The sequence below is a fragment of the Temnothorax nylanderi genome, unplaced genomic scaffold (genome assembly GCF_030848795.1).
Source record: "Temnothorax nylanderi isolate EJ_2023f unplaced genomic scaffold, tnyl_v1.0 TNYL_tig0791_pilon, whole genome shotgun sequence".
NCBI classification, from domain to species: Eukaryota; Metazoa; Arthropoda; class Insecta; order Hymenoptera; family Formicidae; genus Temnothorax; species Temnothorax nylanderi.
In genome coordinates this window covers 1-67,155 of record NW_027249853.1, presented here as the reverse complement: position 1 = coordinate 67,155, position 67,155 = coordinate 1, and the positions used below count along the sequence as shown (strand labels likewise).

Genomic DNA, 67,155 nt, shown 5'->3' with positions numbered 1-67,155 from the left:
GAGATGTCAATGATTACTCTACGATTATTAGTTTCGAAGATATAAACGTTCAAAGTGTGACATGTTTTCGTTGCATCTACAAGAAATTTAGCTAAACTTTCTAACGCTACTGTATCTAAACGGTAAGAAATAGAGAGTTCGGACTTGTTTTATCATAAATGGGAGTTCTTAAGCTTTAAATTGAGATGTCAATGATTACTCTACGATTATTAGTTTCGAAGATATAAACGTTCAAAGTGTGACATGTTTTCGTTGCATAGTCGCGTTCAATTGTTTCATCCGTGGGTACCCTCCCTACCGCGGAGAAAGACGTAGTTCTACGTCAAAATCATTTTTTACTTATAATGCATTTTGAGGTATAAGAACCATTAATTTTTGTTAAGTAATATTATAATATTTAATATCATTTTATTAAGTTATCTTTGTACTTCTTTTACTTAAAAAAAATATATTGACCTTTTAAGTATGAATAACATTGCAAAAAAAATTGTATTGCTTTTTTTTATTTCTAGAATTGTAAATTAATGCATTTTGAAGTATAAGAACCATTATTTTGTTAAATAATCTTATAATATTTAATAACAATCTTATTAAGTAATCTTTGTACTTCTTGTACTTAAGAAAAAATTAAACCTAAGTACTTTAACATTGCAAAAAAAGTTGTATTACTTTGTTTTATTTCTAGATTCGTAAATTAATGATTAAAAAGAATCTTCATAATTTCTTCCTCACAACGTTTACGATCAAAGGGTTGCATTTCTCGTAATTTTGCTGCCACAAAGTTTCCAAAATGCTCCACTGAATCATTTTGAACAACAGGTAAAGGTACAGGTTGATTAAACATTGTTTTAATTGCCAAAACTGCTTCTTCTATTAGTGATTCTCTTTTCTTTTTTATAGCTCCTCTTTTTACATACATATTTTCTTTGTCATCCACAGATGATTTCGAGGTAGAAGAGGAACAAGAAGTTACTGGTGGTGCTGTTGAGAAATCAAATGTTGGTTGACTGCTAGGTAGAGATGTATTGCAAGATGAAGATAAAGAATTTGGTTGGACATTTCTAATATTGCAGAAAATATTGTTATCGGAGCTACTATGATGCTGAGTTTCATTATCAGTAGAAATGGGTTGCCTTTGCTGAAATAAAATATTTTATCAACTTATTTTACTATATGATTAATGCATTTTGAAGTATAAGAACCATTATTTTGTTAAATAATCTTATAATATTTAATAACAATCTTATTAAGTAATCTTTGTACTTCTTGTACTTAAGAAAAAATTAACCTATGTACTTTAACATTGCAAAAAAAGTTGTATTACTTTGTTTTATTTCTAGATTTTATTGTACGTAAAGTGCTAAAATATCAAATCAATCTGTTATAAGAATATCTACTATCATAGAAAGAAATAAGTGTTAATTTTATAGAAAAAAACCTGTAAAATAAAAACCTTTAAAATAAAATAATTTATTGTGCATTATTAAAAAGAAAATACGACGAATTAAATTTTAAACTATCATGTTCTATATATTATAATTCCTAACTAACATTTATCAATAAAGTTTACCTGCTTATTAAGAAAATTTAGTTGTGGTATATTAGCAACATCGTCTTCTAGATATTCAATATTTTCAAACATATCTTGTGAAGTATCTTGTAAAGTATCTTGTGAACATTCTATTTCACCAGAAAATGAAGCATTTGAGGGACTTTGCAAGTTAGACACACTTGGTGCCTGAGCACTTGTCTTTTTCAAAAATTTAAGTTTGTCATACAGAAACCATTTTGGTTTATATATTTCTTCCGTGCCCTTTCCGCTACATCTGCTTCTTGAATCACGCTCTTTTCTATAATTAGTCATAAAAGTATGCTTTATATTAGCAAATCTATGTTGTACTGCATCAGCTGTAAGATATAAAAAATACACAATATGATTTAAATCAATATATATATATATACAATATAATTATATATAAAGTACGTTATATATAATATATATATATATAATGTACTTTATATATATAATGTACTTTATTTGACAGATATTTTAACTCTCCTTATATTTGTAATAGCATGCTACATATAAATATAACAATTTTTTGTCTCTGCATTTAAAACAATATAATATAAATAATATAATAATATAAATAAGGAAGGCGTCGGAGGAGTAGAACGAGGAAGGAGAGGAGGTGCCGGGCATGCTGGACTTTGGGGGCAAGGAGAAAGGAAGGGAGTAGATTAAGGGTGAAGATGGACGGGATAAATCGGTGGAGACAAGGGTAAGAGAAAGAGAGAAGAAAGAAAGGAGAAAGGAAAGGAGAGAGGAGGAAAGTAGGAGTAGGAAGAGGACGGAGGAGGACGAGATCACGAAAAGGATGGAGGAGTCGGTTTGTTTTCGGAAGGACTAAAGGTAAAGGTGGAGGTGAAAGAGGTAAGCGTGACAAGTCAGAGAGGAGAATGGGTGATGGTAGTGGTAAAGATGGGGAGGGAAGAGGATAAGTGGAGGGTATTAGGTGCAGGGGGAAAGGAAGGGTGGCAGATTAAGGGTGAAAATGGATGAGGATAAATCGGTGGAGGCGAGGGTACGGATACGGACGAGGACAAGGGCCATAGGAAGAAAGGAGAGTAAGAGGAAGGTGTGATGGAAGGGAGAAAGGAAGGGAGTTGGAGAAAGAAGTGGCAGGGGAAAGGGAGGGGAGGAGGAGAGGGAAATAAGATGAAGGTATAACATAGTTTTGTTTCAGAGCGAAGACAGAATAGGAAGGAGGGAAGGTGGCGAGCGGGAGGAGAGAGAGAGAGAGAAAGAAGGAAGGGGAGAGAGCAGTGGCAGAAAGGAGGGAAGCGGAGAAGTGGCTGAAGCAAGGAAGGCGGAAGGAGTTGGCTGGATAAAAGACGAAGGGAGGGGAAATGAATTGTGAGGTCGCATATGGCCAGGGCGCGAAGGGGAGTGTTTTGTAAGAGGTTTGGGTACGTTCCTCATAAAAACGCCTTGTAAACCCTACGGGGATACACAATAAACGTATCTAATCTAATAATAATATAAATAAATGTACTTTTTATAAAAAGCAAAATTAAAAAATTTACTTACCATCAAAAGACGGACCTAAAATTTCAGCTATTTCATGCCATTTGCTGTATTTCAAATCAACTCTTTTGTAATCTTTGCAGCTTACATCCCATAATATTGGACACTTTTCAACTAAATGTACTAATATGTTTTCTTTTTCTTTCGTCCATATATCTACTTTTGGTGGCATAGCTAAAAAAAGCAATAATTTTTGCTTTTATATACTTATTTTTGATTGAAATATAATATCTCAGCCTAACCTTTTTTGGCTGTTGTTCTAGCCAAGCAATTATTCACATGCTACTTTCCCACCTAACCTAACCTTCTGTTGTCTCTTGCTTTTATCGTTGCGCAATACTTTCCCACGCTATCAAGTCGGTCGCTCATTGGCTGGTATGCGACGGAGGATTCGAAAAATAGACTGGACTCTAATTTTTGATTACAAAATCTGCATTCTATCTCTAATGTTATGATTGGACGACCTCTAATATGCAATCTATAAACCTAATTCAATCTAAATTTTCAATACATAGTGTGATACTGATTTACAATCTCAATCCAGACCTGCTGCATTTTGATTGGTCCATTTCCAATCCCTAATCCACAATCCCAATCTCCAATCCATAGTCTGATACGGGCTTTAGATCACAGTCACCTTTTAGGCCCAGTTCCACAAATCTAAGTTTAAACCGAGCTTAGCTGAACAGCCGTTATATCTAACGTCATGGTTAAACTCGTATTGCGATCCACAATGTGTTTATAACTGCAGTTCACGTAAACCTATAGTCTATACGAAGGAACTCTCGAAGATTTCTCTTTCTTCTCAAACATAGAATGTGATTGGTTAATTCAAGTAGGAGAACGCGCGAAAATAGGTGCACGCTGGTCGCTGGGATCTTATATGTAAAACAGGTTATGTGTGCATATCGTGCGTATCAACGGTATCAACAGTATACTATACAGTTTTATGTTGTGTAACAATCTGAATACGGCAAAATATGAATATGGCAAAAGTTCAATCAAGTCAAAAGAAGAGACTACCAAATTTCTCAAATTTAGAGAAAATAAAATTAATAGAAATAATAGAGCGAGAAAGAAGCATTATAGAAAATAAAAAAACTGACAATGTCAGCCTAAAAGACAAAGAGAATTGTTGGATAAACATTGCAAAGGAGTTCAACAGCAATTCCATCTCAGAACATCGGGATGTCGGATGTCTGAAGAACTGTTGGGATAACCTAAAGAAAAAAACTCGGAAACATTTTGCTGATATTCGTAGTGAACTTTTCAAAACAGGTATGAAGTATATCATAGCTGTGTTTCAATATTTACTGCTAGTACTAAAAATCTACAGTTTACGTCATGTACACTATAAATTTTCAGTACTGGCAGTGAATATCGGAATGCAGCCCATATAATATTTTATTAAAATATTAATTCAATTTATTTAGTGTATATTTTAAAAATAATAATGTAGATTATATACAGGTAAGTTATATCTACAAGTATACTTTATCAGTAATTTGTATACAGGTGGTGGAAAGATGAATATCATCGATGATCCTATTGCTGAGAGGGTCAAAGGTATTATTCAGCCATCAGTTGAAGGTTTACATAATAAATTTGACAGCGATTACATGCCAGGTATGCTATAAAATAATTTTATATATTCCTTAGAACATTTATACAATTAGTAAACTTTAAAATTTGCAATTAAAATAAAAAAATATAAAGATTTAGAAATTGGTGTATATATATGCATGAACATTACAGGGTACGTGTTATTTTCTTAAATACGATATAAAAATTTGATAATATATATGATTCAATTTTTTGTTTACTTGACAAAGAACTTTTTTAAAGACATAACATATAAGAAACAAAGAATGTCATTGATTTCTATGTTAGGATTAATAAATATATACTTATGACAGCATAATATGTATTACAGGCATAGATGAGCCACAGAGCAACGAACAGTTGGACGATAAAGACGTTTATCAAGTGGTTGACGATAAAGACGTTTATCAAGTGGTTGAGGTATATATATCGAAAATACTTATTTATGCCATATATCTGATATTTAAAATATTATTAGAGAAACTATTGTCTAAAAATATTTGTTACAGATACTTGAAGAAGAAGGTTCAAATGCTGCGAATTGGGCTCAATGGACACCAGTCAAGCTAAGTTCTGAAAAGAGCAAAGAATTGCAGTTCTCAAACAACAATAAAAATGAAGATTTATTGACCCTGAAAGATATACAAACAGTCCTTCCGCAATCCTCCAAGGAAAACTCCAATTCGTCAACAAGTAGCGCATCAGTACCAAATTTGAAGCGTAAGAAATCCAAACAGCTTCAAGTAAACGCTTCCAAACGAAATGAACGGTATTATAACCTTGCACAATCCAAATTGGAATTAGTAGAAACAATGAAGGAAAATCTTTGTGAAAAAACGGCAATCGAAATAGCAATTTGCAAAATGCAATTAGAAAAAGAAAGACTTCAAGTAGAAGTTCTTAAGAAACAATTAGAGTCTTTTGAAAAGAAACAGTAAATTCTGTTGAAAAGAAATAATATCGTTCTTTTACTTTTATATTATTTTATAATATTCTTTTACAATTTCATTATTTTCTATTTGAATTATATAAAATACGTTTTTCGTTAAATAATTAATGCATTTATTGAAACCGTTGTATTTTAGTTTAGTACTTAATACTAAATATGAAAGAAACAGTATTTCACATTATATTAATAGAATACATTTTTAATATAGGTAACACAAGACTCTTTAACTTAAAAGAGTTCCTATTTAGATTATATATTAGTTTATATTTAGATTACATATTAAACACTATGTCAAAAGAGCTAGTTCTATATGTATGTATACATTGAAGTTGTCTTGTGTTATCTATATTGTTATCTACTTTTAAATTGTTACTTTAAAGTACCAAAGAAACAAGTGCAAAATATATAGAAATACAAGTTTATTTTATTATCGTACATGATATTATTTTATTATCGTATATTGGGAATTGTAACAATATTGATAAGGTACCAAATATAAAAATTATTCAAATAAAAATTATAATTTTTTATCGACAGTTGCTCCACTTTTTATTTCTCCCTTTCTAGGATTTCTTCACTTATGCCAACTTGCGATGTGTATTTTTTGTGACTATATACTTTGGGCAATTTTGTAGTATCAATAAAAAACCGTGTAAAATATCAATATTTTATTTCAAGATACAATAGCAGGACTGCAAATACTATTCCTCTATACTATAGTCACTTTTTTCATCATGGAGTAGTCCAAAATGTAGCACATTTACCACCTGATTATTCTACAATAAGCTGCAAAATAATGTAATATGTTTTAATAATACTGTTTATTAGTATGTACGGAGTAAATTGATAATAAAATTTTAATTTCCAGAAACAATGAAAACTAGTAACTTATCATTTGTACAGCATTATAAAAATAATATCGGGAATTTGATAACAATGTATTCTGTCGCATTTAACTATGAAATATTAAGCAGTTATATCGTTGTTGAAGTATACTATTTATAAATTAATAAATAATTTACCATAAAATTCTTTTCTCACCTTTGAAAATAATCGTTGATTATTGCATGCTGCATGCCATTGTTACCGGGTCCATCATGTCTATAAGCTATATTTCCTTCTTGTAAAAGATTTTCCCATGGAGCAGGCAATACTAATTCAGGATCGTTTGCTGGTACTGGATCTCCAGCACGTCGAGCAATATTATGCAACACAGCAGTTGCAATAATAACAGGTAGCACTTTATCCACTTTTTGAAATCGGGACCCAAGTGCTAAAATAGGGAATCTTCTTTTCCATATTCCGAATACACGCTCGATGGTATTGCGTGTTCGTATATGTGATTCATTATATAGGTGCTCCGCACGAGTTCGTGGATTTTGTAAAGGAGTCATAAAATACGAGCGAACGGCATAACCACCGTCACCTAATAGCAACGAATTTTGAAATGTTCCAGCTTCGAATAAAGCACGTATTCTTGAATTGTTGAAAATTGTAGCATCGTGCACCGTTCCTTGCCAACGAGCCACAAGATCGGTTATCTCTAAATTTGCATTGCAGACTGCTTGAACATTTACAGAAAAGTAACCCTTTCTATTCCTAAAATATTCAGCATCGTTTCCACCTGAAATAAATAACTTTCAGTTGATGTTTGTAGTTATCAATACATGAAAAAAAATAAAGTTGCTTCAATTAAACGCGACGTCACGGGCTGCCACAAACATAAACAGTTAATTCAATTGGATATTATTTGAACGAAAACATCAGATAGTTGTTTTAATAATCCAAATATTTGGTTCAAGCAATATCCAATTGAATTAACCGTTCATGATTGTAGCAGCCCGTGACGTAGACGTTTAATCGAAGCAACTGCATTTTTTTCTGTGTAGAAATTTTTGTAAAACATAAATCAAGATAAAATATAAATATAATTAATCTATTTATTACAAACCAAAAATAATTAATAAGAAATAACATTTCGAGAGATGTAAAACCTTTTGTATAAATCAATGAAGGTATATGGTGTATGAAAAAACACATGTTTTACTGATTGAGATAAATTACAAATTATACATAACATGTACAAAAATTGTTTTTAGATTTATTGTAGGATATCATACATAACAAAATTATCAAATTTAATCTGTAAAAATTTTATTTTTTAATATATAATTTAAAGAATAATTCGTGTATATGTGTGCGTGTTACGCCTATACAAAAATATGCGCTAATAGTTTTATTGTTAACATATTTCTTTCAAAAGTTGAATATTACTCACCAAATGACTGTACTTTTATGTGAGTGCAATCTATGCAACCTATTACTCTTGGGAATCGTGCAATATCAAAAAACTTCATCTGTTCTCTCTTTATTTCCTCGGCAAGCATAGGAAACTTTATATATCTTGGTCGAAGACGAGCAATAGCAGCAGTCACCCGATGAATGATTCTGTGAGAACTTGTTTTGCTCACTCCAGAATAATCTCCTGCTGATAATAAATGACTCCCAGTTGCATAAAACCTTAATGTCAGAAGAAGCTGCTTCATTGGAGATATAACATTGTTTCTGGCAAAAAAATGTTTATTATTTGTATTAATCGTGTTATCTCTTGCTTATTTCATATCCAGTAAACACCAAGCAATAGTAACATTGCAATGTTTCCACTGCACAATTTAAATACAATAATAATACATGTGTTATATTTCTGTTGACGTTTACTGGATAGTGATCTGAATGTGTGTTAAACATTTATACAGAATATTGTGCACTTGAACATTTCAGCAGAATTATAAATTTGTTAATAATAATGATCAATTATTTTACATTATTGATTTGATTAAATTTGTTTTATAATAACTGATTTTTATGTTATTGCTACTCTGTTCTATTATAGAATGTAATCTGTCAAAGTAATAATCCAATACTTTAAATCAACTTTATACTTACTGTTCAGTTTTATAAGAAATTTCCTGCTCAATTTCTGCTAGTACTGCAGTAACAGATTCCTTACTCAAACGAAATCGCGCATGAAAATCAATGTCGTCGTATTCTTCAAAGTATAATGGTCTTCTTCTTATAACTTTCGGACGTCGATACATTATATTTTCAAACTCTTCATCTTCAGATGAAGATAATATATATGCTAGTTCCATATTTCTTTAACAAATTAAGTTCTTACTTTTTGTTTATATTAATTATTTTTAAGCAATAAATGGAAATACTGTAACAATTTACCATAACCTGTACGCAACAAACTTTGACGTTAAGATCGGCACTGCACTAGTAAACCTCGTTTATATTTACTAAACGCCCAAAATTCGGCGTTCAACTTTAACCGTAGGAAATCGACGTTAACCGAAGTTTATGGTAGTTGTGGAATGCAACATTTCCTTTAAACTAGGTTTAACGATTAAACGCAGTTTAAAGTTAAGTTGTGGAACCGGGCCTTAGTGTATCAGTCTTATTTTTATTTATGTTGTCATCAACACAGTCTATTGGTTTATTATAATCTAATAAAAATGGTAGAAATAAATTTCATGTTCATAGATAAAATATAAAATATTAATATGTATGTAAAAAGATGAAAATTAATTATTATGTTGCACTTATAATGAAATTATATGTAAAGTACAGCTTGAAAATATTGAGAGAAAACTCACCACAGATTGAAATATCTGTCTTCCTTAGATCACAGTTACCTTTTTGTGTATCAGTCTTATTTTCATTTATGTTGTCATCAACACAGTCTATTGGTTTATTATAATCTAATAAAAATAAAATAAATTAAAATATAAATAAATTTCATATTCATCAATAAAATATTAATACGTAATATAGAAACTGTTACTATTATTTCAACCTGAGTTTTTTATACCAGTCATGTGGAAGATATTATTTTTACGTGTTACATTAATTCTTTTTACTCTCATGGTTTTTATCTTAAGTTTTTCGCATGTGATACACGGTGATACCTTTATATATATTCTGTAATAATTGTTGCAATAGTTTATTATCGTCTGTAATGTTAAAGAAAGTAATTATTGATACCATTGAGTTATTAGCATGCTCACAAGTTTTTATTTTCATACATTAATCTGTTTTTTTCATCTGAACTGTAAATAAACTATGACATCGCAAATAGAGTTTAAAATCAGAGGACAGGTAACACTAGATGACAGAAATAATATAAATACAAAAGTAATACAAATGGAAATTATAAACTCATTTGTTGTAATACTTTAAACTTATTTTAACCTAGGTAGAGATGTACGTGTAATGACAGGATAAAATAACATAATCGAAAATACAAAACATTCTACTTACTGTTTTTTGCTATAACGTTTGCTGGGTACATACGTCCATCACAATATTTTACTTTTGTTATGCCTTTTTTAATAGTAATATTTTTAGAATTGCATACGTATTGTACGTTATCAAAATATTTTACTAGTGCATACATGTTTTAAAAGTGAAAGAGAAATCTATTTATTTTGTAAAACTGTGGGAGGACGTGTCTATTGAGATAGTAAAGACCTGGAAGAAAGATGATACACAAGAAAAGAATGCCGTGTTGAGAATTCCAGAAATATAACGGTCACTCTTGAACTCAGATTTTTCAAAGAGGAATTCTTAGAAAAGGAACGTATAAAAGAATATATAGTATTTTTATTCTCCCCAAAAATCTCGTAATAATATTAAAACAAAAATTTGGGAGAAATCCCTCAACTCGGCAAACTCTGCCTGAACTACTTCTTTTCTTTTCCCGCGAAAAAAAGTCTGTTCTTTCTAGCTGAACTTTAAAATCCAAGTGCAATTATAATAGGGTGCATCTAGAAGCACGACCGCTCACTGAGCCACTAAGTAGCAATTGAATGTGATTGGTTCTACCTTTGGATCCAACCAATCATACTTAATTGCTACTTAGCGACTCAGTGAGCGGTCGTGCTTCTGGATGCATCCATAGGTTAACATTCTCGCTAAAAACTATCAAGGACTGCGCACAATAAATGGTATACGGAACAGGGAACAGAATAAAGGCTGATTTATAGAGGCCGTAACCGTTGATTTAAGCCGTAATCTTTAAGAAATTGACCAATCACAGTCGAATGTGAGAAGAACAATCGACTGTGATTGGTCAATTTCTTAAAGATTACGGCTCAAATTAACGGTTACGGCCTCTATAAATCAGCCTTAAGGAATAGTTCAATATATTAAATAAGGAAAACATTCCATATTTAACATATTAAACTGTTCCTTATTCTACGTTCTCTGTTCCCCATTCCATTTATCGTGCACAGCCTCTTAAGGTGCCATAGCATCGAGTGTCGAGCGTCAAGCGTCAAACACGCACGCAGCACTCTTGCGCAGATGTCTTAAGGGGATCCTGGAGTGACAGCGACAAGGCATAATCGGTCTAAGCAATATCTTTGAATTGGCTGAACAGAATGGAAAATCCTTTTACACGATTAAAGTACGCACAAAAATGTAGAGGGCTGTACATAATTTTTTCTGATAAACTAAAAAAAAATTTTATTTTTATAAATATTGTCTTCACCTGACGACAATATTTGCTTTATACAAAAATTCTGCAGTTTTTCTATAGAAAATAGTGATGCAGCCCTCTACAAAAAACTGTCAGGAATAATATCGTGCAATTAGAAGTAAGATTTGAAGCCTAAAAAAAAAGATATTACTTAGACCAGTGGAAGATGCAAGGTTAGGTGCTATCCTTGTCTATATCCTTGTCTATACAAGGACAGATATAGTCGGTGAGCACTTCTTTATCGACGCTGATCGAGTTTGCCTGCGGCTCCAGCATCCCCTTAAGCCCGGTCTATAGGCCGCAGTTCGTAAAACGCAAGACACACGCACAGTCTACATCTGTGTATAGAGGTTAAATTGACATGTAGACTGTGCGTGTACGTGTCTTGCGTTTTGCGAACTGCGGCCTATATAGAACTGCGGTCCTAAATTGAATAAGATTTATTCGATATTTTGGCTAAAATCTTGTTATTACGAATCCGTAATTCGTACTAACAAGATTTTAGCCAAAATATCGAATGAATCTTATTCAATTTAAAATATTCTTAATCAATAAGCTCATCTGTAGTACGCTAAAGAGCCCGATTTTGCATTTTTGCTCTTAAAAATTTATAATAAATAAAATACGGAGTAAAGTGCAGTTTAACGTGCACTTAGTGCATAAAGTGCATCTGAGTGTACCTGAGTTTGCCTGGGTCTCCTGCCGACCCTAAATCGGGTTTAAAATAACATCGGTAGTTCTTAGACTAGCCAATCACACTCATTCTTCAGAAGAAGGGAATAGCTGTGATTTGCCAGCCTAAGAACTACCGATGTTATTAAACCCGATTAAGGGTGGCGTGTAACAGCGGTCACTCTATTTAATATCTCGCTTGGTCATACATCGTGCGCAGTGTGAAGGGCCCCGGCACATAAAAAAAACTTAAGCAGTAAAGGTACAATTTCACGATGATGCTCGACGCTGGATTCGAGCGTCAAAAAGCTAAACTGTGTTTAGCTTTGACTTCGACGCTCATTTCAGCCAATCCAGTGGTTAGGTTATATTTCGCGTCCCTCTGAATCTATCACGTGACCAGATTTGACGCTCGAATCCAGCGTCGAGCGTCATCGTGAAATTGTACCTTAAGGACCGTCTACAATAGCCGTAAGAGAATGCAGTAAGACGTAAGCAGTAAGCTGTTGACCAACCACAGTCGATTATTCTTAAATTGTAAAAATCTCATTAGTCAGTAGCTTACTGCTTACGTCTTACTGCATACTCTTACGGCTATTGTAGATGGTCCTTTAAAGCTGGCCACACACACTTTCCGTAGAACGTAACAGTAGGAACTAGAGAGCCTCAAAGGGAGAGAGTGGCCAACTGGGTCACGTGACCGCGTCTCTTCTGATTCGTTCGGGTAATGAAGAGTCTTGACCCATCAGAATATCGGTTTAGACGGTTATTTCCAGTAGATCATACATAAGTAAATTCTTGTTGTCTGACAGCCGCAAAACGTCTGATTCAGCTGATGGCACGTTAAATACACCCAAAAAATTAAAAGTTCGTATATATAAAAGTGTTATAACACTCGAATATTTCTATAAGTAATGCGTCGTCTACAATAGCAGTAAGAGTAGCGGATTAAGGCTGTAAGGCATCGGAATAAGCCGTCGTTTTCGGCTAATAAGGCGTAATCCCATAACCTAAATAGGATTGAATCATTTCGTTTACGGACTTATTCTACGCCTTATTAGCCGAAAACGACGGCTTACTCCAATGTCTTACAGCTTTAATCCGTTACTCTTACTGCTATTGTAGATGACGCATAATAATTATTAATCTTAAAAGAATATTTATCTCTCATTTTGATTTTACATACATATATAAAATAATATGTAAGTTTTTGATTTATATAATGCTCCTAGACTTATTCTATCTGCTACGTTCTACAAAATCTGATATTTAGTTTTTAGATTCGGCGTATTTTGGAAACTATGTCCAACTAATTAATATTTGCGAATCATACACGCTTGAAAAGGACCGAATTTTGCGGTTGAAACGTAGCGTCTTTTTAATAATAAAATTGCCAGTTTGGTCGAACAAAACTCCTGTGCTAATATAAAATAAGGTTACGAATATATATTTATATATTTACATATTTTTATGTTGTATGCATAGTTTAAAATGCCTAGCGGATGCTGTGCTCCGAGATGCACAAATTCCAACAAAGACGGATACTGTTTAACCACGTTAGACCAAGATCCAGAGTTAAAACAAAAATGGATTGATGCTGCGGGAGAACCAGATTGGCAGACTTCAAAATCGGCTCGGCTGTGCGAGGTTAGTACTGTAACGTACGTATGTATAAATGTATTATGGTACATCAATTATGTTCTAATGTATTCATGTTGCGCATTTTAGGTTCATTTCCATCCATCGGCAGTACATTGCGTGGGCAAAAGAAAATTTATTGAAAAAAGTGCTATACCGACATTCTTTTGTAAATGTCATAAATCAGTACAGAGGACACCTTTATTAGAAATTCAATCAAATGTAGAAAATAAAAGGTCTCAGGGAGACAAGAATGTTAATGAATCTAGAGAATATAATCATAGTCGAGAAAGTACTCTATCTCGTAAAAAGAAGTATACCCATATTTCAGAATGTATCATAAACAAAAAACCCATTGCTATAGATACATTAAAGCAAGTAGTACATGAAAGAGAAAATACCGAGTCAAATTCTGTTCTAGCCCAAGACATCAATACATTACCAGAAAATATTACAAGTACTACAAGTAAAATAGTCTTCACCGAAAGTTTGCCTAGTCCAGAGACATTGAAGTTGCTAAAGAAAAAAGTTGAAATTGCTGAGACAGAAAATAAAACCTTGAAAAGTCAAATTAAGTGTTTGGAAGAAAAAGTCGAAGAATATAGCTGTATAATCAATAAAGTTGTAAATAAAGACCAAAAAAACGCTGTTTTAAGAGGCACTACGAGAGGTTCTACATGGTCGGATGAAACAATCAAGAAAGGACTGCAGTTGCAATTTGCATGTGGATCGCATGGCTATAAGAAGATAACGGAACTTGTTGCTCCATTCCCTTCATCGAGAACTCTAGGAAGAAGGAAACAACACATCAAATTTGTACACTCGTATATGTCTCTTTCTATTTGAAAAAGAATTCGCTTTTATAAATTTAATATTGATCCACTGAAGTGTTAATGATATCAATAACTTTTAAATATATTAATTTTTAAAGATATTATTTCATGAATATGTGATTTGTGTGGAATTTATCATTGCTTTCAAATTAGAATCTCATAAGTGAAACTTATGTATATGTATATCATATTTTAAACATACACCGGCTTGTTAGAAGCAAATATCTTATAATAATAAAATAATATTTGGCAATACGTTGTGTTTTACTGTTTAGTTATGAAAGGTATAAAGGTTTAGGTATGAACATTATAGTCATGAAATATGTAAAGTATTTTACAAATTAGTTTATTTTATAAAGAAATATGTATTACGTAATAATACTTACATGGATATCATAAAAAACAAAAAATTCTGGAATTGTCTAATTACATAAAATATCAATCATTTATAAAAAAATAAAATAGATATTTAGCAAGTAACAATAATAATGAGATAATTTGCTATTTTAAATAACAGCCTTTAACATCACATAAATAAAAATATCGCAGAATAGTTATAACATCTATAAACTTTGGTTTACATCGCAAAACTTGGTTTACTATCCATATTTACTATTTTCGTGTATACTTTTTTTGGTTTGAATCTGTCAGCTAAAACAATCAAGAAAGGACTGCAGTTGCAATTTGCATGTGGATCGCATGGCTATAAGAAGATAACGGAACTTGTTGCTCCATTCCCTTTATCGAGAACTTTAAGAAGAAGGATACAACACATCAAATTTGAACCGGGAATATTGGAAGGATATTTTTACATATCTGGAATTAGTCGTTCCTTATATTCCATCGAGATGGAGGATTTGCGGTCTAGTTTTCGATGAAATGGCGATTCAACCAAAGCTCGATTTTGATACGAGTACAGGGATGTATATAGGAAATGTGACGTTACCTAATACAGATAAATTAGCATATAAAGCGTTAGTTTTCCAATTGTTTGGGCTTGGGTTTCATTGGAAGCAGTATGTAGCATACCACTTTACCACATCTTCTTCAATGAATGATGCATTTAAAGATGTTATTATGGAAATACTGCAAAAGTGTCATCATGTGGGTCTAAAAGTAATTGTTTTAGTCTGTGATATGGGAAACAGAGGGGTGCTTACAAAAATGGGATTCAAGACTACAAAGACAGACATGTTGTACAGTGTGACACATCCTTGCGATCCAGAGCTCATACTACAGTTGATCCCTGATCCTGTTCATGTTTTCAAAAATTTGGAAGAAATGTTTATGGAACATCAAATTATATATTTAGCACAAGATATTGTAAATACATATAAATTATCTAGCAATATTGTTGATGTAGGCCATATTGAATGGCTAGAATCATATCAATCTGAGCATTATAAAGAAGTAAAACTTGCACCAAAGTTAAACAAAAACGTGTTAAAATCAAGCCACTTTAGTGGAATGAAAGTCGCAAATTCTACTAGTGTTATCAATCATGTTACTGCGTCTGCATTAACATTTCTAGTTCAAAAAGGTGATGAACCTCAAGAAATGGAAACAACAGCCTAGTTTATCAGGTTAATAACAAGATGGTTTGACATAATGACTGGAAGAAAGCTATGTCATGCTTTGAGTTTTCACAACCGTGAAGAATATCATGCTGCAATACAACATTTAAAACTAGTTTGTCATGTTTTCAGAAATATGAAAGTTGGATGTGGTCAATGGAAACCATCCCAAACCCATGTAATACTTACCACTGAATCAATGATTCAGTTACAAGATCGTTTGTTAAATGAGGAAGAATTTAGTTTCTTTTTTCCGGGACGAGCAAATCAAGATAGTTTAGAAAATGGGTTTTCAAATATACGTAGAGGATGCTCCAAGCCAACTGCTCTTCAATTTAAATCTAGACTAAGACAGATGTGTGTGATAGACGGAGATCAAGCAATACCTACTTCTAGTTATTCATACGATAAAACTCCTTCTCTTATAGCTGTATTACTTATGAAATTAGATACAAATGAAAATGAACAAGCTATAGAAACACATACCGATTTTTCTACATTAAATGATTGTGAACCTATGTCAGAACATGTAAAACAAATATTTTATAGAATGTGTGGATATGTTGTTTTTAAGTTGAGAAGGTCAATCAAATGTGAAGCTTGTTATCTAAAATTACAAGATAATTCCGAATATACGTATACACCAACTTCTTTAGCTGCTTTTGTAGATATTACAGATTATACTCCTGGAGCTCAAATAAGAGTTAGTCCTGAAGTATTTCATATTCTTGAAGGGGCAGAAAAAATTGTATGGAAAATTAAGTCCAGAGTATTACTTTTGGGTAAATCTTTGAATAACAAATTTGTATCGCATTGCAATATTGCTTTGAAACATCTCCCTTTAAGTACTTGCCATAATATTAAACAAACCTTAATATCTCGATTTCTGTCAATGCGTCTGAAACAACTATCAATACATTTAACTAATGTAGAAAATGAAAACGTCAAAATATCCTCAGCTTTTGCAAGTAAAACAATGGGAGCAGGACTTTTAGCTGACAGATTCAAACCGAAAAAGTATACACGAAAATAGTAAATATGGATAGTAAACCAAGTTTTGCGATGTAAACCAAAGTTTATAGATGTTATAACTATTCTGCGATATTTTTATTTATGTGATGTTTAAGACTGTTATTTAAAATAGCAAATTATCTCATTATTATTGTTACTTGCTAAATATCTATTTTATTTTTTTATAAATGATTGATATTTTATGTAATTAGACAATTCCAGAATTTTTTGTTTTTTATGATATCCATGTAAGTATTATTACGTAATACATATTTCTTTATAAAATAAACTAATTTGTAAAATACTTTACATATTTCATGACTATAATGTTCATACCTAAACCTTTATACCTTTCATAACTAAACAGTAAAACACAACGTATTGCCAAATATTATTTTATTATTATAAGATATTTGCTTCTAACAAGCCGGTGTATGTTTAAAATATGATATACATATACATAAGTTTCACTTATGAGATTCTAATTTGAAAGCAATGATAAATTCCACACAAATCACATATTCATGAAATAAAATCTTTAAAAATTAATATATTTAAAAGTTATTGATATCATTAACACTTCAGTGGATCAATATTAAATTTATAAAAGCGAATTCTTTTTCAAATAGAAAGAGACATATACGAGTGTACAAATTTGATGTGCTGTTTCCTTCTTCCTAGAGTTCTCGATGAAGGGAATGGAGCAACAAGTTCCGTTATCTTCTTATAGCCATGCGATCCACATGCAAATTGCAACTGCAGTCCTTTCTTGATTGTTTCATCCGACCATGTAGAACCTCTCGTAGTGCCTCTTAAAACAGCGTTTTGTTGGTCTTTATTTACAACTTTATTGATTATACAGCTATATTCTTCGACTTTTTCTTCCAAACACTTAATTTGACTTTTCAAGGTTTTATTTTCTGTCTCAGCAATTTCAACTTTTTTCTTTAGCAACTTCAATGTTTCTGGACTAGGCAAACTTTCGGTGAAGACTATTTTACTTGTAGTACTTGTAATATTTTCTGGTAATGTATTGATGTCTTGGGCTAGAACAGAATTTGACTCGGTATTTTCTCTTTCATGTACTACTTGCTTTAATGTATCTATAGCAATGGGTTTTTTGTTTATGATACATTCTGAAATATGGGTATACTTCTTTTTACGAGATAGAGTACTTTCTCGGCTATGATTATATTCTCTAGATTCATTAACATTCTTGTCTCCCTGAGACCTTTTATTTTCTACATTTGATTGAATTTCTAATAAAGGTGTCCTCTGTACTGATTTATGACATTTACAAAAGAATGTCGGTATAGCACTTTTTTCAATAAATTTTCTTTTGCCCACGCAATGTACTGCCGATGGATGGAAATGAACCTAAAATGCCCAACATGAATACATTAGAACATAATTGATGTACCATAATACATTTATACATACGTACGTTACAGTACTAACTTCGCACAGCCGAGCCAATTTTGAAGGCTGCCAATCTTTTTTTTTTTGTTTTTGGTTTCCCGTAGGAAGAGGGGAAATGCCTCGCGCATCTTCCCGGGCCCCGGCACCCGAGGTATGTGGGGCTTGCACCCACTAAAACCCTCCTCCCTGAAACATAGCACGCTGGACAACAGTTGCGATACGCGGAAAACTACGAGGCATACATCACGTACCACAACAGTCCTCACGCCGAGGCGACAGAAAAAACGTAACCAGACAAGGACCAACCACGGGCAGGTCACCAGTGGGGAGCGTACAGAGGTTCCCGGGGGAAAAAGACCCTAGTCGAATGAAACGGCACAAGTGTCGCCATTCGACCGCCTCGGAGGCCTCTCATGAGACTGCCATGCGGGCGATCATATCATTGAGAGGTCTCGTCATCGGCTGCGAGACCCTTCACCCGGGAAAAAACCGCGCACCCCAACCTAGAGACGTACATGTACACAGACATGAACGAACAAAACTAACAGGGACCCTCCATCCGGATGGGGAGTTCCACACCACACAAGAAACACGAGCCTATCTTGGGCCCGTCAACGCGATGGGTTAATGACCCATAACCAAAAAAGGGGGTCCATTTTCGGATCTCCATCTCTGGCCAAGGTATACCCGGCAATAGAAAGCTGCGCCCCTCCCCTAGACCCCGCCAAACGGGGCTCAGGGGAAAGGCGCAAAGGACATTAAACAGAGAGATACCGCCACCAAGCCACGGAGACCCCCAGAGGGACGACCAACCGCGCCCCGCAGCCGCAACGAGGCTCATGGCATTCATTGCACAGCAATGGGGCCAGAGCCCCGGGCGCACAGCGGTGAGCGGCGGGCCCGCGGCCGACCAGCCCCCAGGGGGCCCCGCAGCCAACAGAGACGGGTACTCCGAGACGGATTATACCCACACAGATGGACAGAATATATAACGATCGCGAGAAAACGCGGTGCCCCGAGCGGCCCCAAGGGAACAACGGGCGCCGACCACCCCCGGGCCGCAACCCCCCCGGGGATCCGGGAGCGTCGCCGAGACGACGCACCGGACCCGAGGAGAGAACCAACCCAGAGGCCGACCGGCGCCCGCCCCCCCCCCCCCCAAAGACGCCGAGACTAACCCGTGGAACGCACGCCGCAGTTAAACAGATTATATCAACGCAGAGCGCAAGCGCTAATGTAAATTACAATACTCCGCAATTTAAACTGTAGTTCGAGACTTAAGGTGGGAGATTATCTCCCACTGCAAGATCCTGCTGTTGTTGTTGTCGAATTCTCCCGTCCTCTTCTTTGCGTCGCATAACCCTCTCGGCGAAAGTCGAGAAGACAGCCCAAGACTCACGAGAGTCGCAAATCAGTCTGACGACGGTATTCAAGGATAGATCCTGACCAAGGACCGCCGTCAGTTCCCCGCGTTTGAACCTCCAAAAATTACACTCAGCAAGTGTATGTTCGGATGTGTCTACGGCATTGTCACAATATCGGCAAATCGGGGTTTCTTCTTTACCAATTCTGTGAAGAAAGGCCCCGAAACAGCCGTGTCCAGTCATAAGTTGTGTAATTCTGAACGTGAGAAAACCAGATCGTCGGTCAAGCCATGAGTCCAGGTTCGGTGCGATTGCCTCTCTCGTCCTTCTCCCAGATAAATTATCACGCTCAAGATGCGTGGCCCACTCTCTCCTAAGAGCCAGCCATTCAACTGCTCGTTCCTCCGCTGGAGAATCCGCGGTGTAAGTGCCGAGGTCCTTAAGCACCTTGAGGCGGTAGTAGACCCGTTTCAAATATGCCGCATATAAGTGAACTGGCGGGATTCTAGCCAGAAGGGAGGCCGCCTCATATGAAATCGTTCTGTAGGCCATAACGGTTCGTTGGGCCGTGAGGCGAATTGCCCGTTGCAGGATCCTTTGTTTATTGTCAGAGTTGAAAAGCTCATCGGACCAAATAGGGGCAGCGTATAGAATTATGGACATTATAACGCTAAAATAGAGGCGCCGTTTGTTCTCTATAGGGCCCCTTAGGTTAGGGAGAATCTCACACAAAGCTCTGCCAACCTTATTAGCTTTCTCAGCTACGTATTTAAAATGAATGTCAAAAGCCCATTTCTTATTTACGTACACTCCCAAATATTTCATGGAATTCTTAATATTAATTCTAACTCCCTCAAATTCAAAGAAAAAGTCAGGGGGAGCGCGACCAAAAAACATGGCCTCTGATTTAGTTTATGACACACGAAGACCAAGAAAACGAATGTTTATAAGTAGTCTTTCCAGACATTCAATGACAAGTTCGCAGGCAGTATCAAAATCGTCAGAAACCACGACCAACAAGGTGTCATCGGCGTAGGAAATGAGATGACAATTATTAAAAAGCAGAGTCCTTAACACATAATCATACGCAAGGTTCCAAAGTAAAGGGCCCAATACTGAGCCCTGTGGAACTCCTCTATTGACGCGCCTGGTACGTCGTCCTTTACGTGTGTTAAACCTAACCTTTCTACCGGATAGGTAGGCATCGATAATCCTACGGATATAGATAGGAAAGTCTTTTACTCGAAGGGCTCTTCTTATTCCGGGTAACTTCAGGGAATTAAACGCATTCTCGATATCTAAAGAAAAGGCAAGGGCGACTTTGCCATTTTCTCGGGCCTCAGTGACAATCCTTTTGAATAGATGAAGCGCATCTGTAGTTGAGCGCATCCTCCGAAATCCGAACTGGTTGTCCGATAGATCGGCGGAGGGGTTATCATCCATAAAGTCATTCATTCTGTCAGCAATAATCCGCTCAAAAGTTTTTCCAACCTCATTGAGGAGGCATATAGGCCTTGCTTTTGGGACTTCACCAAAGGGTGGTGTTTCCCCCTTGGGAATCAGTACCAGATCCGACTTCTTCCAAGATGGTGGGAAGATACCGTGCTTTAGATATATGTTATAGCACTGGGTTAACCTTGATTTCATCACTGGTGGAAGTTTTTTCAAAGCTGTGGCCTTGAGGCCATCAGGGCCAGGAGCTGTGCCCAAGTTCTTCTTAGCATCTATAGCCCTGACTACCTCCCTCACGGTGATCGGTGGTATATCCTCCTCAGAATCGCCCAAATCGACGAGTCTCAAAGCATTGCCAGGCGGAAATAGATTGTCCAACAATTGTCCCAGTATATCAGGTTCCAGGGTATACGTAAGTCCCGGCGTGGATCTTCGAAGCCTATTAAGGACTATCCTATATGGGAGGCCCCATGGATCGTCATCCAGAGTTGCAATCAACTTTTGCCATGATTGCGTTTTTGCCCTTCGGATCTCGAGTTTGAGCTCCCGATTGGCAAGGATAAAAGCCGTTCGTTTGTGTGTCAATTCCTCAGGTGGGTCCCTATTCCGAGCCCGAGACCAAGTCCTTCTTGCCGCTATGGTTGTCCTCCTGAGTTGAGCTATCTCCTGACTCCACCAATATGTGCGGGGCCTGTTTCCGTAATCACGTACACGAGGTACCGCAGATCTACATGCATTCGTAATACATAAGTGGATCCATTTGTCAGGTTTAAAATTAGTCATATATTCCTCGTCAGGAGGAGTAACTGCGCAGGTCCACTCAATCGCCTCCTGGTACATCTCGGTGTCCATGTTTCGAAAACTCCACCGTGGAGCTCGCCTAAATATGGGATCTTCCAACGGAGAATCGGAAATGCTAAATGTTATGTAGGCGTGATCTGAAAGAGACTCCATATCATCTCGTACAGCCCAGTGTCGAATTCTTCTCAGCAAACCGGGGGAAGCCCAGGTAAGGTCGATAATCGAGCTACCTCGGTTGGACATAAAGGTAGGTTTGTTTCCAGTATTCACAAGTCGAACGTCCGCCTGAGCCACCCAATCCTCGAGAAGATCGCCCTTAAAATCTCGAAATCTAGAGCCCCAAAGAATCGCATGTGCGTTAAAGTCTCCACAAATTAATAGATTCTGGTTATCCAGAATACTCGAACACAATATGGTGAGTTCGTCAATAAAACCAGAATATCCGTTATAGTCGGTATTTGGTGACATATAACAAGACGCGATACAGATGTCGCCATATTTAATTATAATAGAAAATTGCCCTTTCGCAAGTAATATCGCAGGATATTTCGCGGCGCGGTTGTTAACATAAAAGGCGGCCAGTCCATTGCCGCTATAGAACCATTGCTGGGAGCTGGGTGTGCGGGCGGGCTCCGATACCACACACACAGCAGCCCCCAGCTCCTCAGCTTGGTGTAAGAGAAGGTTCTGGGCTTCTCTACTTCTATTTAGATTGGTCTGTATTATAGTCGACATCGCAATTATTTACCGCTAGGGCCAACGCGTGGCCTTAAAGCTCCGTCTCTTCCAAAGCAAGCAGGGGAGGATCCCAGTCGATGATTCGACTGCCTGCCAGCCTCAGCACAAACTACACAATGAGGGGTTGCGACACATTGTTCTATCTGGTGTCCGCGCTCCCCGCACTTAAAACAGGACCCAGTGCGGTCCTCCGGATAGCTGCATGTATTCCTGACGTGCCCGTACCTCCAGCACTTAAAGCACTGTACGGGTCGCGGCTCGAGTAATTCTACACGCGCAATCGTCCATCCGATCTTGAGCTTTCCAGTGTCGCTTACCTTAATTGCGGCCGCTAATGGGCATTTGATCCAAACAGAATTTAGTCCATTTTGCATCGGCCTAATATTGCCTATTCTGATTTCCGTTTCGTCACAGTCCCCAATGATGGAGATTGCATTGAGGATATCCGGTTTTGAAATAGAATCATCAATGTTCCACAATCTAATTTTGCCCATAGTGGTTGGTCGGTTAATGCGGGCTACGGAACTGCTAAGTACCTCTTTAAGTTTCCTAGAGAGGACATCTGCCTTAAGTGCACCATCTTCGCCGGGAATCTCAATTACTATACCGCCATTAATGCCTCTGCAAATTTTTGAATTTTCAATACCGAGTGTGTTTAACTCAATGTTTTCTCGCGCTTTCTTAAGGATATCAGCATACAAAGTTTTATCAATGCTAGTAATTGTGATGGCTGCTGTTTTTGGTGGTCTACGTCGAGGGGTGCCACGAGGGTTTTTGTTCGTCCCTTCAGTAGTCAAACTTTTAAATCTACGTCGGGTATCCGTATTCCCAGTGATTTTCCTATGGACATTCCTAGGCGTCTGGTTTTGTTGTATATCTGTGTCTTCGGACGGACCATCCGAGTGCGAAACAAGTCTAACTCGTAATTGACGTTTACGATCAGCCAAGTAAGACAATTGTTTATTAATTTGACTTATTTCCTGGGCGATCTCTCCACTCTCTGCCTCCTCGGGATGAAGAGGAGGGTCAGGAGCATCCAAATGTGTACCACTTAATTTTCCAATTTTCCGATTGCTATGTTTTCTATTAGAAGTCTGTCTCCTACCATCACTCTCAGGACGGGGAACCACGCCAGATTTCTTAGATGGTACTTGTAATCGATTATCACCAATCAACAATTGGCTATCGGTCACTTTTGGTTTCTCTCTCACCCTTTGGAGAAGAGGGGGAAATTCCAATCGTTCCTGGTTATTTTCTTCAGAATCAGTGGATGGAGGAGGCATGGATCTTCTCCGAGAAGATTGTGAAATAGATGATAATTTGGTTAAAGATTGACCACGATGGGAATCAAGTTCCTTTCTCAAATTCTTACTCTCTTCCTCTAATCGAGTATTTTGAATATCAAACGAAGTTGATTTAGAATTTTCCATCTTAGTTATTCTGGCACGAAGAGCCTCCATCTCCCGTCTGAGTATAGAATTTTCATCCTTGATTAGAGATAATTCTCTTTTAGTCTTCTCATCTTCCCGCTTTAGGTCTCCAAGTCGCACAGAGAGCTCAGCGTTTTGTACTCTTAAAGAGGAAACATCTCCGGTCGACTCCAGCCTCCCGGCAAGAACAGTTATAATTTCAGATATATTAATTAATCCGCGTCGCATAGATCCGCTTAGAGTTCCCTGAAGGCTCTTACTCTCTTTTCTGATCACATCAATCTTCTGGATAAACTCAGATGTAAGGTCAGATAACTTCTCGGTATCTAACTCTTTCAATTCATCCGGCGATATGACCTTCATTCGAGTTCTAGCGTTCAAGGAAGTTGTTGAGAGCACCGGGTCTCTCGTTGCAATACAAGGTGTTTTTCGTTTTTTAATATGACCTTTTGCCGAAGGCGATAAATTGCTCTGGGAATGTGGAGATTCTTCTGCTTTCCTCTTACTTCCAGTTGTGATTTCTTCTTCCGAATCTGAGTCAATAATAATCGGATCTACTGGGGGACTGTTGTCCCGATTTATGGAGGGAGGATGTTCACCATCACCCATCTCATCATCACGTCCAGTCCTTGAAGTCGCAGTAAAAGGTGGGTATTCCTCATCGTCGGCCTCATGTCCGAGTTCCAATTCGGGAACATGGAAAGAGGGACGCTCCGAAAGATCCGAAAATAAGAATTTTTGTGGGAGTTGTAGTTCCTGTTCCGGAGTAGTAGATCTTGATCTGTCCATGCGATCAAGAATCCTCTTGGCAATCAATACACCGCGATCGAAGGTAGTTTCAGCGTCATCCATGGGTAACGTCGGTGGTATTGATTTGTTTGACACCCAATCCGGACGCAAATTCATTTCAGTGTTTTTATCCTTTTTTTTCTTTTTCTTTTCTCTCTTCTTTATATTTTTCAGCGGTAGCTCCTTCGCCACCGGCGCCCGCAGGCAACGCCGATGGTGGCCCTTCGCAGGATGACGACCTACCGGCTTCAGGGACGGGAAAGCCGGCCTGCCGGTCACTGGGATCCGAAACCAGCGACAGTGAAATCTCGTGTTCCTTGTTCATTGCCATATTGTTTGTGGTTTTTTATCGGGGTGTCCTTCCCCTAGGACAGCATAAGTGATATGCGTTGTCCAGGCGCATATCAATGGACAGCTCATAAAAAGGAGTACGCATCGCCCAGTTGCGCATCCAATAACTTGATGTACAGCTATGAAACAGACTATCCCGCGCAAAGGGTGAGCAATACGCGAAAAAGAGTTTAAATTTTGCTCAGTAGAGCCCATACACAAACATTACTTAAAAAGTAACAGTTTCCAACTAATATTAAGAATTGTAAATTACTTAATTAATTAATTGCCTAGCAAATGTGAGATTATACCTTTCTTTTATATTAGGTTTTCTATTATGTTTTTTTTTTTTTTTTTTAATTAGAGTACCAGGCAATGTACAAAATATCAATCCAAGATACATCGAATGTCAGTAATTATAAAAATATTTCATAATTTCAATAGATCACATTGAGACTAATCCTCAGTGAATGACTTACAGAATATTTACGCTGTACAGTCGTTCACGGAAAGGTTGCAACACTTTTTTTGGATGGGTTTTGGAACGCACGAATATTTAGAGACTGCGAGCCACTGCGTCTAGGGAGCTGCCGTGACGGGCCGTGACCAGCAGTGAGCTGTAGTGAGAGGTTAAGACAGCTGTCAAAAGAGCATATACAGGGTGTGTATACACAGCAAAAGACATCTTACAGCGTAACATCTGATAACAGGTAGGAACAAGACATCTTAAATAACGTATACTTTTTACGATATTTTAATTTAAATAAATAAATAATAAATAAATAAATAAATAAATAAATAAATAATTAAATAAATAAATAAATCTATTTAAATTAAAATATTTAAATTAAAAAATAGAGTAATTCCAATAACTTTCAAGTCTTAAATTATTTCTCTTACATATTTCGCGACGTTTGATAAGTCTATCTAGTTAAGATATAATATGAGCTAAACGATTTGTTATATATTTCTATACGTTGTAGAATTTTGCCAAAGGACTGGAATAAGAGAAAATTTTATTTTGCAATAAATATTCTAATATATTTATAATTATAAGTCAGATATGATTTGCTTTACAAAGATGCAGACTGTAGTAACCATCATATATATTCTTGCAGATAATATAAAGAAACGAGGAACTGTCTCCTTGTGCAAACGTATATGGCACACTCTTCTGCGTGTTCACAAGTGGATGAGCATGAGTGGATACATCTATTCATGGCTTCCGTGAACCATTTCCAAGGAAAGTCCCACGACCACCTGCAGGTTGAACGATAAATAAATATATCATTCAGAATAAAACACGAAAATTCGTTAGCCTAACTGGCAATAATTTTAATATTAATACAACAACGTTTCGACCTCTACTTTGGGTCCTTATCAAGTTATAAGTTATTTAGCAATGATTGAATTGCGCGTCAGGTTTTGAATCTAATGTTCGCTATGTTATACTTCCTGACCACATAGTTTAACGATGATAATAAGATTCAAAACCTGACGCGCAATTAAATCATTGCTAAATAACTTATAACTTGATAAGGACCCAAAGTAGAGGTCGAAACGTTGTTGTATTAATATTAAAATTATTGCCAGTTAGGCCGACGAATTTTCGTGTTTTATTATTTTATCACTGGCGAAGAATTATTTTATGGATTATTCAGAATGTTTTTTCTAACGAACAATTGTCCAAGGGGAATAGATTCGCAGAAACTTATTTCAATCAAAATCCAAACACTTTGCCAAGCATTATAAAGCTGATAGAAAAGCGTAAAAATAATCTTAAAGAGGCCGTACTTATATTTTTACAAACCGATTTGGGAGAAATGAAAGTGACCAATTGATCTGATCAATCAAAAATATCAAATGTAACGCAAGACATATAATTATCTGCATAATTTTTCAAATAATATTATTTTTATTTATTATTACCGTTTTGTAAATAACATTTTATTCAGTTTTAATTATTTCTAATACGTCTTAATATTTTTCGAGTTCAACGAGTTCTGAGCTGAGCGTTGAATGGCGGCCGAAGAGGACGACCACGACGGCTCGCGCCGCCACGGAAGCCTCGCAGCAAGGAAGATCCGCGGGAGGCCAAGGCACGGGACCGAGCTCAGATCCCCGAGACTGGCGCGAGAACGCCGATCGGTTCACCTCGCCCAGGCCCGGCACGTGAAATAATGGCGTCGCTTTTTAATATTTAGTATTTATTAATAGACTGGAAGTTACTGATAAAATTATCTACGACATATTACTGTTGTGTAATTAACAAATAATTTATATAGTATTATAGATTTGATAAATTTATCTGTAGAATAAACATTGTATTTTCTGTTGAATCTTCAAAATTTAATATTATTCGACAATCATCTGCATTCTCCGACACCACTGCACAACTAAATATCTCTTCCAGTCTTCCTGAACGCCGGAAAATTAAATACAGTATCCAAAGTATTAAATCTAATTATAATATCGATATCCTTTTGTTGCTGTAATCGAATTTCCTGCGACTGGCGAACAATGTTCGGTGGCGGACTGCAAATTGTTGGACTTCTTGCCGTTTGTGTGCGAGCATTGTCAGGCCACCTTCTGCAAAGAGCATTTCAATATGGTATCGCACGAGTGTTTAAAAACGGAGACCGCAAAATTCGTTATGTAGGACAATCGGCAAGCTTCCTGTGCTCTAAGGAATCTTGCAAGGATGCGTCGTTGATCGAGATGCCTTGTATCAAGTGTAAGCGGCATTTTGCGTGGCGCACAGGCATCACGGAGCTGAGTGAAACGGAGAAGACACAGAAACTGAAGAAATGGCAGATACCAAAGAAACAATTTGCAGAAGCAAAAGCTATAGTGGATCAACAAATCGCGGACAGTTTGAGGAAATCCAAATATACAACACTGGCAAATAAAGTACTATTACATGTTATATATAAAACAGAAAATATATGTTTTAACGGAAAACGTGAGCATAGATGTGTATTATACAAAGAGTGACCGCAAAAATAGCCTCTTTTTTCACCCTTGAATTTAGACTTCTACTTACAAGTACTAAATGATAGTCTATAATGAGTCATGAATTCTCAGAAAGTTTCAGATTTAGCTGGCTTTTTATTTTCAAGATATGGAGGGTCAAAGTTGTTGATTTCACCAACTTCACAGGCCCACAAAAAGAGAAAAGTTGTCTACGCCATGGACTAGACCATGGTATTCCCATGTATTTTCGCCTGCTGAAACCGAATATGACCTCAGTTTTGCCCCTACACGTCAGGATTTTTTTCTACAGCCAAAAACAAGGTATTTTGCCCCTACAAAACACCCTGTTTTTGGTTGTAGAAAAAAATCATGACGTGTAGGAGCAAAACTGAGGTCACATTCGGTTTCAGCAGGCAAAAATACATTGGAATACCATAGTCTAGTCCATGGCGCAGACAACTTTTCTCTTTTTGTGGGCCTGTGAAGTTGGTGAAATCAACAACTTTGACCCTCCATATCTTGAAAATAAAAAGCCAGCTAAATATCTGAAACTTTCTGAGGATTCATGACTCATTATAGACTATCATTTAGTACTTGTAAGTAGAAGTCTAAATTCAAGGGTGAAAAAAGAGGCTATTTTTAGCCTATTTTTGCGGTCACTCTTTCTGCAAAAAAGAATAATAGGCAACAATCCACTAATTGGACAGCTATTAAAACAGTATGATTTTTTTCATGCCACTTGTGATATATCGGATTTTATACGATTATCTGTCGACATAATTTGACTCATCGGTAATGGCGAAAGAACACAGCTCTTAGAATAATACTTGTTTATTACAAACTAGAAGGTTTTATATCAGTTTTATATCAGTTTTTTATTATGCAGCTTCAAAAAGTATCGTTACAATAACAGTTACAATCGTTACAAATTCTTACAGATCTGAAAGATTAGAAAGTGAATCTCCAAAGCTCAAGCCGCTTGTCCGGTCTGTAAATGAAGACACTGTCGATCGGCATCGACCCGGAGGGATTCACCTCAACCCATCGCCACTGTGTAATACGTGAAGAAGCCCAGCTTCACGAGGGTGATGAAGATGATGAAGAGAGGCGGTGGGCAGCAGGCAGCATGCGTAGTGATCGGAAGTATAAAGTAGTAGTATGCGTAGTACTTTCGGTCCCGCTCCTCCATGAGGAATTCATCGCCGATCATGCGGACCATCATGATAACGGCATGGCTGGTATATTATTAATTATAACAATTATTATTTATATGATTATTTGTATAATTTATGTGATCGTTATATTTATCTAATTTATATGATTATTACGAATAACTGATGAATAACTGCAATCTCTCGTTGCAGTGTGGTATCACCACGTCGATAGCACACACACCGCAAGCTGGTAGGCTCAACACCCCGCGCGACGGAGAGTATGCGTTCACTCAGCTCGGCCAAGACATTCGGACGAACGGCGCCAACGACGACGACGACGACGACGACGGCAACGTTGGGGAGGACGACGCGACGGTGCACGAGACGGTGTTCGCTCGCTCGGACTCGCAAATCCACCCGTGCCGATAGCGAGCATCAACGCGGACGTTGGATGCGCTCGACGATCGAAGGAAGGTAAGTGGCCGTGGAAGGAAGAGGCAGTCATATATAGGTATGATTGCCTGATATACTCTATAAAAAGAAGAAAAATAAGCTCAATTTAATTATTTATAAACTTTTTCTATTTTGAATTTTACAAAGTAATTTACTCAAAGAGTAATATGTTTCAGGTACGGTGTCTTACCTGAGGTGAGAACTTCTCTTAAATATATATATAGGAGACCGATCATATATATGACGACGGTAGTGGAAATTAAAAAAAGCATAAACCTTAAAATTACCTCGGATAGCTTTTACCTTAGAACGCTCTCATTCAATATTAATTCATTCATTCATTCATTCATTCATTCATTCATTCATTCATTACGTTCATTCTATATTATAGTTTAATAATGTTTCTATATTTTAAAATATAGAAACATTATTAAACTATAATATAATATTTCATCGAGATTGTTCAAGCTACAATCATTCAATATCAAACATTCATTCATGCATAATCCATGGAAGGTCACATAGTATTAATACCGCGTGACACTTCCATGGTTGTCTAGCACCGCTCTTAATCTTTGGGGCATAGATTGCACTAAATTGTGGAATAGCGCGGGCCTTGCGCGGAAACCCTCCCACACATTAAGAACGTGTTGCTCAAGTTCCTCGCGTGTACGCCGAATTCTTGGATTCCACTCTTGAACAATTATGCCCTAAAGATTTTCGATCACATTCATATCCGGAGATTTGGCTGGCCAATCCAACGTCCTAAGGTTGGGTTGTGTGGCCAACCATTCCTGAACCAATCTCGATCGATGCACTCCTGAATTGTCTTGAACAAAATTGACACGAGGTACACCAGGAAATGTTTCCGCAACGTATGGCATCATATTAGTGCGCAATATGTTGACATACTCCTGACCGTTCATACGCGGTGTGGTGCGTACCAACGGTCCAGGGCCGCGCGAGGTCATGCACCCCCAAAACGCTAACGTGATGCGGCCACTTCGTTCGCGGAAATATACGTTAGTCGCATCGTACCTCGTGCCTTTTGTTCTCCACAATGTCACACGTCCAGATTCATCCGTTGAGAATACTTTTTCATCAGAGAAATAGTATTCTCCCATTCATTCTCCCAAGCCAAATGTTCAAAGGCAAAAGCCATCCGTTGGTCTTGGTGATTTTCTGTTAACGCTTGTTTTTGAGCAGGGATACGATGGTGATATCCCTGTTCTCGCCATCTACGCCGAACAATTTCCGCGGAACAATTCAAATTATGTTCCACTACCGTCTGTTGTGCTGACCGGAATCCGTTCCCTTGCATCAAATTGCGGAGAAGTTCGTCGTCTTCAGCGGAAGTACATCGCGGTCGACCTGGTATCGGTCGTGGGTTCACGTGCCCTTCTACTCGCATTTGTTGCAGCACTCGATATACTGTACTCCTCTGCAATACGTTAAACGTATATTTTAATGATTAAATTAAATAATGCAATAGACGAGTTTAATGACGTGTAACTTATCCAAATAGAGAAGTACAGAATCATAAATGCATGGATACTTTACATTTACGTGACATATTCTCGAAACCTCTGTTACCGTCAATCCTGCATTTGTATATGCAAGTATTTCACCTCTAACACGTTGCGAAGTAGGACCAGGCATTTCAATATTGTATTTATATAATACACAAATATTTAACGTTAAAAATGGTTAACTCGTCTCAGTTTAATAACGCAAACACGTTGTCAACATAAACAAGTTGTCAATTGTTATTGAGTTGTCAATTGTATGTTGTTAATGAGATATCTTCAGATATATGTATCAATTATCTTCAGATATATCTCCCTACATAATAACAATTGACAACTTGTTTATGTTGACAACGTGTTTGCGTTATTAAACTGAGACGAGTTAACCATTTTTAACGTTAAATATTTGTGTATTATATAAATACAATATTGAAATGCCTGGTCCTACTTCGCAACGTGTTAGAGGTGAAATACTTGCATATACAAATGCAGGATTGACGGTAACAGAGGTTTCGAGAATATGTCACGTAAATGTAAAGTATCCATGCATTTATGATTCTGTACTTCTCTATTTGGATAAGTTACACGTCATTAAACTCGTCTATTGCATTATTTAATTTAATCATTAAAATATACGTTTAACGTATTGCAGAGGAGTACAGTATATCGAGTGCTGCAACAAATGCGAGTAGAAGGGCACGTGAACCCACGACCGATACCAGGTCGACCGCGATGTACTTCCGCTGAAGACGACGAACTTCTCCGCAATTTGATGCAAGGGAACGGATTCCGGTCAGCACAACAGACGGTAGTGGAACATAATTTGAATTGTTCCGCGGAAATTGTTCGGCGTAGATGGCGAGAACAGGGATATCACCATCGTATCCCTGCTCAAAAACAAGCGTTAACAGAAAATCACCAAGACCAACGGATGGCTTTTGCCTTTGAACATTTGGCTTGGGAGAATGAATGGGAGAATACTATTTTCTCTGATGAAAAAGTATTCTCAACGGATGAATCTGGACGTGTGACATTGTGGAGAACAAAAGGCACGAGGTACGATGCGACTAACGTATATTTCCGCGAACGAAGTGGCCGCATCACGTTAGCGTTTTGGGGGTGCATGACCTCGCGCGGCCCTGGACCGTTGGTACGCACCACACCGCGTATGAACGGTCAGGAGTATGTCAACATATTGCGCACTAATATGATGCCATACGTTGCGGAAACATTTCCTGGTGTACCTCGTGTCAATTTTGTTCAAGACAATTCAGGAGTGCATCGATCGAGATTGGTTCAGGAATGGTTGGCCACACAACCCAACCTTAGGACGTTGGATTGGCCAGCCAAATCTCCGGATATGAATGTGATCGAAAATCTTTAGGGCATAATTGTTCAAGAGTGGAATCCAAGAATTCGGCGTACACGCGAGGAACTTGAGCAACACGTTCTTAATGTGTGGGAGGGTTTCCGCGCAAGGCCCGCGCTATTCCACAATTTAGTGCAATCTATGCCCCAAAGATTAAGAGCGGTGCTAGACAACCATGGAAGTGTCACGCGGTATTAATACTATGTGACCTTCCATGGATTATGCATGAATGAATGTTTGATATTGAATGATTGTAGCTTGAACAATCTCGATGAAATATTATATTATAGTTTAATAATGTTTCTATATTTTAAAATATAGAAACATTATTAAACTATAATATAGAATGAACGTAATGAATGAATGAATGAATGAATGAATGAATGAATGAATGAATTAATATTGAATGAGAGCGTTCTAAGGTAAAAGCTATCCGAGGTAATTTTAAGGTTTATGCTTTTTTTAATTTCCACTACCGTCGTCATATATATGATCGGTCTCCTATATATATATTTAAGAGAAGTTCTCACCTCAGGTAAGACACCGTACCTGAAACATATTACTCTTTGAGTAAATTACTTTGTAAAATTCAAAATAGAAAAAGTTTATAAATAATTAAATTGAGCTTATTTTTCTTCTTTTTATAGAGTATATCAGGCAATCATACCTATATATGACTGCCTCTTCCTTCCACGGCCACTTACCTTCCTTCGATCGTCGAGCGCATCCAACGTCCGCGTTGATGCTCGCTATCGGCACGGGTGGATTTGCGAGTCCGAGCGAGCGAACACCGTCTCGTGCACCGTCGCGTCGTCCTCCCCAACGTTGCCGTCGTCGTCGTCGTCGTCGTCGTTGGCGCCGTTCGTCCGAATGTCTTGGCCGAGCTGAGTGAACGCATACTCTCCGTCGCGCGGGGTGTTGAGCCTACCAGCTTGCGGTGTGTGTGCTATCGACGTGGTGATACCACACTGCAACGAGAGATTGCAGTTATTCATCAGTTATTCGTAATAATCATATAAATTAGATAAATATAACGATCACATAAATTATACAAATAATCATATAAATAATAATTGTTATAATTAATAATATACCAGCCATGCCGTTATCATGATGGTCCGCATGATCGGCGATGAATTCCTCATGGAGGAGCGGGACCGAAAGTACTACGCATACTACTACTTTATACTTCCGATCACTACGCATGCTGCCTGCTGCCCACCGCCTCTCTTCATCATCTTCATCACCCTCGTGAAGCTGGGCTTCTTCACGTATTACACAGTGGCGATGGGTTGAGGTGAATCCCTCCGGGTCGATGCCGATCGACAGTGTCTTCATTTACAGACCGGACAAGCGGCTTGAGCTTTGGAGATTCACTTTCTAATCTTTCAGATCTGTAAGAATTTGTAACGATTGTAACTGTTATTGTAACGATACTTTTTGAAGCTGCATAATAAAAAACTGATATAAAACTGATATAAAACCTTCTAGTTTGTAATAAACAAGTATTATTCTAAGAGCTGTGTTCTTTCGCCATTACCGATGAGTCAAATTATGTCGACAGATAATCGTATAAAATCCGATATATCACAAGTGGCATGAAAAAAATCATACTGTTTTAATAGCTGTCCAATTAGTGGATTGTTGCCTATTATTCTTTTTTGCAGAAAGAGTGACCGCAAAAATAGGCTAAAAATAGCCTCTTTTTTCACCCTTGAATTTAGACTTCTACTTACAAGTACTAAATGATAGTCTATAATGAGTCATGAATCCTCAGAAAGTTTCAGATATTTAGCTGGCTTTTTATTTTCAAGATATGGAGGGTCAAAGTTGTTGATTTCACCAACTTCACAGGCCCACAAAAAGAGAAAAGTTGTCTGCGCCATGGACTAGACTATGGTATTCCAATGTATTTTTGCCTGCTGAAACCGAATGTGACCTCAGTTTTGCTCCTACACGTCATGATTTTTTTCTACAACCAAAAACAGGGTGTTTTGTAGGGGCAAAATACCTTGTTTTTGGCTGTAGAAAAAAATCCTGACGTGTAGGGGCAAAACTGAGGTCATATTCGGTTTCAGCAGGCGAAAATACATGGGAATACCATGGTCTAGTCCATGGCGTAGACAACTTTTCTCTTTTTGTGGGCCTGTGAAGTTGGTGAAATCAACAACTTTGACCCTCCATATCTTGAAAATAAAAAGCCAGCTAAATCTGAAACTTTCTGAGAATTCATGACTCATTATAGACTATCATTTAGTACTTGTAAGTAGAAGTCTAAATTCAAGGGTGAAAAAAGAGGCTATTTTTGCGGTCACTCTTTGTATAATACACATCTATGCTCACGTTTTCCGTTAAAACATATATTTTCTGTTTTATATATAACATGTAATAGTACTTTATTTGCCAGTGTTGTATATTTGGATTTCCTCAAACTGTCCGCGATTTGTTGATCCACTATAGCTTTTGCTTCTGCAAATTGTTTCTTTGGTATCTGCCATTTCTTCAGTTTCTGTGTCTTCTCCGTTTCACTCAGCTCCGTGATGCCTGTGCGCCACGCAAAAATGCCGCTTACACTTGATACAAGGCATCTCGATCAACGACGCATCCTTGCAAGATTCCTTAGAGCACAGGAAGCTTGCCGATTGTCCTACATAACGAATTTTGCGGTCTCCGTTTTTAAACACTCGTGCGATACCATATTGAAATGCTCTTTGCAGAAGGTGGCCTGACAATGCTCGCACACAAACGGCAAGAAGTCCAACAATTTGCAGTCCGCCACCGAACATTGTTCGCCAGTCGCAGGAAATTCGATTACAGCAACAAAAGGATATCGATATTATAATTAGATTTAATACTTTGGATACTGTATTTAATTTTCCGGCGTTCAGGAAGACTGGAAGAGATATTTAGTTGTGCAGTGGTGTCGGAGAATGCAGATGATTGTCGAATAATATTAAATTTTGAAGATTCAACAGAAAATACAATGTTTATTCTACAGATAAATTCATCAAATCTATAATACTATATAAATTATTTGTTAATTACACAACAGTAATATGTCGTAGATAATTTTATCAGTAACTTCCAGTCTATTAATAAAATACTAAATATTAAAAAGCGACGCCATTATTTCACGTGCCGGGCCTGGGCGAGGTGAACCGATCGGCGTTCTCGCGCCAGTCTCGGGGATCTGAGCTCGGTCCCGTGCCTTGGCCTCCCGCGGATCTTCCTTGCTGCGAGGCTTCCGTGGCGGCGCGAGCCGTCGTGGTCGTCCTCTTCGGCCGCCATTCAACGCTCAGCTCAGAACTCGTTGAACTCGAAAAATATTAAGACGTATTAGAAATAATTAAAACTGAATAAAATGTTATTTACAAAACGGTAATAATAAATAAAAATAATATTATTTGAAAAATTATGCAGATAATTATATGTCTTGCGTTACATTTGATATTTTTGATTGATCAGATCAATTGGTCACTTTCATTTCTCCCAAATCGGTTTGTAAAAATATAAGTACGGCCTCTTTAAGATTATTTTTACGCTTTTCTATCAGCTTTATAATGCTTGGCAAAGTGTTTGGATTTTGATTGAAATAAGTTTCTGCGAATCTATTCCCCTTGGACAATTGTTCGTTAGAAAAAACATTCTGAATAATCCATAAAATAATTCTTCGCCAGTGATAAAATAATAAAACACGAAAATTCGTCGGCCTAACTGGCAATAATTTTAATATTAATACAACAACGTTTCGACCTCTACTTTGGGTCCTTATCAAGTTATAAGTTATTTAGCAATGATTTAATTGCGCGTCAGGTTTTGAATCTTATTATCATCGTTAAACTATGTGGTCAGGAAGTATAACATAGCGAACATTAGATTCAAAACCTGACGCGCAATTCAATCATTGCTAAATAACTTATAACTTGATAAGGACCCAAAGTAGAGGTCGAAACGTTGTTGTATTAATATTAAAATTATTGCCAGTTAGGCTAACGAATTTTCGTGTTTTATTCTGAATGATATATTTATTTATCGTTCAACCTGCAGGTGGTCGTGGGACTTTCCTTGGAAATGGTTCACGGAAGCCATGAATAGATGTATCCACTCATGCTCATCCACTTGTGAACACGCAGAAGAGTGTGCCATATACGTTTGCACAAGGAGACAGTTCCTCGTTTCTTTATATTATCTGCAAGAATATATATGATGGTTACTACAGTCTGCATCTTTGTAAAGCAAATCATATCTGACTTATAATTATAAATATATTAGAATATTTATTGCAAAATAAAATTTTCTCTTATTCCAGTCCTTTGGCAAAATTCTACAACGTATAGAAATATATAACAAATCGTTTAGCTCATATTATATCTTAACTAGATAGACTTATCAAACGTCGCGAAATATGTAAGAGAAATAATTTAAGACTTGAAAGTTATTGGAATTACTCTATTTTTTAATTTAAATATTTTAATTTAAATAGATTTATTTATTTATTTAATTATTTAATTATTTATTTATTTATTTATTTATTTATTTATTTATTTACATTAAAATATCGTAAAAAGTATACGTTATTTAAGATGTCTTGTTCCTACCTGTTATCAGATGTTACGCTGTAAGATGTCTTTTGCTGTGTATACACACCCTGTATGTGCTCTTTTGACAGCTGTCTTAACCTCTCACTACAGCTCACTGCTGGTCACGGCCCGTCACGGCAGCTCCCTAGACGCAGTGGCTCGCAGTCTCTAAATATTCGTGCGTTCCAAAACCCATCCAAAAAAAAGTGTTGCAACCTTTCCGTGAACGACTGTATATCAATCATCAAAATGATCCAATTTTCAAAAAGTAAGTGTGACAAAATTCAAGGAAGTCGCACTGAGAACAAGTCATCGATGATCGATTATAGGCATATTCATACAGTGAACTATCATCAAGGTAATCAAGTTTTCCCAAGAGCAATAGCATTATAATGCTATAACGATCTATACATACAAATCAGCCTTAATGCTGAAAATCCCTATATCTAACCCTATATCTTTACCCATCTCAGATCTCATATCTCATGGTCGCAAATATCTCTCGCGCGCATTAAACTAACCTATCCGCATAGAACATAGACACGGAGAGATTCAGATTGTAAACACGTCGTAAATAAGTTAACAATTAAGGAGAGATTGTTTTCGATATTATTTATTTCTTCTCCCCATACAACCTAATCCTGTAAATAATATATATTATATTATTGAACGCATCTCAGTGCGCCAGCACAGGTCATTTAGTATGTTATATAAGCATTGTTCAATATTTATTTCTGAAGGAATATTCCCGTGCAGAGCAACAATGAGTGCATATGAATCTCGCCATATATGCACAAGAGACAACACAGAAACATAGATACACAAACAAACAATGCATATTGCAAACTCAATTATAATTCTTAAGTGCAAATCATTTCATATGGCATCAATCTCAAACTCGGTGGCATTATTAGTAATAGTTGTGTATATTACTATTATTGTTCAAGTAACAAATGTCGAATATCTCACAGAGCTTCAATACACGCAAAAAGGTTATAAATAAATGTAACCATAATATATATAATAGAAATGATGCCAATAAGCATCATCTTTATAAACTGCCCATCCAGATGGTCGAATTATAATAATATAGACTACGGTATATCCACGCGCTATGGGCATAACCTATAATTCACAAGTTCAAGATCCAGGCACATAATTACATCAGGATCAATAATTTATCAGGTCTCATTTGTATGCAATATCCACTGCTAATTAACAAGAGAACAATAACATTAACGTGTACATATAATATCACTTAGACAGTAACAAAACAAGAACACTCGTAATAAACACAAAATCGCCAATTCATAGCGCACGCATAGAGTAAATTAGATCCGGAGAAAACGCTTATAGTATTATCATAGACTCATTAATACTGACTAACTATAAATAATAATTAACGTTAGATGAGATATATCAATAATTATAAGATATCGCATACTACGTGTGCAGATCGCAATCCGCACGTCGAAACGCCGTTACGCGCACGCAGAAACTCGAAGGCTGCCAATCTGGTTCTCCCGCAGCATCAATCCATTTTTGTTTTAACTCTGGATCTTGGTCTAACGTGGTTAAACAGTATCCGTCTTTGTTGGAATTTGTGCATCTCGGAGCACAGCATCCGCTAGGCATTTTAAACTATGCATACAACATAAAAATATGTAAATATATAAATATATATTCGTAACCTTATTTTATATATGTATGTAAAATCAAAATGAGAGATAAATATTCTTTTAAGATTAATAATTATTATGCGTCATCTACAATAGCAGTAAGAGTAACGGATTAAAGCTGTAAGACATTGGAGTAAGCCGTCGTTTTCGGCTAATAAGGCGTAGAATAAGTCCGTAAACGAAATGATTCAATCCTATTTAGGTTATGGGATTACGCCTTATTAGCCGAAAACGACGGCTTATTCCGATGCGTTAGGCTGAAATCCCATGGTGCGGAATGGAAGTGCAGAATAGAGAATGCGTCATAGACACAGCCAATCAGAGCTATGCCGCATCAACGCATTCTGCAAATGTCTCCCGCCCTGTGCACATGGTGCGTCATAGACGAGCAATGACGCATCTGGAATGAAAATAATTGATATAATAAACATTTTATTAAAATAATTCAAACGTTTTTATAAAAAATAATCTTTGTAATAGCAATAATAATTATTAATATAACATTAAATGAATTTTATATTGAATATGAAAAAGTTGAAAACAATATTTTTAAATTTTTGAACTGCGTTGACGCATTTTTGGTCATTTTTCTGCACCATGTGAACAGGCCGGTCAAAGATTTGCGGAATGCGGAATGCGTGATGCAGCCTCGGCACAGTACTGTTGGTCTCGATCATACACGCCATACAGTATTGTTGACGTTTTTTGCTAAAACTGTTTTGTGTGAATATGGAAACCAAAATAATGATGGTTGAAGAGTCTATTAAAGTTTTAATGAGAGTATACATGAGAGGTATAAGGTTATGGCTCTATGACGCAAATCTTTAACGCAACTGCGCCACGAACGCATGCAGGAAAAATCGTAAACACTGCGGCATAGCTCTGATTGGCTGTGTCTATGACGCATTCTCTATTCCGCACTTTCATTCCGCACCATGGGATTTCAGCCTTACAGCCTTAATCCGCTACTCTTACTGCTATTGTAGACGACGCATTACTTATAGAAATATTCGAGTGTTATAACACTTTTATATATACGAACTTTTAATTTTTTTGGGTGTATTTAATGTGCCATCAGCTGAATCAGACGTTTTGCGGCTGTCAGACAACAAGAATTTACTTATGTATGATCTACTGGAAATAACCGTCTAAACCGATATTCTGATTGGTCAAGACTCTTCATTACCCGAACGAATCAGAAGAGACGCGGTCACGTGACCCAGTTGGCCACTCTCTCCCTTTGAGGCTCTCTAGTAGGAACACGTACGAGTCTGCAAGACACACAACGTTCGTAAACGCAGCGTCGCTACGATAACCGTGGCTGACCGTGGCAGGCTTGGCTTTATTTGCTGCGGACGCTGCAGTATAGGTTATAGAAGTGAATTGTCAGCGAAATATTTGAGACATGAGAGTATAAATTTATCGATTGTCGTAGAATAAATTTTTCATTATATTATCTTTGGGTGAGTACAAATTTATGCATTAAATATAATATTCTATTATAAATCGATATAATTGAAATAATAAAGAAACAAACTGATTAACTTAAATATTTAATCTTTAAGCAAAGGTTAAATAGAATTTGTTGTTTTCTTTCAGAATGTGGACGACACCCTGTTGAAAAAAATCACGTAACTCTGTAACATAACAAAATCATGTAACTGTGTAACGTAACAGAGATACGTAATTTGCTACGTATCAGGCTGCCTTCACATGCGGCGTAAGATTCGTACGCCAGCGTACGCGTAACTTACGCCAAACCACGTCAGCCAATCAAATAATCTCAGCTAACATACGCAAATCTGCCTAGTTATTTTACGCGTTTTACGCTATTGCCGATATGCCAAATCCAATTTCTCGCGTAACTGATGAAGTGACGTGTGTGTGTGTGTGTGTGTGTGTGTGTGTGTGTGTGTGTGTGTGTTTGCGGACAATCGCCGAGAGTAACATTCGTGACCAGACGGATTGGACGAATATAAAGAAATGGATGAAATTCGGGTAAGTCAACAAATTCTTCTAACAAATTCTATATAAAGTTTCTAAAAATAATCCATTCAATGCTTAGAAGTATTCGGTAATCGCTTGCCAGTATGACAAAATAATTTCAAGGTTATGCTCGATAATTATAGTAATCTGTCATTTGCATGTTTGGGCTAGTTTTAGCAATCTGCTGCGGCATATACATCTTGACTTATATATTTCCTTTTTTTAATGTAGCACAAATGTGGATACTGCGGGTGGTTGTTTAGGTTTACCACAAACTTCACTGATCACGAATGCTTCAAAAATTACATCGAAGAAGTAGACCGCATCAACATTGACGAAAACTACGTCGTAACAATAGGTATGATTGCTGTATATAACTCTTTATGTATATTTTGTTCTATTAAATGAATTAATTAGTATAATTATTTAACAGTCGAAAACAATCCAACGGTTGTTGGCAAAGAAAATTTAAACGAGCTGTTGATCGAAGCAGTTAGAAGCAAGCGTGGGCTTTACGACTTCCGTCATGTACCTGCTTCAGAGAGAACTATATTGCGTAAAAATGCATTATGGATGGAAGTTTCAAATATACTACGAGGTATATTTTACACATGTAGAAAGCCTTTTCTTTTATTTTATTGTATATAATGCTTTAAAATGTAAATGAGTAGAATGAGCTTTAAAATCAAATTATTTATTAAGGATCCCTCAGTCCAGAAGAAGCTAAGGCTCGATGGAAATATTTACGAGATAATTACATAAAAGCCCGCAAGAAGGTTCGAGCGTACATACCCAGCGGATCGGCAGCTACTGTTGCTAATACCAATTGTAAGTCAAGGTTTCAATATTACGAGCTTATGAGATTCCTTGACGATTCATTGCAGACACGGCCGTAAGTTCTTACTTTTTAATATTTACATAACTATCATTCTTATTTAGTCAGAAATAAAAGAAAGTTTGTCACAGGTGTGACCCATTCATTAATATATGTATTTCAGGACAGTGAGTTCGTTGACAGATGCCAATGAAAGTGAAGTAGTAACTTCACTTGACACACAAAACGAGCAATACGAGAGTGATGCCATAGCTGGGTCTTCGACGACACTTCAGATTTCAACTTCAGCTATCAACAAGTCTCCACAAACACATGCATTCCCCTATGTTCCTTCACGAACGCCGACACCTACAAATACTTCTCCACGTGCGCTCGATTCCATCGACGTTCTTTTACAAACCCCGACACCAACGAAAGACTTTCCATTGACATCAATTACAAACAGAGTGCCTACACGACCACGAACCACAGGATCGAAACGTTTGTTCATTTATATTATCATCTCTTAGTTTTTTTAATTACCGCGCGAATAACATTTTAATATCTTTGTAGAATCAGTACAAAACTCCATCGACGTTTATGAGCCGCCTGTTGCAAAAAGTATGAGTTTTTTTTACCTAAGTTCCTTACATATTAATGTGTGTCATAAAGAAACATTTTCAGTGTCAAAATGTACGTTGACGTATTTGCGTTCGTGTTTTAGAAAAAAAAAATGATGCTGCCTTTCAAGAAGCTTTGATAGAAGCCATAAGAGGCGGAAATGAGCCAGCAACACAACCGATTGATCCGCTGGACGGATTTCTTATCCGCTTGGGAGAAGGGATGCGAAAACTGCCATATCGAAACAGAGCCAGACTAGAAATACAGTTTTTGACATTGCTAGGTGAAATGGAAGATCGTTGCTTTAATCAAGATTCCGACGATCGAGATCAACGTAACTGTTCAAAAGGCATGTTTGAAAATGTTCGATAAGTCGCTCATTCCACATCATCATCGAACCAACACCTTTGAATGTGTTTTTTTTTTATCAAAGATTTCGTGCCAAAAAATCCGTGCAATGTACAAGCGTAAGATAGTCCGTAGTCGTATAATTTTTTTCGTGCCTACGTGTTGATCAAAACGATTTTTTTTGTTAATACATTCATGAAATTTGATTTTATCGTCAAAGAGAGTGAAAAACTGATAAAACATTCAATATGATAAGATTTTAGTATTACGTAATCGTGCAAAACACTTTAGTTATGTTTTTAGTTTTATATATTTTGGCGTAATGTTTAGTTTTTTATTCTAGAGAAAACATCTTTGCGGGGTGTTATAAATACATAGCACGGTAAAGCTAGTGATTTAATCTGTAAACAGATTGTTTTTCCTTAAAGTAAACCAAAGATTGTGATTGTACGTCACCTAACTTAAAATGTGATATTCGCTTGTAGTCACGTTACTGTAAGTAAAAGTACAAACAAACGCGTGATATTAGTTAAGGGAATATATACAGTATATTATAATAAGTGTATACGCATAAAGTATAATAGTATATAATGTATATTTTAAAATGTTAATCGTTGAATAAATATGCATTGAACTGAACTTCTTTTATTAATAAATTTATACATACAAGATATATTGCCTGTAACAATTATCTTGGGACTCGCTAACGTTTTAGTCTTATCATTTTCATGTAGAAAAATTCAAAGTGTATTATTAAAAATCATTGTTAAGAACTTTTTGCCACTGCCAAGGTACTGCTCCGCCGTGTTCAAAGTATGACGCAAAATCGTCCCGGATTCTGGAAGCAAGTCGAGTGTGGGCGTTAGCTTGGCCAGCATTGTTAATTTCTTGCAATGCACCGCCAATCGAGGTTTCGTCATCTGTGCCAGTTCGAGTGTACCGCCTTTGGAAGTTCTGCAACTTGTTTTCATTCTTGATTATAAAATTGTGTAAGCATGTAGTCGCTTGGACAATTTTCACTGCAGTAGAAATGGACGAGATTATTGGCCGCCGATAGATTCGCCATCGTGCCGCCAGAATTCCAAATGCACTTTCGATCACTCTTCTCGCTCGACTCAGACGATAATTAAGTATTTTTTTCTGACGAGTTAATCGGTAACTTCGAGGGTACGGTCGCATCATATACTGCTTCAGTGCGAATGCCTCATCTGCCACTAACACATATGGTAAAGGGGGTCCGCTAGGTTCTATTTTACTCGGTTGTGGCAAATTTATTTTATTTCTTTCAAAACGTTGACCAAACTTTGAGTTCGCAAAGATACCTCCATCACTCTGTCTACCTTCGGCTCCAATGTCGACTAGTGTGAAGCAGTAATTGGCATCCGAAACTGCTAACAAACTAATACTATGAGCCCCTTTGTAGTTATAATATACCGACCCGCTATGCGGTGGTGCCTGAAAAGCAAACAGAAATGTTTATCACGGATTAATCTTCTAGCACTTCTCAGTATAAACAAATAACAAATAAATTCTGAAAAAAAGAAATCACCTGAATCACAACGTGTTTGCCATCTATTGCACCTATACAATGTGGGAAATTCCATTTTCTCTCAAATTCTTCCGCGATTCTCAACCAATCCTCTTCGTTCATTGGTGGCATTACAGATTCGTGGAGACAATTCCACAATACCTCGCACGTTTCAGAAACAATTTTTGAAACAGTGTTTACTCCAATTCTAAATGCATAGGATATTGAGGCCATACTGTCACCGGAGGCTAAGTAACGCAAACACACCAGAAGCCGTGTGCGAGCCGGTATTGGGTCTCGAACAACAATCTGTTTTTCAAGGAAAGGCCCAACTATACTCAGCAACTGATCAAACATTTCTGTAGACATTCTACAGTAATTGTAGAACATTTCCTGGTCTTGTAGCTCCATTTCTTTAACCAGATTGTCACTTGCTCCTTGCAAATATCTTCGAAATTGTGTGAATATTGGGCGAACCCATATTCTTCGGCTTTCTTTTTCTTCACGCTCTACTAGAAGTCTCCATAGTACAACGAGTTTCAATATATTCGGTTTTCTAATTTTCCGGTGTTGAAGCGTTTGCTTCGCCTTTCTCCACTTCTTCAATCGTATGCCAATAATCGCTAATAAGATGTTGGAATCCATATTCAAGGAATTCCATGAACTCCCGAAAAACGAGTTCGTCCAATATACTTATAGCCTAATAAAGATTAAGAAATAAAAAATTTAGTTTTTTTTAGAGCAGAGGGACTAAGTATATGTGACAAAAGTAATAGAAAAAATAATCTTTCCTACCTTCAGGATTTCCAGTAGGCAACAAAAAATTTAAATCCGCAAATGATCTCAAGTGATCTCAAATGATTGCAAGTAATGCAATCGTTGCCAGTGACAATAGGTTATGAATGCTATTCTTTATTGCAATCTTAACCCCACCGTGCATACCGTTACATATATTGCGCTTTCACACATTCGTACATGCAAAGTACCTCAATCACATGGCGCGTATTTAGCAATACGCTTAAATATTAACAACCAATAGAAAGTCACTTTAGTATTTCTGCTCTGTTGTACAACAGAAGGCCTGATCTGTCATTGGTCAGGATTGTTACGCTTTACGCGAAATTTAACGCAATACGCTCCATGTGAATTGGGTACTTTTTAAATGGCGTAAGTTTTGGCATATTACTAGAATACGCAGGTTACGCGTACGCTGGCGTACGCATCTTACGCCGCATGTGAAGGCAGCCTCAGTTTCGGACGTTTTGTTACGTAACAAAAGCATGTACCTCTGTTACATAATAAAATCACGTACTTTTTCATAAATGAAGGATTTCTCTTTTTTAGTATTATCTTGAGTTTCAGTGTTAAATTTTAGTGCCATTTCAATCAACTCTTCTGCATGAGTTTTTCTACTAAAAATTGCTTTCATGTAAATCAGGTCAAAATTGTCCTATAAATAATAAAAACTCAGTTAACTCGGTTTTACGGACAATAATCTTTAATTTTATGATTTATTACACCAATAAATTCAGTATATTAAATGTAGTATTTATAGTACTTATAATATATATATTTTACAATATATACATATGAGTTTGAAGTTTGCACCGCTGGGATACAGCGAACAAATCTCTCTCTCTCTCTCTCTCTCTCTCTCTCTCTCTCTCTCTCTCTCTCTCTCTCTCTCTCTCTCTCTCACACACACACACACACACACACACACACACACACACACACACACACACACACACACACACACACACACACGCACACACACACACACACACACACACACACACACACACACACACACACGCACACACACACACACACACACACATTCTTTATATTTCATAATTGGATCCTTATTGTTATAATAATAATACAATAATATTAGTACGATACCGGTACAAGTACTTGTATATCTCTGTCTATCATTACGAATGTATGTCAATGTTAAAACACGAGATTTAAGACAATAATTGCGTATATGAAAAAAATGTTATTAATAAAAATACAAATTTGGCACTGCACAAATATACATCGCATTATTAATATTAATAAAAACGCAAACCCTTTCAATCGTATTAGTTTCTATTGCAAGTAATGCATTAGGAATATCTATTACTTTTTTCATCGATGTATTATTATTATTAAAAATATGTTCTATATTTACTATATTGCATATTGTATACTCTTTTCTACTTAACGGGTCGATTATAAAATCTATTATTCGGATAAAACTTCCTTCCTTTGTAAAAGCAAAAGAATTATTTGAGCGGTGCCTATTTTTTCTGGACGATGTATATAGACAACGCTCTTTAACAATTTTATGATACACCCTACTTTCATGTGATAAGCCAAGTTCTTGAATCCATCTTAAATTTGTTGGATAGTTTGTTCCAAAGTATCTTGCATGAGATATTTTGAAGGTTGTTTTGGCATGTTTTTTATCAAGATAGGATATAAAATTACTGATCATTGAAAACGGTCTTAGTGCTACGTGTTCTTTCAGAATTAATTGACTTTGATTCATAGCAATTGTCCTACATATCTGATGAATAACTCCCTTAGCAGCTTGGACTTTCTTTACGATTTGACCATTACCACTTTCGAAGCAATATCCAGAGTGAGCCCATAGCGGCCCCCAATCTGCCACGCTTTGTGCCAAGTGTAATAGCTGATGAATGTTAAATGTCATTGCACTTTTTGAATAATATATTTCAGTGTAAGCAACAAATCTTTTCAATAGACCATCTGCATGATTTAGTTCAGTACGTGTAATACTTCTTTTTAATAAAATGTAATATGCTTCTACCAAAAGCGCCCAATGTTCCGCATAAATTTGCAAATGAGGAAAACACATTAGAATCGGAATGCTATAGTAGAGAGTCCAATTTTCGTACTCTCTTGCCTTCCACCATTTTCTGTCTCGAATAGAGCGAGATAATCGCAATTTGATTTGGAACTTTTATTTCTTTTAACATAATATCAATATTATGAATATCATTATTAGTCAATGAGTACGGTAAGTTGTTTGATTCAATCCACCCTGGTGGAAATAATTTTACAAATTTTCACGCAAAAATTATGCGAAAACTACAATTTCTTATAATATAATTACAACTTTTTACGCTATTTTCACGTAATTTTTACGTCAAAAGTACGCGATTTGGGCCATGTTTGTAATTTTTCATAAATTTACGTAGAAATTTTTATGAATAACTACAACTTTTTGGATATACTACAAAATAAAATATAAAATTTACTTAAATTCTCTCGTTAAACATTATTTTATTGCTGAAAATCTTGATTACGTGCAAGCTTAATTAAATAAATTTATATTGTACTTAGAAAATTTGCTTACCACCGCTGGATTTGAACCTGAAACCCCTGGCTCTTGAGTCAGTCACCTTCCGCACTGTGCTACAACATTGATTGATGAAGACGTTTCGTATTGTCTATATATGTTACACTTATTGTTAGCAGACGTACGGAAGGTGTCAGCTCTTAATAGGGTCGGCTCATTATATATATATATATATATATATATATTTCTTACAAAATTGATGTCGGTCATCTATTCGATATCGAATCGATGACTTATCGACATCGAATTTGACATTGAAAATCAGCCGATTTCAATCAAATTGTTTTGGCATTAAGTTGCTTCTTTCTAAGTTACGTGTGTTCAAAACTCTAAAAATTTTGTCTAAAATTAAGAGACTATCACCATATAGTATGCAGATAGTCATCGATTCGATGTCGATCGATATCGAACCGATGACTATGCGTACTCTCATATGGTGACAGGCCGATATTCATAGTCGATTCTTATATTCAAGTCCGTCTTAAGTTGAATCTTAAAATGTCATGAACCAATCGCATAGCCGTATTAAGCCTCTTGCACAATGCCAGGCAACAGTCAATAGGAACAGGAAATAACAAAAAAAATCGTTAATTACAACCTAAAAAATTCGAATACTATGATTGGTTGGCAACAGGCAATAGGCACAGAATTTCCAACGTCACGGAAACTGTGTCTATTGCCTGTGTCACTGTTTATTCTGTATTTATACATGTATTTATACATGATTTCTGATTTCTATTCCCTGTTCCTATTGCCTGTTGCCTGACATTGTGCAAGGGGCTTTAGCGTCTTAAGACATAACTTAAGACGGTCTTGAAATAAGATCCGACTATGAATACCGGCCATTAGTCTCTTAATTTTAGACAAAATTTTTAGAGTTTTGAACACAGGTAACTTAGAAAGAAGCAACTCTTGATGCCAAAACAATTTGATTGAAATCAGCTGATTTTTTATGTTAATTTCGATGTCGATGAGTTTCCGGTGAATCGACGTTGAATTGACGTCGATTCGACATCAACCTTCTCACTGGATAAACATACTAAATATGCGACATGTTCGACATTTTTACATCAGGCTATGCTGAAATCTACAACTTTCAATAAGATCTGTTTCTATTCCTGCACTGCTAAACTAGTGCACACTGATGCAGTATAAGTTAGAGTGGGACAAGTATACTTTGTTTATATCTTACATTTAATCATAAAAATATTTTTAGAATATTGTAGAAAGTTGTAAATAGTTGTAATTTTTACAATAATTTGCAACTTCTACAAATTACTAAAATTTTTATAAAAAATTTTGTTAGAACGTTGTAGAAAGTTGTAAATAGTTGTGATTTTTACAATAATCTACAACTTCTACAATTTACTACGTTCTCATAAAAAATATTCGCAGAATGTTGTAGATAGTTATAAATAGTTATGATTTTTACAATAATCTACAACTTCTACGATTTACTACGTCTCATAAAAATGTTCGTAAAAAAGTTGTTACAATTTTCTATTACTTTTTACAACTTACTACAATTTACTACAATTTACTACAATTCACCATGAATTTCTACAATTTTCACAAATTTGTAGAAATTTGTGATTTGTTGTAGAAGATTGTAATTTTTTATAGAAATACGTAAATTGTTGTAAAATTATTTCCACCAGGGCAGTATTGTAAAAATTGTTCTGCTATTCCCAAATTGATGCAGTGCATACTATCCGGAACAAACTCAGAAATTACGTTAAAACCTCTCAAATTTAGTAGAACTGTTGGTTTTTTAACGCCATAAACAGGATTTGCAGATGTTAGACTCTGCTGCATGTGTCTAATCATTTGCATCTCAGTTCGTTTGGATGGCATCTCATCTAAAAGGACATATTTGATACTTCCACCTCTTTGTAATGCAACATAAAAACCTGGATGCAAGCACCAATTACATCCATAGTAACCATTATATTGAACTAAACCTTGCATTGGTGCACGAGCCACGGAATCGACACAGCAACATACTGTGTACACTTTAATACAATGGTCTTTATTTTTTATGGTACACCAAACACCTTCGTTTGATAATTCGTTCATGTAAGCAACATATGGTTCTAAAAAAATATTCATATCAGGTTTATCTTTACCGAACCATACGCTGCAAACAATGGGATTAGACATTCTTATCTCAAATGGCATTTCATTAATTATTAATTGAATAGGCCAAATTGGAAATTTAGAACTTTCAAAAACCGGTGATCCATCACTATTGAAAGTCGCTGTTACAAAATTGGTTTTGTCATTCGCTGATAAAACATTCATAAATTCCTTATACATTGCTCCATCAATAAATTCATCAATATTTTCCTTATTTCGCATTCTATCATTAACTACAGATTCATAATGTCTGCTGTTGTCTTGAATTAAATTAGCGATTTCATTGCGTACCTTAATAATGGTAAAAAAGTCTGTATACGTTGAATCTTTTAATAAAATTTCTGTATCACTTGTATTACACTTAGTACGACGATCTTTTCGATTAAATTTTTTTACGTATTTTTTACAATGTGGACAAACAGCATGGTATTCAATGTTTTCATTTGAGTTAAATATTTGATCAATAAGATAGCGCGTATCTGGTAATATCGATAATCCAAAATAACTATTTAACATTTTAAATAATTCAGCTATGGCAGATTGTGGTAAATTATATGTTAACCCGTACTTTAGCACTGTAAGTAACATTTCTGCTTTACTCACTGTTATTGGCACATTAATTGTGACATTCATTTTATCTTTTTGTAACATTTTTACTAATCTACTAAAACAAACGTCATGTGCTAAGGCACCCGTTGATTCGTTTTCTATTTCGTTGAATAACTGTTGATGACAGATATTTCCATCATCGTCGTCACTATCGTTGTCGCTGTCATTATTATTACCACTTTCTTCAAATAATTCTTCATTTGCTTCGTGTATCCATGTATCCTAAACATAGAATTTTATGTTAATTATTATTACGTTAGAAAATTTATAAATGTAAAATATCGATTATACTTTTCTTTAAAAGCAGTTAGCGACATTAAATAAACAATACTGAAATTGTTGCTTTTCATTATTTTTACAAAAATAATTTTAAAGTATTTAAAACAAAATATATTCATACATTAAAAGATTCATCATCCGAATCTGTTAAACCAAACAGGACAGTTCGATTGTGCATTAGTGATGAAGATGCATCTAGTACCTGCAATATAAGTATTGTATATTTATTAATATTATGTGTTATAAGAAACTTGATGGTTAAATTCTACGGTAAGTAATAAGTTTCTTTTTTCATCGATGTAAATTTGAATGGATTTCTATATGGTGAATTTGTACAATATCTATATATAGATTTCTATACATTTTCAACAGTCAATAAAAGAGTGTTAATTTTATTATATGTATTCGTTATAAAGTAAAACGTTAATTTTGTGTTATATGTAAATTAAAAAGTTTTGTAAAACTAGTAATTTCAAGTGTAACAGAAACATATTAAGAATGAAGTTTCATGATAAACTTATACCAACCTGCTCCGGTACTGACAATAATGATTCATTTACATTATTTTGTACATTCAACATAGATTGTACAGGATGGTTTTGTACTGATAGCAGTGATGAGTTAAAACTTTCTTCTGCAAAACCTGCAAGGTTCCCTTGTGCTAATTCTAGTGGCACAGATAATGAACAAACATTATTTTGTTCATTGCTGTTGCTTTCTCTTTCGCTGCTCTCATGGTCACTGGGCGGTTCATGATATGAACACTGCTAAATAAAAATAGTAAAATAATATTAATATGTATAAAAATGCATTTACTTTTTTTATCAGTATATTTTAATATTTAAAAAAATTGGTTTTTATTTTATTGTTGATTTCAGTCCAGATAATAGAAGCCCAGCACGCATGTCCAAAATTGGGATCTAAGACGTCTAAAAGACAAAGATTTTAGACGTCTTACAAAATAATGGCTAAAAGACGTCTTATGTCCCGATTTTGGATATGGTGCTGGTCTGGGAAGCAATATAAAATTATATGAGTAATTAAAAATACTATTATACTTTATAGCATACCTACATGTTACTAAATCTGCGACTTTCATGAAGATAAGGTATTATAATATTTTTGAATGTTATTTATGCAAAAAAACATTTCATACTAATTACGTATATTATACTTATATAAGTAACTTAATATAATATAAAGATTTTGAACATATTATTTTAAATTACTAAAACATGTTTTTGTGGGTATTACTTTGTAATGCTTACCCGCCATTTTTCATCTTCGCTACTGTCATTGTTCTGACTCCTGCTTCGCTTTCGACGTCTATCATGTCTAGTTGATCTTGGTACTTCTTTTGATTGATCTTCAAGATATATGCTGTATCTTCTCTTCATCGTGTACTATTTTAATTATAAAGAAAACAAGTAAACAAAATATAAGTAATAATGATGATCAACGATCTAAGCGTGTTGACCAGAGTTGTATTAATCACGTACAACAAACGATTAAGGATATAAGCTCGTTTAGACAAGGAGATTAGAAACAAAAGATTTTTTTTGGTAACTAAGAAAATAGAAATTAAAAATATTGTAAACAGTATCCAGTGAAAACAACTTAATCAAAATGATGTCAAAGTGACATGAAATTCATGAGCAGTTTGATGTCTAAATGAGTGATCGAAATGATGGCGAAATGATAGCAATATGACTTTATAACGTCCCATACCGTGATAGTGATTTTGACTGTCATTTTGACGTCTGTTTGACGACAAGATGACAGTCACCCTGCACAGGAATAATTCACCTTCTATTCTGTTTTATAAGTGCTTGATAACGTCTCAGGAAATTCCGGATCCCAAAAACCTTTAAAAAATTATATTTATTATATATAACACAAAAAAGTGATAATGAAATAAAATATTATACCTTCTGGTGTATTTGGTCGCTCATATTCGTGTCGATGTCGCGAGACTTGATTCTTCCGTTTTTTTAAATCTTCTTCTGACAATGACAACATTTTATAATACTAAAAATCAAATATCATGATTTACTTTTTTATAAGAAAAATATTTATATTTATTTATTTATATATTTATATATTTATTTATATTTTTTTATTTATTTATATCTCATATAATTATACTGTTAATATTGCATTAAAAATAAAACTCACTTCTCTGCATTGCCAGCAATCCGAGCCGTTTAACTTTGCTCTGTCAGTTTTACATCGCATGTTAAGCTTTCTTTTTGACCTTCTATAAATAATGTTTTTATTAGATATATAAAAGCAACTTACGTTACCACAATTGTTAAGTGATATTTACACATTAAACTTATCCTTTTTTAACAATTTTTTTTCAGGTGACTTATTTTCAGTAACAGTTGCATTTGCATTATTCTCGACTGGATAAAATGTAGGTCGACATTGTTTCCGTCTTTTCCTTCGATATGATAATACCGACGGACTTTTTGGCTCATTATTTTCGTCGGTATTTTCGTGCAAAACATTTGCATCTGATGGAACAAATTCCGTATCGGAACCTAATTCCAATAATAGGACACTATCGTTTTCTTGCATAGCATTATTTAAGTGTTAACATCGCTTCATCTTTTGTTTTCGAACAAGGTATTAATTGTATTAACTGTAATTTGGGATAAAAAATGACTACAAAATCACATATACATATATATAATATATATATAATAATTAATCGATGATTATAGGGTCACTATTTCCAACGTCTGTTAATCTCTAACCGACGGTTAACTTATCAGAAAAGCGAATAAAAATTGGCTATTTTGAAAGTTAATCGTCAGTTAGAGGTTAACAAACATTGGAAATAGTGAGCCTAAACGGTTTTGTCGTCATATTGACATCATTTTGACTACGCTGTTTTCACTGGGTAAGGTACTACCAAAAATACAGAAAAATAAGTGTTATAACAAAGTTACTTACGGAAAATCAACACGGAAATTTGTTATGCACTCACACGCTTTGCAGTAATACCGTCTTTGTAACTTTGTTGATTGTATAGAATCACGGTCGCACGATATCACCAGTCGCGAAAAACAATAACGCACAATGAGACCGCCAAAAGTACGCACATATATATGTGCGCATTCCCTCCACGCTCTTACTTACGGAAAATCAACACGAAAATTTGTTATGCATTCACACGCTTTGCAGTAATACCGTCTTTGTAACTTTGTTGTTGATTGTAGAATCACGGTCGCACGATACCACTAGTCGCGAAAAACAATAACGCACAATAAGACCGCCAAAAGTACGCACATATATATGTGCGCATTCCCTCCACGCTCTGTGACGCTCTGGCAACAGACAGCGTCTCATCGAAACTGGCATCACTGCTCGACAGTCGACAGTGCTTTCAAATTTTGGCGCGTGCATGTCGCCAAACAGTCATAGTTGCCAACTTCGAGACGCTGTCTCCGCTGCCTAGCGTAGAGGGGGTAAAGCAGGGCACACACACTTTTCGTAGAACGTAATAGTAAGGTTTCGACCAATCGCGTTGCTCGATTCGGCCTTCTGTAACCGTAGAAGTAAGAATCGAGCAACACGATTGGTCGAAATCTTACTGTTACGTTCTACGAAAGGTGTGTGTGCCCTGCGAGGTGCCCTGCTTAAAGACCCGGACACACACGTACGGCCGTACGTTCCCGATTCAAGCAACGCGATTGGTCGAAACTTTACTGTTACTGTTACGAAAAAGTGTGTGTCCGGGCCCTAAAGCACACAAGACAGGAGCCGTGTACATACATACGTGTGCGCTCGAAGTCGCTCGAAGCTGCTCGAAGCGCTCATGACATATACATATGTATGTATATATGTATACATAGTGTGCTTTTTATTTAGCGACTCAAATCGACACAAGCGTCATTCTGTCTCTTTTCAACTGCACCTAGTGAGCAACAAAGATAGAGTGACGCTTGTGTCGACTTGTGTCGTTAACTGGAAAGCACCCATACATGAGGGTGCCATTACATGGAGCGCGGAAACGCGGAAACGCGGAAGCGCGGAAGACAAAATTTACTAGACTAGCACCACAGACGCGCGCTTCGCGCGCGCTATTTAGCTTTAACATTATGCTATTACTATTACACTATTAATTTCTTGATACACACAACTGTCAAAATATACGATGACAGCTGCAAATGAAGTAAGCGCAGCGAGAAAACCAATCAGCATCGCGGAAAAGCGGCAACAATAAATTCGACTATCGACTTAACATGCCTTTTTTTAGAAAGGATTTCCGTCGATCCGTTCCGTTCATTTGGTTGCCTTATATTACATGGAGCACAATTTGCGCGGAAAAGCGGAACAATATGGTGATAACTAGACATTTATAATCCTTTATTAAATATGTGTTGACTTAATTCATTGCAATTTGTATTAGTATGCTTATCTTTTCAGTTTATTTATTGAATACAAGCATTTTAATCAATAAATACCGCTAAACATTCTTATTTTATAATTCCCTATTCCGCTTTTCCGCGCAAATTGTGCTCCATGTAATATAAGGCAACAAATGAACGGAACGGATCGACGGAAATCTAGTAAATTTTGTCTTCCGCGCTTCCGCGTTTCCGCGTTTCCGCGCTCCATGTAATGGCACCCTGACTCCTTTCTTGTGTGCGCTACCACCTCCACATGCCAGACAGTGGACAGTGTCTCGAAATAGCACCACTGACGATGCGTACTTTTATTGGCGGGTTTATTGTGCATACTTTTGGCGGGATCATCGTACGTACTTTTAGCGGGCTTTATCGTGCGTCACTGTTTTTCACGACTAGTGGTATCGTGGCAATCACGTCCAACCATCTACCGATTCCACAATCAACAGCAAAGGTACAAAAAACGGTATTATTGCAAACCGTGTGAGTGCATACAAAATTTCTGTGTTAATTTTTTGTAAGTAACTTTGTTATAACCTATTTTTCTGTATTTTTGATAGTACCTTACTTTTTACAATATTCACGCAACATACTTTACTCAAGCAATATAATTACGCTGAAAGATCAATATTATTAATCATTTAATATTGTTCAATAATATGAATTATTTAATAATATAAGAAAATAAACATAGGCCTATAGTTTACACCGATTACTTGATACGCGTATAAATAGTAAATAATTAATAAATTAGTTTAATTATTGGCTGATCAGCTCAAATTTACAATTTAATACGCATATCAAGAGATCGGTGTAAACTAGGCCATATAAATATTTAGTTCAATTTTTTCATTTTAAACGTCTCATATACCTCCTTCTATTATACCAGAATGAATTTCTTGTAACTTTTCAAAGGAAGATTTATATATATTTTGGGACTTAAAAATATTTTACAAACAATTTCACAGATCATGCATGAGGAAAGTGAAAATCTGTATGCAGCAGTACGGTTTTATAACGATGAAAGGAAAAAAATTGAAATTGTTTCTGTTGCGTCAATAAAAGATTTTATTTTTAATGATAACTACCCAGATCCATTTTATGTGAAAAGATTTAGTGACGCACTGGATGAAGAAATGTATGAACCGGCACAAATTCTGGCTGTTTCAGGTAAGTTTACTATTCAACATTTTATCTATATTTTTTTACTTTATATTTGTTTAAGTATAATAGCTAGGTTTACAACGTTTGAATATTTTACAATTTTTTAAGTATAACATTTATGCTATAATAAATCACTTATATTTATATATTATTTTCGGCAAGTAATCCAGCTTAATTTTTTCAACAGATTGAAAATTAATACAAATATCATTTAATATTATATTTATGCATTTCAACCTATTTTGAATTAAGATAGAAAGGTTAATTATAATACTTTCTTCAAATATTTCTTTTATCAATAGTTTTTTATCTCAATTTCATACAAAACCTTGTGATCATAACTAAGAAATAAATTTTTTAGATTTTTTTTCATATATATTCATGTTTTTGTAATCATATATTATATTCAATCATCAATATGTTTATGTAAATCTATCTTTTTTACATTGATTTCAATTAATACAGTAAGACAGAAAATAAAACTTAATGCTCCTGAGCTCTTTTTGACATCTTGTGAGATTGTGACGTCAGAGGCGAGAAATGACACCCTATTTTGTCGTGTGTGTCATTCTGAAATAAAAAGACATTTGAATAAATAATCACTACAGATCGTTTTAGAACATTTCTAAAATTGACCGAAAAGTAACCTTTTCCCTCGACAATAAACAAACAACTGTAAAATGAATGTAATTCGAAAACTAGTCATACACCTGCAGCTGCGCCTGCATTGTATTACATTCATTTTACGGTTGTTTGTTTATTGTCGAGGGAAAAGGATAGTTTTCGGCCAATTTTAGAAGTGTTCTGAAACGATCTATTATAGTGATATTTTATCGAAATGATTTTTTTTTTCCAGAATGACACACACGACAAAATAGGGTGTCATTTCTCGCCTCTGACGTCACAATCTCACAAGAGCCTAGGAGCCTTAAGGAATCTAAATTCCAGTGTTATTGGCAACAGGTTTTTGATTTATTTTTCTTATAGATAACAAAGAAGAATTAAGCTATAATAAGAAGCGTTATGTCTTTCACAAATTACGCTACAGTGACGCTGTGGAGTTTTTACAAAACCAAGCCGTTGACCAAAGAGACGACCATAGTGACGTACTGAACAAGCCGAGAGATAAAACCAACGTAATGTTAAAGTTTTTTATATATGTATGTGTATGTATGTGTGCATATCCCTGCAAGTACTATGTATGAGTGTGTATGTGTGAGTGTATATATGTGTGGATGCATATTAGAGATCCTATAATAAGAGTCTGGCCATGAGGTGATTTGGTCATTCATGTCGCTTTTTCCTTCTCTCTTATCTTATTTTCTCTTTCTGTTTCTCTTGCTTTTGACAAGAAATGGCGAACCAACCAAAGTTGTTACCATATATATGGTTGGACTCATATTATAGGGTCTTTAATGTATATGTATGTGCGATCGCTTTTCTTTTACATTATATAAATAATTAACTTTCAGGAGTGGAAAACATCATCAAAATTAAAAGAGAGATCAGACAATAATCTTATAATACAAAAAAAACTTGATGCGTTAAACAGTGTCGCATTGACCTTTGAAAGTAGCAAAAGCGTAAATAAATTCGTTACAAAAAACCCACAAGAAGAAACATCTGATTTAGAAATCAATGAAAAGAACGAACTTTTAAACAAAGTGGATATTTGCTATACCAAAATAAAAACTTTGGAAGCAGAAAATGAGAAATTACAGAATATTATAAAAGAAAGAGAACAAGAACTAAAAGAAAAAAATGTTGAGTTGCACAAGTTAAAAGAAAAACAAAACTATATGGAAATGTGCAATAATAAACAATCACCAATATGTACATCACTAAAGTCGCTACGTGAATCTGCAACCAGCAGGAAATTATTCCCTCAAAGTAAGTAAACTTTCAAAGGGGTTATTATATAAATAATGTAACATTTATTTGTTATTGAATAGTTAATATAGTTTTAATTGAAAACATCAAAATGAATTTTAAGAGGATTTGTATCTATCTTTAATATTCGCCTTTACTGATCTTGGTAATATATTTTATGCAAAAATAGATTTTTTATAAGAAAAATTTCATAGTGATATACATTTTCACTTTATATACGAAAACTGTTATACTTAATAATTCCAATGTAAATTGTTTATAATAAAAGGATTATGAGTACATATTAATAAATATTAATTTTTAATAATTATGAAAATATATTTTTTAAATATTTTTTCATTTAGCAAATAAGACACATTTTGCTTCTCCATCAATAACACCGCAAGTTTCCCCAATATTAAGCTCGTGCAAACATTCGACATTAAGAAAAAGAAAAATAAAATATGACGATGTAGTAGACGACGAGGATTGTCGAGTGACTGAGCCATCAGCCAAGAACGTTCCAAAAGAATGTAATGACGTTGCAGTATTGAACGAAAGTCAAGCGAGTGATGAGAGAAGTAAAAGTAAAAAATCGAAAAAAGATAAATTGTAAATAGAAGATCGAAAACGTAATAAAAATGATACATATGATTTCGATGAATATAACAGGTCGGCAAATCGAATGGAAAATTTTACTGCGTGGACTGATGATTCTAAAGATGGAATAAAAGTAAGTAATGGACAATTGATAATTTTATTAGGTATCTGATTATAGATTTGAAGTCTTTTAAAGATTTAAACAATGAATTTAATATGATCTATTTCTCATCTATGAAGAAATCAGTTGTTAAGTTGACAAAAAAAATTATTTATCTTTTATAATCATATATTGCTTCATCCTTTTACATTTTATAAAAGATTAGTGTTGGTGTACGGATTTACGTTAAGTATTAACTTGTATACTATTTCTAAGAAAAAAATGTTTATGCATGTTGACTATCAGGTAAAAATGATGCATTTACGCTACGGAGTTTCAATACCGTATAATGCGTGGAAAGAAGCACGAGAACAGAAGACAGCTTCCCTGTTCGTGAGAAAAATATCTAAGGCTATATGGGGGTGTCATACCTTGATGAATCGTGCTGTGGAGCTCCAAAAAATAAATAAAGAACGTTTGGTTCATCGTTCCCTAGAAAACCGCTGACGCCGAAAAAGAAGGCCGTTTTAGAAAGTGAGTTTACGTCAAGAGATAGAATATAAGTAAAAGAAAAATTTAATAAATAAAAATAAAAAGTAAAAATAAAAATTTAATTTTTTTTATTTCAGAATGCTATATTCATTATTTACAACTGCACAATCAGCTGCCTCAAAATATATCTCTTGAAGAACGAAAAGTACTCTCAAAGAAATGGCGAAGATATTTGAGTGTCTATATTAATTACTTAATTACGAGTGAATTAGAAAAACTGAAGGGTGCGTATATTTTATATTTAAAATATTATTAATAATTTCAAATTTATGTCAATCATATAACTATCGTACATATATTTGCAGAGACAAAGAAAAAAGAAGAGGCTGAAGGACAGGACAGTACATCCAACTCGTCGAGTTAAACAAACAATGAAATTAAAACACACCGAAGATTTGTCTTTAAAGATTTTATATTGCTTCGAAAGTGATAATGGTCAAATTGTAAAGAAAGTCCAAGCTGCTAAGGGAGATTTATCAGATATGTAGGACAATTGCTATGAATCAAAGTCAATTAATTCTGAAAGAACACGTAGCACTAAGACCGTTTTCAATGATCAGTAATTTTATATCCTATCTTGACAAAAAACATGCCAAAACAACCTTCAAAATATCTCATGCAAGATACTTTGGAACAAACTATCCAACAAATTTAAGATGGATTCAAGAACTTGACTTATCACATGAAAATAGGATTATAAAATTGTTAAAGAGAGCATTGTTTATATACATTTTCCAGAAAAAATAGGCTCCGCTCAAATAATACTTTTGCTTTTACAAAGGAAGGAAGTTTTATCCGAATAATAGATTTTATAATCGACCCGTTAAGTAGAAAAGAGTATACAACATGCAATATAGTATAAAATATAGAACATATTTTCAATAATAATAATACATCGATGAAAAAAGTAATAGATATTCCTAATGCATTAGTTGCAATAGAAAGTAATACGATTGAAAGGATTTGCGTTTTTATTGATATTAATAATGCGATGTATATTTGTGCACAGTGCCAAATTTGTATTTTTATTAATAACATTTTTTTTCATATACGCAATTATTGTCTTAATTCTCATGTTTTAACATTGACATACACCCGTAAATAATACACCCGATATACAAGTATTTGTACCGGTATCCCATTTTGACTCTGCAAGATTTAAATTATAAACGAGTATGAAAGTGTTAACATAAATAAAGTAAAAACATGGCAATTAAGACACTTTTTGTATGCAAACATTTATTTTTAGCTTGAATTATTACAAATTTTTCTATAAAGGTTATAGTATTATGTATGAATTATTAGTTTAAAAACCCTGAAAAGAGAAAGTTAACCTTTATCAATTAAATAAATCATTAATCAAATAAAACAAATAAACTTGTAACATAATTATGTATTGTCTTTTTCTTTTTACAAAACATTGGCATTGTAATGAGTTTGAAATATGCATTGTTGAAGTGCAACAAAAAAATATTTAAAATTTTTTATTATTTTAAGGAGATCTTATATTCTTTATTTATAGGCCTGTTCGTTTTAGCTGAACTTCTTGCACGGTTCATCTTTCCTCTTTTTCTTTTCACGTTAGAGAGAATGTGTTGAAAGATGTTCAGCTAAAACGAACAGGTCTTATATTTTATAAAAAATTTTCATAATACTGTACTAATGTTATTATTATTATAACAACAAGGATCCATTTATGAAATATAAAGAATGTTAGAGAGAGAGAGAGAGAGAGAGAGAGAGAGAGAGAGAGAGAGAGAGAGAGAGAGAGAGAGAGAGAGAGAGAGAGAGAGAGAGAGAGAGAGAGAGAGAGAGAGAGAGAGAGAGAGAGAGAGAGAGAGAGAGAGAGAGAGAGAGAGAGAGAGAGGAGAGAGAGAGAGAGAGAGGAGAGAGAGAGAGAGAGAGAGAGAGAGAGAGAGAGAGAGAGAGAGGAGAGAGAGAGAGAGAGAGAGAGAGAGAGAGAGAGAGAGAGAGAAGAGAGAGGGAGAGAGAGAGAGAGAGAGAGAGAGAGAGAGAGAGAGAGAGAGAGAGAGAGAGAGAGAGAGAGGAGAGAGAGAGAGAGAGAGAGAGAGAGAGAGAGAGAGAGAGAGAGAGAGAGAGAGAGAGAGAGAGAGAGAGAGAGAGAGAGTTTGAGTTCGAGTTTGAGTTTGTTTATTATGCCATAGTCAAGACTTTAGGCAAATGATGAAAAATACAAGGATATACATGAAGTAAACAAGAGTAAAATAAAAACAAAAAATTGAAATAAGTAAGAACTAGAAAAATACAGAACAGATAAGACAATTTTAATAAAGCAGTGAGCAAAAGCGGAAACAATAAGATAAGAGTAATGATAATCACTAATTATTTCCACCTCAGCAAATGTTTCGGAACTAAATTTCGTTGACAGTATTAATAACTGAAATAATGCTGAAGAAATAAAAATCAACGGAATTCAGTCATGCTCTCACTCCAACAACAATCGCAGAAAAATAACATTGATACTTAAAACTAGTTGAGACGTTGGAGTAGCAACGATTTAAGTACAGTGACTAGGCAAGCCAAGACTAAATGTACCTGCACTTATCACGCACCAACGCCACATCATACATAGACGTTAGATAGCCCCAAGGTAGAACCTCAACCAGAACCGAGCTCAAGTGCAAATAAATAGCCATTGAGCTTCTGCTTAAATTCGTTTAGAGACGAAGACGACACAACCTCGGAAGGAAGCGAATTCCATAAGTAAATACCAGCTAGGTGAAAGGACTGGTGGTAAGTTTCAGTTCTGTGAATGGGAATTTGGAAAGTACTAGGCAGTGCGAGTCGAGACGATCGTCTGATCGAGAGATCAGCTCTGACAAAGATCTCCGAGAGGTAGCTAGGAGACATACCATGATATATCTTAAACATTTCGATGCCAAGGAAATAGAGACGTCGATTTCTAACAGACAGCCACCCTAATTGGTGGCGGTAAGGAGTGATGTGTTCGTCTCGACGCAAATTAAAGATAAACCGAATCGTGCAATTGATAAGCCTCTGCAGTTTTGTGTTGAGCTCATCAGTAACATCGTTGTAAACAAGAGAGCAATAGTCTAGCAGAGGCCAAATCAATGCAGACACAAGTTTTACACGCAATTGGAATGATAAGGAGTTTTTATGAAACTTAAGCTTGTGCAACGTGAAGTGTACTCGCTTAGAAATATGAGCGACATGGCCATTCCAAGATAGATCGGAGCTCATAATGACACCTAGATTCCGAGCCTAAGAGACAAACGGAATAGAGGTACCACTAACAGAGATAAGAGGTAAATCGTGAAGATTTATTTGGTCCACGTAAAGCTTGCTACCGAATATTAATACTTTGGATTTCTTGAGGTTGAGAGACAATCCATTTGTGGTCGCATAATCGGAGATGACTCCGACATCATGGGCCACCAACTGCAAAGCAACGTTTAACTGACCAAAGAGACACCTACGGTAAATCTGAGTGTCGTCAGCGAAAATCAAGCGTTGGGTAAATCTAAGAAACGCACCGATGTCATTGATAAAGAGGGAAAAGAGGAGCGGTCCCAATACCGATCCCTGAGGCACACCAGAGGTGATGGATAGCCAATCGGAGAATTCACCAGCCAGATCAACGACCGCCTGAGAGCGACCAGTGAGGTATGAAAAAATTAATTTGAGGGCAAGATCAGAAAACCCGAGTTTCCTCAGTTTAGACAGAAGCAAAGGATGAGAGACAGTGTCAAAAGCCTTGCTGAAGTCAAAGAGGACAAGGATCAATACCTCACCTGCGTCAACGCCACTCAAAATGTCGTGAAATAGTCTAAGAAGGGCAGACTGGGTAGAGTAACCCTTGCGATAACCAGATTGACGGTCGTCGAGAATATGGTGCAAATTGATAAAGTCAACAATTTGGCGGTGAAGGATTTTTTCGAACAGCTTAGAAAGTTCGCACAAGTTGGCGATGGGTCTCGTTTCGGAGAGAGAGGTAGGTGATCTAACTTTAGAGAGAGGACGCGCTATAGCGCGTTTCCAGAGAGATGGGAAATAGCCCAGATTGAGACAGCAGTTGAAAAAAGAGGTCAAAAGGTTACCAATATGAGAAAAGGACAAGGCAATAGCAAAGAGAGGTAATTGATCATAACCTGAGGCAAAGGAAACAGAAGGTGAAGAAGCCATCAAGGAGCGAAGGTTATCGTAGGATATTTCAGAGAAACTAAAATGTGGTTCGTCAGGCATTGTGGATAAAATGATATTGGAGAATTGAGATTGCGAACAAGAAGGATAACAATTTGAGACAGAAAAATAATGGACATTCAAGAGATCGCGTGAAAAAAAGACAAGAGGTGAGGAAAGAGGCGATTCAACTAAACCAAGGTTGGCAAGTTCACGCCAAATCTTGGACGGATCAGAGGCTGTGCTCAATCTATTCATATAGAACTTCTCTCTGGCTCCCCTTAAATCGAGCGTGAGACGATTCCTGTAAAGCCTGTAAATGTGAAAGTCGAGAATGTTGCCAGATTTGCGCGCAGCATTAAAGAGACCGTTGCGATGCCGAATGCGGTTTGAAAGGTCGTCAGTAAGCCAAGGCGCTGACGGGCGAGACACACGAAAAGAATGAACAGGAGCATGTAGATCAAGACTAGCAGTAAAATCGTTAGTAATAGTGCTCAGGATGTTATCAATGTCAGATTCGCTCGAGCTTGTCGGACCAAAATCGGACGGGAAAGATGTAGAGAGCTTAGAAGTAAGAGTCAGAACGAACGCTTCCTCGTCAAATCTCTTGTAGCAGCGACGAACCAAAGTGCGATTCGTGAAGGACGGGACCTTAAAGGAATAGGATAACTCGATGAGATCGTGACCATTGATAAAAGGAGCGTTAGACTTTCGAAAAGATAAAACTTTATCCAAGTTGTCGACTATGAAAACGTCTAACCATGAGTCAGAGGAGCTGGTATGAAAAGTCGAACGCGATTCGACAATATTAAGCGACAACTGTGAGACAATACCTCTAAGGTGATTAGATTCATATGATAATGATGTTCTTATAACTATGCATAAATGTAGCGAGCACGTCAATGTAATTACTGAAATTTTTGCCCCTCGGTCTGCGGTACATGGTGGTGAATAAAAGAGGCTCACGCGTGCCATAACGGATGTCGAAAATAAGATATTCGGGTGCATTCGAGAAAGCGAAAGGCGACGACGCCAGAACGCGCGCCCGCAACGATTCGTGCACGTAACATGCAACACCGCCTCCCTCCCTGCCCTCTCTGTCTACACGCAACAAATAATAGCCAGGGATACGCACTAGATCATCAGAAATATGTGAGTGAAGCCAGGTCTCAGAAATCGAGATAATGTGAAAAAAATTGAACGGTAAGAAGGCTTGAATTGACTCAAGATGAGCAGGAAGGGAGCAAGCATTGAAGTGAGCAATTTCGAGACAATCATGTGAAGCAGACGGAATAGGGCCAGAATCAACAAGTCACCGAAGCCCGGCTAAATCAGTCTCAGTAGTGATAAGAATTGGAGATTGACCATGGTCTTTACGGACAAAGATCTGGCCATCTTTACACCATACGTGCTTAAAAGATAACAGTTTAGCCTTTTCACGAGTCCGGCGCAACAAATTATAAATATCCGTAGGAAGTAGCTCATTAATATAAATGTGCCCGGGGACATCTCTAGAGAGAACATCGCAGACAGTCAGTCGACGCTTGCGGCGCATAGCACCAAGAATGTAGTCACGAATCTCTCGCGACTTAAGTATGACAATAATTGATCGTGGTTTAGCAGCACGATCAGAGGCGGAGACAGTGCTAGGCGCCACATCATGCATCGCAGACGCGTTGCTAACCCCAACCTCTCGAGTCTCAAGAACATCGGAAACAAGCTGTGGTGTACCCAGCGCGCGAAAAACGCAAGTAACGAGCTGTTCGGATGTGTCGGTTAGAGAACCTGGTATCCCGGAAATGATAATATCGGAAGTTCGTGAGACTCGAGACGAAGGAGATCGCGGGAGACGAGAACTACTCCGGTCGCCCTCTAATTCACTCCTCAATTCATTCTTTAGGTCGCTCTTTAAACTGTTCTTTAAATCGAGCACTTCATTCGCGAGAGCAGCACACTGGTGCTCCAATTCCGCGATACGCTGGCTGTTGCGGTCGACACTTTTAGCTAAGTTATTTAGTTGATTGAGTTTGTCATCTAGAGAGGAAAATCGCGCCTCAGATCGGGCTTCGGACAACTTCATCTGCTCCACAAGCTGACGCAAAAGCGCATTCGTCGTGTCATCAGTCACTGATTGTGGCAGCGCATTCGTCGTGCACGGGCACCAGCAGGAGGAGCCACACTGGTGAAATCCAACAGCTCCGTACACTCAACCCCTGGTGTAAGAGAGGCAGCAGATGAGGCAGTCAATGGTACCGCGACATTTTCCACCTCAGGTGTAAGAGGTGCCCTTAATGAGGCAGCCTTAATGAGAGAGAGAGAGAGAGAGAGAGAGAGAGAGAGAGAGAGAGAGAGAGAGAGAGAGAGAGAGAGAGAGAGAGAGAGAGAGAGAGAGAGAGAGAGAGAGAGAGAGAGAGAGAGAGAGAGAGAGAGAGAGAGAGAGAGAGAGAGAGAGAGAGAGAGAGAGAGAGAGAGAGAGAGAGAGAGAGAGAGAGAGAGAGAGAGATAGAGAGAGATGTTTATTTATGCCATAGTCTGGACTTTAGGCAATCAAGAGATATACAAAAGAACGCTGTGTGATCGCTACATAGCGGTAACAAAAAAAATAACAAAATAATAATAATAATAATACAGCAAGTAGGTGATACACCCCTGGCGGAGGACGGAGCGCAAGCATAATAAGGGAAATAGAATTAGTATTAAAAAGTGAGCGAGATTAAGCAAGCATCCCGCAACTCCACAAAGGGTGTACAAGGAGGTGTATACACCAATATCGCAAACGGAAGAAACAGAATCGCAAGAATTATAATAAAATAACCTAAAACTAGATGTAAATAACTGAGTAAAGCGACTAGAATTAAAATTTGAATCATGCTCAAACATCTGATTACTCCAAGGTGGAAGCATGCACGGAAATAGACTCGAGGGAAAAGAGATGGTTATGAAGCTTTCGTTTAAATTCGGTGACAGTCGAAGAGGACACAATCTCAGTAGGAAGCGAGTTCCATAGATAAATTCCTGCGAGATAGAAGGACCTATGATATGTCTCAGTCCTATGGATAGGAATTTGAAATGCATGTTCCAGTGCCAATCGCGACGATCGTCTAATCAAGGAATCAGGCCTGATGAAGATTTCGGAGAGGTAACTAGGAGACATACCGCGGGATATCCTGTACATCTCAATTCCCAGAAAGTACAGACGTCTGGTTTTTACAGACAACCACCCCAGTTGATGACGAAAAGGCGTGATGTGTTCATCACGTTTTAAATTGAATATGAAGCGAATCGCACAGTTGATAAGCCTCTGTAATCTATTGTTGAGCTCATCGGTTACATCATTGTACACAAGAGAACAGTAATCCAACAAAGGCCAAATCAATGCAGTCACAAGTTTTACCCGTAGCTGAAGTGACAAGGAGTTCTTATGAAACTTGAGCTTATACAGCGTAAAATGCACTCTCCTGGAAATATGGGTGACATGGCTATCCCAAGACAGGTCAGACCTCATAATGACTCCCAGATTCCGCGCTTCAGCAACATAGGGAATCGAAATACCACCAATAGAAATGAGGGGAAGGTCGATAAGATTGATTTACTTGACGTGACGTCTGCTGCCGAGTATTAAGACCTTGGATTTATT

At 36.2% G+C, this 67,155-nt stretch overlaps 5 protein-coding genes and 4 long non-coding RNA genes across 9 annotated transcripts; 4 read left to right on the top strand and 5 right to left on the bottom strand.

Moving 5' to 3' along the window:
- The first annotated feature begins 4,074 nt into the window (after positions 1-4,074).
- On the top strand, positions 4,075-5,668 carry LOC139785377 (uncharacterized). Its single transcript, XM_071724538.1, has 4 exons — positions 4,075-4,366; positions 4,604-4,714; positions 5,022-5,110; positions 5,200-5,668. The coding sequence occupies exons 1-4, from the start codon at positions 4,075-4,077 to the stop codon at positions 5,626-5,628; spliced, it is 921 nt and encodes a 306-aa protein (XP_071580639.1). The 3' UTR covers positions 5,629-5,668.
- Positions 5,669-6,041: 373 nt separating this feature from the next.
- LOC139785383 (putative nuclease HARBI1) lies at positions 6,042-8,791 on the bottom strand. Its single transcript, XM_071724542.1, has 4 exons — positions 8,586-8,791; positions 7,918-8,204; positions 6,681-7,263; positions 6,042-6,425 (listed from the first exon to the last, which is right to left on the bottom strand). The coding sequence occupies exons 1-4, from the start codon at positions 8,789-8,791 to the stop codon at positions 6,416-6,418; spliced, it is 1,086 nt and encodes a 361-aa protein (XP_071580643.1). The 3' UTR covers positions 6,042-6,415.
- A 3,863-nt stretch (positions 8,792-12,654) lies between these two features.
- Positions 12,655-14,579, top strand: LOC139785384 (uncharacterized). Its single transcript, XM_071724543.1, has 3 exons — positions 12,655-12,720; positions 13,339-13,500; positions 13,582-14,579. Exons 2-3 carry the CDS (start codon positions 13,345-13,347, stop codon positions 14,335-14,337), a joined length of 912 nt encoding a protein of 303 aa, XP_071580644.1. The 5' UTR covers positions 12,655-12,720; positions 13,339-13,344; the 3' UTR covers positions 14,338-14,579.
- Positions 14,580-17,288: 2,709 nt separating this feature from the next.
- On the bottom strand, positions 17,289-18,554 carry LOC139785385 (uncharacterized). The gene is made up of 2 exons (XR_011721929.1): positions 18,354-18,554; positions 17,289-18,286 (listed from the first exon to the last, which is right to left on the bottom strand). It is a non-coding gene; the product is annotated as an uncharacterized lncRNA (long non-coding RNA).
- A 6,166-nt stretch (positions 18,555-24,720) lies between these two features.
- LOC139785382 (uncharacterized) lies at positions 24,721-27,526 on the top strand. The gene is made up of 2 exons (XR_011721928.1): positions 24,721-25,942; positions 26,351-27,526. It is a non-coding gene; the product is annotated as an uncharacterized lncRNA (long non-coding RNA).
- Positions 27,527-35,674: 8,148 nt separating this feature from the next.
- On the bottom strand, positions 35,675-37,520 carry LOC139785380 (uncharacterized). Its single transcript, XR_011721926.1, has 2 exons — positions 37,306-37,520; positions 35,675-36,896 (listed from the first exon to the last, which is right to left on the bottom strand). It is a non-coding gene; the product is annotated as an uncharacterized lncRNA (long non-coding RNA).
- An 869-nt stretch (positions 37,521-38,389) lies between these two features.
- On the bottom strand, positions 38,390-40,062 carry LOC139785381 (uncharacterized). Its single transcript, XR_011721927.1, has 2 exons — positions 40,009-40,062; positions 38,390-38,928 (listed from the first exon to the last, which is right to left on the bottom strand). It is a non-coding gene; the product is annotated as an uncharacterized lncRNA (long non-coding RNA).
- A 233-nt stretch (positions 40,063-40,295) lies between these two features.
- LOC139785379 (uncharacterized) lies at positions 40,296-43,374 on the top strand. Its single transcript, XM_071724540.1, has 8 exons — positions 40,296-40,429; positions 40,566-40,964; positions 41,184-41,310; positions 41,386-41,550; positions 41,655-41,844; positions 41,951-42,267; positions 42,340-42,387; positions 42,491-43,374. The coding sequence occupies exons 2-8, from the start codon at positions 40,950-40,952 to the stop codon at positions 42,757-42,759; spliced, it is 1,131 nt and encodes a 376-aa protein (XP_071580641.1). The 5' UTR covers positions 40,296-40,429; positions 40,566-40,949; the 3' UTR covers positions 42,760-43,374.
- Positions 43,365-45,217, bottom strand: LOC139785378 (uncharacterized). The gene is made up of 3 exons (XM_071724539.1): positions 45,059-45,217; positions 44,285-44,963; positions 43,365-44,190 (listed from the first exon to the last, which is right to left on the bottom strand). Exons 2-3 carry the CDS (start codon positions 44,906-44,908, stop codon positions 43,489-43,491), a joined length of 1,326 nt encoding a protein of 441 aa, XP_071580640.1. The 5' UTR covers positions 44,909-44,963; positions 45,059-45,217; the 3' UTR covers positions 43,365-43,488.
- Positions 45,218-67,155: the final 21,938 nt, after the last annotated feature.

Coding starts and splice junctions, on each gene's coding strand:
- LOC139785377 (XM_071724538.1), top strand. CDS start 4,075: ATGGCAAAAGTTCAATCAAGTCAAAAGAAGAGACTACCAAATTTCTCA. Junction 4,367..4,603: donor TAGTGAACTTTTCAAAACAG/GTATGAAGTATA, acceptor ATTTGTATACAG/GTGGTGGAAAGATGAATATC. Junction 5,111..5,199: donor ACGTTTATCAAGTGGTTGAG/GTATATATATCG, acceptor TATTTGTTACAG/ATACTTGAAGAAGAAGGTTC.
- LOC139785383 (XM_071724542.1), bottom strand. CDS start 8,791: ATGGAACTAGCATATATATTATCTTCATCTGAAGATGAAGAGTTTGAA. Junction 8,205..8,585: donor ATTTCTTATAAAACTGAACA/GTAAGTATAAAG, acceptor TTTTTTTGCCAG/AAACAATGTTATATCTCCAA. Junction 7,264..7,917: donor CATAAAAGTACAGTCATTTG/GTGAGTAATATT, acceptor TATTTATTTCAG/GTGGAAACGATGCTGAATAT.
- LOC139785384 (XM_071724543.1), top strand. CDS start 13,345: ATGCCTAGCGGATGCTGTGCTCCGAGATGCACAAATTCCAACAAAGAC. Junction 13,501..13,581: donor AATCGGCTCGGCTGTGCGAG/GTTAGTACTGTA, acceptor TGCGCATTTTAG/GTTCATTTCCATCCATCGGC.
- LOC139785379 (XM_071724540.1), top strand. Junction 41,311..41,385: donor AAACTACGTCGTAACAATAG/GTATGATTGCTG, acceptor ATTATTTAACAG/TCGAAAACAATCCAACGGTT. Junction 42,268..42,339: donor ACGAACCACAGGATCGAAAC/GTTTGTTCATTT, acceptor ATATCTTTGTAG/AATCAGTACAAAACTCCATC.
- LOC139785378 (XM_071724539.1), bottom strand. CDS start 44,908: ATGGATTCCAACATCTTATTAGCGATTATTGGCATACGATTGAAGAAG. Junction 44,191..44,284: donor GCAAACACGTTGTGATTCAG/GTGATTTCTTTT, acceptor TTTGCTTTTCAG/GCACCACCGCATAGCGGGTC.